General features: G+C 57.6%; 2 protein-coding genes across 2 annotated transcripts; both read right to left on the bottom strand.

Annotated features, from left to right (window-relative positions):
* Positions 1–18,898: 18,898 nt before the first annotated feature.
* PNPLA6 (patatin like domain 6, lysophospholipase) lies at positions 18,899–40,549 on the bottom strand (the record flags this gene model as incomplete). The annotated part of the gene is made up of 33 exons (XM_080715913.1): positions 18,899–18,973; positions 19,157–19,266; positions 19,347–19,443; positions 19,607–19,723; positions 20,398–20,699; positions 23,404–23,520; positions 23,916–23,985; positions 24,059–24,175; positions 24,418–24,574; positions 24,724–24,842; positions 24,965–25,147; positions 25,254–25,422; positions 25,611–25,674; positions 27,387–27,527; positions 28,939–29,014; positions 29,147–29,260; positions 29,479–29,602; positions 29,673–29,804; positions 29,988–30,193; positions 33,469–33,546; positions 33,618–33,785; positions 33,860–33,969; positions 34,284–34,367; positions 34,613–34,778; positions 34,857–34,937; positions 35,152–35,277; positions 35,392–35,472; positions 36,067–36,226; positions 36,304–36,444; positions 39,696–39,793; positions 39,930–40,012; positions 40,098–40,329; positions 40,523–40,549. 33 exons carry the CDS (start codon positions 40,547–40,549, stop codon positions 18,899–18,901), a joined length of 4,125 nt encoding a protein of 1,374 aa, XP_080572039.1.
* A 1,926-nt stretch (positions 40,550–42,475) lies between these two features.
* MCOLN1 (mucolipin TRP cation channel 1) lies at positions 42,476–50,909 on the bottom strand (the record flags this gene model as incomplete). The annotated part of the gene is made up of 14 exons (XM_080715754.1): positions 42,476–42,512; positions 42,604–42,734; positions 43,739–43,954; positions 44,086–44,208; positions 44,390–44,491; positions 44,575–44,724; positions 44,820–44,926; positions 45,047–45,146; positions 45,291–45,387; positions 45,521–45,629; positions 46,724–46,889; positions 46,969–47,136; positions 47,846–48,051; positions 50,879–50,909. The coding sequence occupies 14 exons, from the start codon at positions 50,907–50,909 to the stop codon at positions 42,476–42,478; spliced, it is 1,743 nt and encodes a 580-aa protein (XP_080571880.1).
* Between the last annotated feature and the right edge of the window lie 947 nt (positions 50,910–51,856).

Genomic DNA, 51,856 nt, shown 5'->3' with positions numbered 1-51,856 from the left:
CTGGCACCGGTTCATTCAATCCCGATCGTAAGCCTAGTTTAATCCTCAAAAAGGCTAAACATAATGATCTCTTTCTTTTTTTTTTTTTTGGTGGTACTGGGGGTGGAACCCAGAGGCTTTCTACCTCCGGGCTAACTCCCAGACCTATTTTATATCTTATTTGTAAACAGGGTCTCACTAAGTTGCTGAGAGCCTTACTAAGTACCTGAGGGTGGCTTCGAAACTGTGGGATCCTCCTGTCTCAGCCTCCCAAGTACTGGGATTACAAGCGTGCGCCACCGCACCAGCCTCTTTTCTTTCTTAAAGGGGTTGGGGAAGCTGGCATGGTGGTGCCTGCTTGTAATCCCAGCATTTGGGAGGCTGAGACAGGAGGATCCTGGTTTGCAGACAGCCTCAGTTACTACTAAATGAGGCCCTTTGCAACTCAGTGAGACCCTGTTTCAAAAATAGAGACTAAGCCGGGCGTGGTGGCGCACGCTTGTAATCCCCGCACTTGGGAGGCAGAGACGGGAGGATCGCGCTGGTTCGAAGACAGCCTGGCTGGTTTAAGAGACCCTGTTTCCAAATAAAATATAAAATAGGTCTGGGAGTGTAACCCGGAGGTAGAAGGGCTTCCAGGAACCCCAGTACCACCAAAAAAAAAAAAAAAAAAAAAAAAAATAGAGACTAAAAAATAAGGCTGGGGGTATAGCTCAGAGGTAGAATGCTCCTGGGTTCCATCCCCAGTACCGGAAAAAAAGGGGTTGGGGGTTGGGGTGAAACGGGGGTTTCTTGCGAGAAAACCCCGGCGAGTTCTTGTCTACGGAGAGCGAAGAATGACACCCGCAGACCTCAGGAAGGGAGTAAAAGGTTTATTGGAAGCAGCAGGGAATAGGGCAAGGGTGGCTGAACACCCCCAAAGGGGCTGGAACTCTGGGTCCAGCAGCTGCCTTCAGGACAATACTTGAGAGTAGCCCAAGCCAATTGCCTTCAGGTGCAGGCTGCTTTCTTCCGGAGTCCACGCGATCTGCCAGAAGGGAATAGAGAAAAGTGGCCGAACACCCCATAGGGGCGGTCGGAACTCCAGGGTCCAGTAGCTGCCTTCAGGGTCACTACCCGAGTGTCGCCCGAGCCAAGTGCCCATCAGTTGCAAACTACTTTCTCCCAGAGTCCACGCGATCTGCCAGAAAAGAGGTGCAGGTCACCCCTAGGGGCCTGGTCAGCCTTGATGTCCAGCAGAGGCCTTCAGGTCACTACTCGAGAGTCGCCCGAGCCACGTGCCCTCAGATGCACTCTGCCTTCTCTCAGGGCCAACACGACCTGCGAGAGAGAGAGAGAGAGAGAGAGAGAGAGAGAGAACAGCTCCCCAAAAGGGGAGGGGGATCCCGAGCGGGAGTCCCCCGCTTTTGCCATCTGACTGGCTGATGCCTGACCGCAAGTCCGTTTGTGGTTAGGGTGACTTTGAAATTCCAAGGAGAATTTGCATAGGACATTTGCAAGTTCTTTGAAGGGTCTCCTTTCAGGAATGCCAGACTTGCTCGGTGGGTTTGTTGATTAGGAAACTCAGGATGGCTTTGTGAAGCTCTGGCCTTCTTATCTCTGAGCCTTTGGAATTTCAGGCGTCGCCCCTCAGGAAAACTTTGTTCTACCAAGGCCTTTTCCCTATCTGCCTATTTCCTTTCTATCTCCTCAGGGGGTAGGGTAGGGGTCTCCCTATGGTGACTCCCAGGTCAGCCTAAATCTCTGGGTTTCAGTGATTTCCTGCCTCAGCCTCCTAAATACCTTGGTAAACAAATCTCAACATACTGGGATCCATGGTACAGGCGCAAGCTGGACTGGTGGTGCAGGCCTTGGTAGGCTGAGACAGGAGGATGGCAGGGTTAGGGCCAGCCTCAGCAACTCAGCAAGAACCTGTTTCGTAATAACCAATAAAAAGGGCTAAGGGCCAGGCATGGTGGCGCATGCTCGTCATCCCAGCATTCGGGAGGCTGAGACCGGAGGATCCTGGTTTGTGGCCAGCCTCAGCTACTTAGTGAGGCCCTCTGCAACTCAGTGAGACCCTGCTTCAAAGTAAAGAATAAAAAGTAGGGCTGAGGGTGTAGCTCGGAGGTAGAGCGGCCCCGGGTTCCATCCCCAGTACCGAAACCACAGCTTGGTTTCTCTTGGGATCCCTCTGCCCCCTCCCCCTCCACGGACCCTCCCCCACCGCCTGGCACAAGCCGCCCCTGCCCAGCTCCCCGAGGTGCCCTCCCTGGGCTCCACCGTCACGTGGTGTTCTTGGACCGCTGGATGGAGCCAGGGCTGCGGAGCATGCGCACTGCGGTGGGGCCGCGTCCGCATTTTATACCTAGCTGTGATGCGCCCGCGCCTGGAGGCAGGGTCACCAGGACAGGGCGCTGGGCACACTGCGTGGCTCGTTCATTCTTTGTTCCTTCAGGGTGTGTGTGTGTGTATGTGTGTGTGTGTGTGTGTGTCACTGGGAGTTGAACCCAGAGGCATTCTACCTCCAAGTTATACCCGCAGACCGATTTTATTTTATTTTTTTATTTTTTTGTGATACTAGGGCTAGAACCCGGGGGCATTCTACCTTTGAGCTACACCCCCTGCCCTGTTTTTTATTCCTTGTGTGTGTGTGTGTGTGTGGTACTGGGGGTGGAGCCCAGGGGCTTTCTACCTCCGGGCTATACTCCCAGACCTTTTTTATATTTTATTTGGAAACAGGGTCTCACTAAGTTGCCAAGAGCCTCACTAAGTAGCTGAGGCTGGCTTGGAACCTGCGCGATCCTCCTGTCTCAGCCTCCCAAGCACGGGGATTGCAGCGTGCACCACCACGCCCGGATCAGCAGAAGGTACTTCTGAGCCAGGCCTGGTGGTGTATGCCTGAAATCCTAGCACTTGGGAGGCTGAGACAGAGGATCGCAGGTTCAAGGGCAGCCTCAGCAAATAGTGACACTCTTATCAAACTAGTGAGACTCAGTTTCAAAATAAAAAATAAAGTAGGGCGAGGGTGTAGCTCTGAGGTAGAATGCCCCTGGGCTCAATTCCCAGTATCACAAATAAAACAACAAAAACAAGATATTCCTGATACCTTTTAACTGTACCTTAGTGACTTCCCTCTCCCTAACCCAGAAAGAGCCTCAGTCTAATCAAAAGAAAACAAAACAGACAAAAAACCAGAAATTTCCAGCACAGGAGAATTCTGCAACACGTCAAACCCGGTACCCCAACTATTGAGGTCATCAGAAACAAGCAGGCATGGTCGTCCACACTTGGAATCTCGGTTCTTGGGAGGCTGAGACAGGAGGATCACAGGTTTGAGGCCAGCCTCAGTTACTTAGTGAGGCTCTCCACAACTTAGTGAGACCCTGTTTCAAAATAAAGGGTAAAAAAATAGGGCTGGGAATGTAGCTCGGAGGTAGAATGCCCCTGGGTTCTACCCCTAGTATAGCAAAATAATAATAATTAAAAAATAAAATCGGTCTGGGGGTATAACTTGGAGGTAGAATGCCCCCGGGTTCCATCCTTGTTACCACACACACAAATAAAAAATAAACAATAAAAACACTGAAAGGGGCCGAGGTGGAGCTCCGGTGGAGGCTTGCCCGGCGTGTGGGAGGCCCGGTCGCCTTCCCAGGGTGCAGAAGGAGGAGGCTCCAGCTGTTCAGTCCAGAGGGACCAGGACGTGTTCCGACTGGGCGGCGGTGTGCCTGCCCCGGCGTGCAGGGCCTCGGCACGGCAAACAAAGCTGTTCTTTAAAACTCTGTGACTTAGCCGGGCGTGGCGCTCACACCTGCCATCCCAGGACTTGGGAGGCGGAGACGGAGGATTGCCGGTTGGAGGCCAGCCTCAGCAACTTAGTGAGACCCGGATTCAAAATATAAATGGATAAACAGGGCTGTGGGGTGTAGCTCAGAGGTAGGATGCCCCAGACTTAATCCCTAGTCACACACACACACACACACACACACACACACACACACGCCTATTAATTTAAAAAGCACATTTAAAAGCCATGCCAACGAGGAGCCCAGCAACCCTAAAATGACTAGGTCAGAACACTCCCACGTTTCTAAACCCCTCTTGGGTCCCCGTTCTCCTTTACAGTTCAGCAGTTAGGCCTCCAGCCTGCCCTGTGTTTTCCTTTTTTCTTTCTTTTCTTTGTTTTGGGGGGTAGTGGGGATGGAGCCCAGGGGCATTCCACCTCCGAGCTGCACCCCCAGCCCTGTGTTTTATTCTTTATTTGTTTTTTTTGTTTGTTTGGTTTTTTTTTTTTTTTTTTGCGGGTTTGGGGATGGAACCCAGGGGCATTTGACCTCCGAGCTACACCCACTGCCCTATTTTTTATTCTTTATTCTGAAACCGGGTCTCACTGAGTTGCAGAGGGCCTCACTAAGTAGCTGAGGCTGTCCGCGAACCACGATCCTCCAGTCTCAGCCTCCCAAATGCTGGGATCACAAGCGTGCGCCACCACGCCCGGCTTATTCTTTATTTTGAAACTGGGTCTCACTGAGTTGCAAAGGGCCTCACTAAGTAGCCGAGGCTGTCCGCGAACCGCTGCCCGCCGCGCCGGCTTCGCAGGCCGGCGCTCGGTTCCTCAGCTCTGTTTGTATTTGGGACCAGAACTCACGTGTGTGGGGTCGCCCTGTGCGCGGCGGGAAGCTTAGCAGAGCCTCCTCCGTGCCAGCTAAGACCCTCCAAACATGTTCCCAGAATTGCAAACGTCTCTCCATGGGCTGAATCGCTGCCCCGTTGAAAACTACACATGCAGCTGTGGTGGCCACGCCTGTCATCCCAGCACTGGGGGGCTGGGACGGGAGGATCGCAGGTTCGAAGCCAGCCTCAGCAACTTAGTGAGACCCTCGGCAACCTTGTGAGAGAGCCTGTTTAAAAATAAAATGAGACGCCGGGCGTGGTGGTGCACACTTGTAATCCTCGCGCTTGGGAGGCGGAGACAGGAGGATCGCGCAGGTTCGAAGCCAGCCGTGCTGGCTTAAGAGACCCTGTTTCCAAATAAAAACCGTATAAAAATAGGTCTGGGAGTGTAGCCCGGAGGTAGAAGGGCTTCCAGGAACCCCAGGACCACCAAATAAATAAATAAATAAATAAATAAATAAATAAATAAAAAAAAACAGGGCCAGGAGTGTAGCTCGTAGGTAGAACGCCCCTCGGCTCAATCCCCAGTACTGCAAAGAAAAAATAAAACATAAAAAGTATGAAGCTGGGTGCATGCTTGTAATGCTTGAAACTACAGTATTTGGAAGGCTGAGACAGGAGAATCACAGGTTTGTTTTTTGGGGGTTTTTTTTTGGTGGTACTGGGGGCGGAACCCAGAGGCTTTCTACCTCCGGGCTATACTCCCAGACCTATTTTCTATTTTATTTGGAAACAGGGTCTCACTAAGTTGCTGAGAGCCTCACTAAGCAGCTGAGGCTGGCTTCGAACCCGTGCGATCCTCCTGTCTCAGCCTCCCAAGCGCGGGGATTACAAGCGTGCGCCACCACGCCGGGCAGAATCACAGGTTTGAAGCCAAGCCAGACTCAGCAATTTAGTGAGACCCTATTTCTTTTCTTTTCTTTCTTTCTTTTTTTTTTTTTTTTTTTTTGCAGTACCAGGTATGGAACGCAGGGGCATTCTACCTCTGAGCTACTGAGCTACACACCACCCCTATATTTTATTTTTTATTTTGAAACAGGATCTCACTGAATTGCAAAGGGCCTAAGTAGCTGAGGCTGTCCGCGAACCACGATCCTTCTGTTGCAGACTCCTGAATACTGGAATTATAAGCATGCACCATGATCCCCACCTCAGTGAGACCTTATTTCAAAATAAAAAAATAGAATAGGGCTTGGGGTTGTAGCTTGGAGGTAGACTGCCTCTGGGATTAAACTCAAGTACCAAAAGAAAAATAAAGACTGGGCATGGTGGCACATGCCACTAATCCCAGTATTAGGGAGGCTGAGACAGGAGGATTGTAGGTTTGAGGACAGCCCCAGCAAGTAGTAAGACTCTCCTCAACCTAGCAAGACCCTGTTTCAAAAATTAAACCAAGCGTGGTGGTGCACATTTGTAACCCTGGTACTTGTGAGGCTGAGACAGGAGGATCACAGGTTCACAGCCAGCCTCAGCAACTTAGTGAGACCCTGTTTCAAAATAAAGAATAAAAAATAGGGTAGGGGAGCCGGGTGTGGTGGCGCACGCTTGTCATCTCAGCATTCGGGAGGCTGAGACCAGAGGATCGCAGTTCGAGGACAGCCTCAGCTACTTAGGCCCTCTGCAACTCAGTGAGACCCTGTTTCAAAATAAAGAATAAAAAATAGGGCAGGGAGTGTAGCTTGGTGGTAGAATGCCCCTCGGTTCCATCCCCAGACGTGCAAAAGAAAAAAAATACACAAAATAAACAAAACAGGGCTGGCAGTGTGGCTCGGGGTAGAATGCCCCTGAATTCCATACCCAGTACATAAATAAATAAATTAATATAAATAAATAAAATAGTGGGAGTATAGCTCAAAGGTAGCTCTGGTTCAGTTCCCAGTACCACAAAAAAAGAAAAAAACAAATAAAAGAAAAAGAGCCAGGCGTGGTGGCTTGTCATCCCAGTACCTGGGAGGCTGAGCCAGGAGGATAGCGGTTCGCGGACAGCCTCAACTACTTAGGTCCTCTGCAACTTAGCGAGACTCTATTTCAAAATAAAAATTAGCTGGGCGTGGTGGCGCACGCTTGTCATCCCCGCGCTTGGGAGGCGGAGACAGGAGGATCGCGCAGGTTCGAAGCCAGCCGTGCTGGCTTAAGAGACCCTGTTTCCAAATAAAATATAAAAATGAGTCTGGGAGTGTAGCCTGGAGGTAGAAGGGTTTCCAGGAACCCCTGTACCACCAAAAATAATAATAATAAAAATTGCCGCCATTTATCTTCCTTTTCCTTGGCATCTGTGTGAAGATATTTCCCACGCAAGAAATTGGCTAAGCTTAAAGAAGCAGAGCCCGAGGGGAAGTGTTGTCTCTGGCCAAATACTCCCCCACTCTTAGATATTTTTCTTTGGGTAATGATTCTTTTAACTTTCCACATGAATTGCTCCGGTGATGTAAGATCAGGACTGTGGGAGAAACTGAGTCCATGGAAAATTTTCTAGTAATTTGTCTGAGCCTCTAAACGCCCTCGGCTTTGCTCAAATGGTAATAAAATCTAGTCAGAATTCAGATACTATGGAGGCATTCCTGCTACCGTAATTACGAATGCAGAACTCCTCCCTATCTTTGACCTTCATTCTAATCATTACGATAGAGGGCTAGGAGGGATCTTGACCTTTGCACCTAGTGATAGCGCTGCCTGGAGACAGGGCGACACCACCTGGTTAAAATAGTTATGACAGAATAAAGGACAGATATAATAAAACTTCATGTTGTTTTTGGGCCCTGTCTACTAAAATATATCTTAAGTGTTTAATAGGGTGAAGCACTCAGACAGCAGATGGTATTGCAGACAAAATCCAGCAGACATTCATAGAAATCCTCTAAATCATCATAAATGTACACGGATTTCCCTACGCCAACTACACGTATGAAAGCCGGAATCTCGGACTTTGTCCCCCATTCAGCTCAAAGGAGGTTACTAGATAGAGAAGGACATTAGACTAAGCCCTAGGAATAAAAGTTCCGAAAGGGTTAAAGAGAACTCTTAAAAACTGAATTCTTCAAGTGATTTTGGGTGTGACTTTTGTTCTTCTGGAATTTGCTCACTAAAAGCCTCTGCAGCTGCAAGGCCAAGGCAAGGCCAAAGGGGCTGACTTAAAGCACAAGACCCACCTGCAGGGTCATGGGACTGATTTCAATCACAAGGACCTGTGATGTCACAGGCCTTACTTTTGTCTTGTTCGGGGTTGGTGATTTACATGTGTATCCCACTATTGTATTTTGGGTGTTTGCACTTTTCTACTAGGGAATCATGGGGAAATAGGGAAATATAAAAAATCTTGTGTCTAGAATAAAGTGGTCAGTTACACTAGAGGCATTTGTCCATGTCAGATTCTTTCCCGGAGAGGAATCTCCACTTTTAGCGCCGTGAATAGGAACTTAAAGGAGTTTATTTCATAAAAAGGGAAAAAAATCGCTGCAGATAAGTGGCTGCAGAACTGCAACCCGAAGCCTTTGCACACCTTTCTGAGAAAACTCGATCTCGAACGGACTCGGTGGCCATATTCAGTGCTGGATTTATTATTCCCGACTGAGCCAGTCTGTCGCAAAAAATAAATAAATAAAAATAAAAAAATAGGGGTTTGCAGCCAGCCTCAGCTACTTAGCAAGGCCCTCTGCAACTCAGTGAGACCCTGTTTTAAAATAAAAAATAAAAAATCTGGCTGGGGGTGTAGTTCGGAGGTAGAATGCCCCTGGTTCCATCCCCAGTACTGCGAGAGAGAGAGAGAGAGAGAGAGAGAGAGAGAGAGAGAGAGAGACAGACAGACAGACAGAGAAAGCAACCTTGGAAATGTGACCAGGAGGTGCTTATCCAGGAGCCCAGGGTGGTGCCGAGGAACCGAAGCTCCCAAGGCTCCTCCACCGAGCACAGCCCACCGAGGAGGCCCACCGAGGAGGCCCACCACAGAGGCCCACCATGGAGGCCCACCCCCGGGCGTGGCGGGGACCAGGGAGGAGGTGGGGGTTCGGGCGCCTGTGGACTCTGGGCGGTGCACCTGCCAGCCAGGGAGGCGGGGAGGGGCCTGGGACACAGCACCCCGCCTTTCGCAGTGGCCTCGCTGGGTAGCTGGCCGCTGTGTGCGAGATGGGACGCTGGATGAGGGCGGGCTGGGCGGGGGTGAGAAGCTTCGTCTGGGCAGGCTGAGTTGGTTTCCTCGGGAGGGCCATTGGCGGGCCCCATGTTTGCGACCTTCTACAGGGCTTGTCAAGTGATGACCCGCAGCCTCGGCAATGCCCCTCGCGCCGAGAGGAACCCGGCCCCACTCCCTCTCCCCACTGCAAAACCACGAGACTCGGAAGCAACCAAGATGCCCCTCAGAATGGGAGTGGACAAACAGGTGCTGGTGCATCCAGACAGTGGAACACGATTCACCTAGGAGGAAGTGACCTGCCGGCTGGGCGCAGAGACACACGCCTGGATTCCCATGCTTGGGAGGCTGAGACGGGAGGATCGCGGTTCGCGGCCAGCCTCAGCTACTTGGTGAGGCCCTTTGCAACTCAGTGAGACCCTGTTTCAAAATAAAGACTAAACAATAGGGCTGGTGGTGTAGCTCGGAGGTAGAATGCCCCTGGGTTCCATCCCTAGTACCACCAAAATAAATAAATAAATAAATAAATAAATAAATAAATAAATAAATAAAAATAAGGCTGGGGGTAACTCAGAGGTACAATGCTCCTGGGTTCAATCCCTGCAAAATACCAAAGTCTTCTGATTCTCAAGTCACTTATATAAAAAAAGCCATAGCTGGGTGTAGTGGCACCCACTCATATTCCAGTACTTGGGAGGCTGATTCAGGAGGATCGCAGGTTTGCAGCCAGCATCAGCAACTTAGTGAGACCCCATTTGAAAAGATAAAAAATAGCCAGGCGTAATGGCACACACTTGTAATCCCAGCACTTGGGAGGCTGAGACAGGAGGATCAGGGGATTACAAGCCTGCGCCACCACTCCCGGCTTTTGTGTGTGTGTGTGTGTGTGTGTGTGTGTGTGTGTGTGTGTGGTACTGGGGTTCCTGGAAGCCCTTCTACCTCTGGGCTACACTCCCAGACACCTATTTTGTATTTTTATTTGGAAACAGGGTCTCTTAAGCCAGCACACGCGCCTGGCTTCGAACCTGCGCGATCCTCCTGTCTCTGCCTCCCAAGCGCGGGGATTACAAGCGTGCGCCACCACGGCCGGCAACTCTCGGCCTTTTTATTCTTTACTTTGAAACAGGATCTCACTGAGTTGCAAAGGGCCTCACTAAGTAGCCTAGGCTGGCCTTGAACCGCAATCTTCCTGTTTCAGCCTCCTGAATGCTGGGATTACAAGCCTGCACCACCACGCCCTGCCAAGCCCTATTTTTTTTTATTTTTTGGTGGTACTCTCAGACCTATCTTATTTGGAATCAGGGTCTCTTAAGCCAGCCAGGCTGGCTTCGAACCTGCGAGACCCTCCTGTCTCCACCTCCCAAGTGCAGGGATTACAAGCGTGCGCCACCACGCCCGGCAAGCCCTATTTTTTAAATTATTGAAACAGGGCCTCTGAAGGTTGACGAAAGTCTCACTACTTGCTGAGGCTGTCCTCAAACCTGTGATCCTCCTTTCTCAGCCTCCCAAGGACTGGGATTCCAGGTGTGAGCCACCGTACCTGGCTGCGTACTGCTCTAATGGTGGCCGTGGACCACTGTACATCTGTTCCACCCCAGGGATGTTCAACGCCAAGGCAAGCCTGCAGGTCGGCTGTGGACCTGGTGACAGTGTGTCTGCCGGGCGGGCTGACGTCACAGCCACCTCTTGGCCAGGAGCCTGGGAGTGGGGGCCGGGACGCCGCGGAGTCTGTACTTCAAGCTTAGTTTGCTGTGAGCCTAAAACTGCTCTAAAAATAAAGTCTGTTAGCGGGGCGCACGCTTGTCATCCCAGCATCCAGAGGCTGAGACGGGAGGATCGCGGTCCACGGACAGCCTCAGCTACTTAGTGAGGCCCTCCGCAACTCAGTGAGAACCTGCTTCAAAAAAATAAGGAATACAACAAAATAAATAAATAAAATAAAGAATAAAAAATAGGGCAGGTGGTGTAGTTCAGAGGTAAAATGCCCGTGTTCCATCCTCAATACCGCAAAAAATGTCTGTTATGAACACACACACACACACACACACACATACACACACCATACAAACACTAAATACATACCTCCCACACATGCTCAGACGTTTGTAAATATGCCCAACAGCCGCACACACTTGCTCGCAGGAACGCAATCGCTGAGCGCCCACACACACACACACACACACACACACACACACACACACACGGACGCTGCCCAGCGCCTGCTCAGCACTGCAGAGGTCAAGGGAAGAGGGGAGTGCGTCCTTGAGGGGCAGAAACATTCTGTCCACCCGTCCCTCTCTTCCCTCCCTCCCTCTGGTGGGAGGAGGTCTCCGGGCAGACAAGCCAGGCTGAGACTTCCCAGGGATGCCTCGCCCGTGACCCCAGCACCAGGGAGGCTGAGACAGGAGGATCGTGGGTCTCCGCCAGCCTCAGCTACTTAGCGAGGCCCTCTGCAACTCAGTGGGACCTTGTTTCAAAATAAAGAAAAAAGGCCAGGCGTGGTGGTGCACGCTTGTAATCCTCGTGCTTGGGAGGCAGAGACAGGAGGATCCCGCTGGTTCGAAGTCAGCCTCGCTGGCTTAAGAGACCCTGTTTCCAAATAAAATATAAAAAATAGGTCTGGGAGTGTATTCAGGAGGTAGAAAGCCCCTGGGTTTCATCCCCCAGTACCACCAAAAAAAAAAAAAAAAAAAAAGGTAGGTAGGTAGGAGGCCCCTGGGTTCAATCTCAGTAACACACACACACACACACACACAGCCAAGAGGGTGGTGCATACCTGCAATCCCAGCACTTGGGAGACTGACACAGGATTGCAGATTTGAAGCCAGCCTCATCAATTTAGCAAGACCTCCAGCAACTTAGTGAGACACTGTTTCAAAATAAAAAACAAGAAGGGCTTGGGGTATAGCTCAGAGATAGACCTCCCTATGTTCAGTCTCTAGTAGCACCATAAGAATAATGATAATAATAATGATGATGATGATGGTGGTCGAAGGACAAAATGCCTAGGGCCTCTGCCTTGTGAAACCTACATCCCGGGCTCACACAGACAGACAGACGGGTTTCCATCACAGGAGTGTCTCAGCAGGGAGAGGAGGGAGTGCGGTGGTGGGAGGTGGTCCATACAACAGGTCTGATGCCCAATGGTCTTCTGACACCTGGTTCAATAAAAGTGGCTGGGCGCAACCACTGAGCCATCAGTGTGGACAGACTTGCCCTTCAGAGAGCGGGACCTCCCAGGAGGGGCTTGTGTGGTGGATTATGGGAGACTACGCCTTCTTTGTCTGCTTTCCACTTTTACAAGTGGCCTCGTGGCCAAAGCCGCTCTGAGGACGCGCTTGGGAGGCTGGGTGCCGGGGGGACAGGGGCTGGCTCCGGGTCACCATCAGATTCCCTCCCAAAGGGTCTCAAGAGCCGGGCGTGGGACGCACCTCTGTCACCCCAAAACCTGGGAGGCCGAGACAGGAGGATGCAGGTTGGAGGCCAGCCTCAGCAACTTAGCCAGACTCTGTTCCCAACATCAAATAGGGCTGGGGAGGGAGTGAGGTGCCCCGGGTCCAATCCCTAGGACCACACGCACATACGTGCATCTCAGTAATTTACACCCTCCCGGCCCTACAGTGCAGCTCCAATTTCCAATTCTCGGGCAGACTTGATGTGTTGATATTTTCAGCCTTTGCCAAATTAAGGCGTGGAGACCATGCGCCTGCTGGCCGGCGAGGCTGGGGGCGCGGTGCGTCCCGGTGTCCCCAGCCTGTCCGCGTGACCCGGCTGTTGCCACTGTACAGGAACAGGACAGCGCAGGGCTGGGCGAGCCGGCCAGGCGCCGAGGTTTGCTAAGGTGTGGCTCGGGCGAGCCGCGCACCTTGCTGTCTCTGCTCTTCTCTGGAAAGTGGAGATAATAACGTTATCTACGACCCACCCGCCTACGGTCCAGTGGCCATCAGTAGTGAGGAGACTGGTGCAAAGCAAAGCAAGACAAGAGGGGAACCACGCGGTAATTTACCCTCCGCCTACATTTTTTTGTAGTACTGAGGATTGAACCTAGGGGTGTCCTACCATTGAGACACACCCTTCCCACCCTATTTTTTATTTTGATTTTTTGCAGGTCTGGGGATGGAACCCAGGGGCATTCAATCTCAGTAACACACACACACACACACACACACACACACACACACACACAGCCAACAGGGTGGTACGTACCTGCAATCCCAGCACTTGGGAGACTGACACCTGAAACAGGGCCTCACTAAGTAGCTGAGGCTGCCCGTGAACCGTGATCCTCTGGTCTCAGCCTCCCGAGTGCTGGGATTACAAGCGTGCGCCGCCACGCTCGGCTCCTGTTTTTTATTTTGAAATAGGGTCTAAGTTGCCGAAGACCTGCTAAGTGCTGAGGCTGACCTCCAACCTGTGACCCTCCTGTCCCAGCCAACCAGTTCTGAGATGGCCGGCGTGCACCACCGTGCCTGGCTCCAGCAACGCACTTTTTAAAGGCGTTCTTCCCGCTGAGTGTGATGCTGGGAGTGAACGCAGGGCCTCGAGCTTCGCCCGAAGAGCCAACTCGTGAACCTCTATTTGGAGCCGGGCATGGTGGTGCGGGAAATAATTTGAAGAAACTTCCCAAGTGGACACCCCCGACTCTCCCTTTTTATCTCTTTTCTTTGCTTTCTCTTTCTTTTGTACTGGGGATTGAACCCTGAGGCATTCTGTCTCTGAGCTACACCTCCATCCACCTTTATTATTTATTCTGAAGCAGGGCCTTGCTAATTCGCTGCGCTCTGGCCTCGGACCTGTGATCCTTTTATTTCTACTTCCCAAGTTCTGCGATCGCAGGTGTGCGAAGCGCGTCCCGCCTCAGACTCCGCACTTACTGAGCCGGCCTCAGAATGAGATCTGAGAAGGGCGGGGGTGCCGCTCAGTGGTAGGGCGCCCTGAGTGCGACCCCCAGTACCACGGTAAAGGGGGAGGGGAGGAAGACGAGGACGCGGCCAGCGGACCCCAGGTGCCCTCCTGCCCTCAGCAAGGAAAACCCCACCTGGGGCCTGAACGCTGCTCCGCGGCGCCACCTGGTGCCAGACAGAGGAGAAGCGGCCGAGGAAGGCGTGGGCCAGTGTGTCCTGGAAGAGGGGCCACCTCCCCAGCCAGGGGGTCCTTAGCTAATTGATTAATTAATTGCTGGACACTGGGGGCGTTCTACCTCCCAACTGCACCCCTACTCCGTTTACTTACTTTTTACTTATTTATTTATTTATTTTCTACATTGATGGTGCTGGGGATTGAACCCAAGGACATTCTGTCTCTGAGCTACACCGCCCGACTGATTTTATTATTTGGAGACAGGGTCTCGCTAAGCTGTTGAGAGCCTCACTAATTTGCTGAGGCTGGCTTCAACCCTTCGATTCTCCTGTCTCGGGATTACAGGCATGCAATCCATCATGCCTGCTTTGTTCATTTATTTATTTATTTTTTGATGGCACTGGGGTTCCAGGAAACCCTTCTACCTCCGGGCTACACTCCCAGACCTTTTTTTTTTAATACTTTATTTGGAAACAGGGGCTCTTAGGCTAGTGCACGCAGCTGGCCTCGAACCTGCACGATCCTCCTGTCTCCACCTCCCAAGTGCGGGGATTACAAGCGTGCCCACCACGCCTGGCTCATTTATTTCTGCGGTACTGCGGATGGAATCCAGGGACACTGGACCTCAAGCTACACCCCGGCCCTATTTGTTATTCTTTTAATTTGAAACACAGTCTCACTGAGTTGCAGAGGGCCGCACTAAGTAGCTGAGGCTGGCCGCAAACTGCGGTCCTCCTGTCTCAGCCTCCTGAATGCTGGGGTGACAAGCGTGCGCCCCACACCTGGCTTTTAAAGGCCCTTTATCTGAGTACAGTTGTAGTCTGATGTGCTGAGGGTTAAGACTTCGTTATGTGAGTTGGGGTGCAGTTCAGTCCGTCACAGGCTCCACTCTGACCCCAAGTTTCCAGAGTGCAGCCTGCCCAGGACGGGGAGAGAAAGCACAGGAGGTGGGGGTCGCCCGAGCAGAGCCTGCAGCCCTCAGGGGTGAGCTCTAGCAACCAGGGGCTCCTGCTCAGCCCAAGGAGGACTTGCCTGTGAGATCGGGAGCTGCCTCCAGGGCCGCAGGCAGTGGTGCGCACTGTAATCCCAGTACTTGGGAGGCTGAGGTGGGAGGGTTGCAGGTTTGAGGCCAGCCTCAACAACTTAGATTCTTAACAACTTGGAGAGACCCCATTTCAAAATAAATGAAAAGGGCTTTGGGTGTAGCTCGAAGGTAGAATGCCCCTGGGTTCAAACCCAAGTGCAACAAGAGAGAGAGAAATAAGCCAGATGTGGTAGGCACACTTGTAATCCCAGCATTTGGGAGGCTGAGACCAGAGGATCGTGGTTCCCCAACAGCCTCAGCTACTTAGTGAGGTCCTTTGTAACTCAGTGAGACCTAATTTCAAAATAAAGAATAAAAAATAGGGCTGGGAGTGCAGCTTGGAGTTAGAATGCCCCTGGGTTCCATACCCAGCCCCAGCCCCCCCAAATAATAAATAAGAAAATAGGGCAGGGGGTATAGCTTGGAGGTGGAATGCCCCTGGGTTCCATCCCCAGTAACACACACACACACACACACACACACACACACACACACACACACACACCAAACTAAAATAGGGCTGGAGGTGTAACTCGGAGGTAGAACTTCCTGGGCTCAAGGGCTTGGGGTCAGGATAGATGGAGATTCGGAAGAGAGTGCAGTAGGAACAGAACATCCGAGAGGAGACACGGGAGACGGTTCCGCTGTGACGGCAGCCAGGCACGCCTTGGGCCGGAGTCTCAGCCTGGTGCCCCCCACAGCCAGAGACCTGGAAGGGGCCATGGGGCTCCGGAGTGGCAGAGGGGTCTTTGTGGCACCTTGGACAGCGCTCCTCCTGTCCATGGTGCTACAGAGAAGAAATGCTGGGCGTGACGGAAGAATGGCGCCCCGTTCTGGAAGTGTGAGGCTCCTCAGAGACGCAGAATAGCCAGGCCCCCACGAGGCCGGTCCTGGTGCCTCCCCGGACTGAGAGCAGAAAGCCCACCGCACGCCCCCAGGTGAGTAGCACCAGCTCTGCGGGAGGACCGGCCTCGCCGTACACAGGAAGCAAGCTGCGCCGCGCGGGCCACGGGGAGGGCCTGAGGCGGACGCTCGGTGACCCGGGCCACCGGTGACCCGCTCCCAGGCGCCCTATATAGCCTGGAGTCGCCAGGTCCGCACAGGAGGCAGAGCGGGGTGCCGGGGCTGGGGGCCGGCCGAGGGCCTTCCACTTGTGAGCTAAATCCACCTCTCTCCAACTTTTATTTTGAATCAGAGTCTCACTTAGCTGCAGAGGGGTTCACTAGGGCTGTCCTCAAACCTGTGGTCCTCCTGTCTCAGCCTCCCAAGTACTGGGCTGTGTGCCTGGCTTTTTTTTTTTCTTTCTTTCTTTTTGGTAGAGGATTGAACCCAGGAGCACTCTACCTCCAATCTACACTCCCAGCCCTTATTTTTGGAACTGGGCCTCATTAAGTTGCTGAGGCTGTCCTCAAATCTACAATCCTCTCGTCTTCTTCCTTCCTCCTCCTCCTCCTCCTCCTCCTCCTCCTTCTTCTTCTGTGGTACTGGAGGTGGAACCCAGAGACTTTCTACCTCCGGGCTATACTCCCAGACCTATTTTCTATTTTATTTGGAAAAAGGGTCTTACTAAGTTGCTGAGAACCTCACTAAGTAGCTGAGGCTGGCTTCGAACCTGCGTGATCCTCCTGTCTCAGCCTCCCAAGCGCGGGGATGGCAAGCGTGCGCCACCATGCCCGGCCCACTTTCTCATCTTCTGAAACTGAAGAAATCTTTAGTGATGCACATGGTGACTGGTGCCTATAATCCCAGGACTTGTGAGCCTTTGATAGGTGAGGCCAGCCTTAGCATTTTAGCAAGACCTTGTGTTTTTTTTTTTTTTTTAAAGGGCTCCGAGTATAGCTTGGAGGTAGATTCAACCCCCACTATGAATAAATAAATAAATAAATAAATAAATAAATAAATAAATAAATGTCAAGCATGGTGGTGCACCCTCATAACCCCAGTACTTGGGAAGACTGAGGAGGATCACAGGGTTTAGGTCAGCCTCAGCAGCTAAGACCCTATTTCAGAATAAAAAATATAATACGGTTGGGGGTGTGGCTCAGAGGTAGATCCCCCTGGGTCCAATCCCCAGCACCACACAACAAAGATAAAAACCAGGCAGAGGTGGCACACATCTGTAATCGCAGCGCTTGGGAGGCTGAGACGGGGATTGAGGCCGGCCTCAGCAATCTAGCAAGATCCTATTTCAAAATAAGAAGGGCTAGCCGGGAGTGGTGGCGCATTCTTTTTTTTTTTCTGTGGTACTGGGGTTCCTGGAAGCCCTTCTACCTCCGGCTACACTCCCAGACCTATTTTTTATGTTTTTATTTGGAAACGGGGTCTCTAAGCCAGCACGGCTGGCTTCGAATCTGCGCGATCCTCCTGTCTCCACCTCCCAAGTTTGGGGATTACAAGCGTGCGCCACCACGTCCGGCTGCGCACTCTTGTAATCCCAGCATTTGGGAGACTGCGACTGGAGGATCATGGTTCATGGACGGCCTCAGCTACTTAGTGAGGCTCTCCGCAACTTAGTGAGACCCTGTTTCAAAATAAGGAATAAAATAACAGGGCAGGGGGTGTAGCTCAGAGGCCAAATGCCCCTGCGTCCAATACCCAGACCCGCAAAAAAAAAAAAAAAAAAAAAAAAAAAAGGGCTAGCCGGGCGTGGTGGCACACCCTTTGTTGGGAGGCGGAAACAGGAGGATCTGGGTTCACCACCAGCCTCAGCTATTTAGCGAGGCCCCTTGCAACTCAGTGGTCTCAATAACTAACTAACTAAATAAATAAATTTTTAAAAAGGGCTGGGGGTACACCCAGCGTGGTGGCGCACGCCCAAATAAAAATATAAAAAACAGGTGTTTGGGAGTGTAGCCCAGAGGTAGAAGGGTTTCCAGAAACCCAAGTACCACCACCACCAAAAAAAAAAAAAGGCCCGGGTATAGCTTGGAAGTAGAATGCTCCTGGGTTTTCCACAGGAGGACCAATACCCCTCCACAAACGGCTAAATACACACACACACACACACACACACACACACACACACACATACATATATTTATTTTTTGTGGTACTGAAGATTGAACCCAGGGGCATTCTACCTCCGAATGACACCCCCAGCCCTATTTTTTATTCTTTATTTTTTTGGTACCGGGGATGGAACCCAGGGGCATTCTACCTCTGAGCGACATCCCCAGCCCTACTTTTTATTCTTTACTTTGAAACAGGATCTTGTCTCACTGCGTTGCAAAGGGCCTAAGTAGCTGAGGCTGGCTGCAAACCTGGACCCTCCTGTCTCAGCCTCCCGAGTACTGGGATCACAAGCATGCACGCAGGCCTGCAGCGTCTACTTCACCACAGCCTGAAGGCCCCTCGCCAGGCTCCCCTGCGGGCTGTGCGGCGGGCCCTGCCCAGAGCCACTGGGAGCTGGAGCCCCATAAAGTGCACTCCTGAGTCCTCTCTGTTTCCCAGGCAGCGCCGAGGCCCGGAACCCCCGCCCCCCAGGCAGGCGGGCGTTTCACCAGGAGCCTCACCCATGCTGGCCTGCCAGCAGACGCCCTGGCCAGCTCGGCAGTGGTGCAGTGCTGGTGTGCAGGGCGGCTGGGAGCCTGTCCTCTGTGCCTGTGACTTTCTGGGAAGGCCTATCCTTCGCGGCGGCGCACAGAGGACGCGAGGGCCAGGCAGGAAAGCCGAGCCTGGCCGGGGCGCAGCGTGCGTGCGTGAGGCCGCCCGCCGTGACGTGTCCCGGGCTGTGGGGCGAGCTCTCCTGAGCGCAGAAGGTGGGGCAAGATGCCCCCAGGCCACAGACCACAGGAGGCCACTTCCGAGAGGGCAGTTTATAGGAGGGGCACGGGTCAAGGGTCATCAGTGCAGCGCCCCCCAGGGAAAGGCAGGTCAGTCCAGTGTGCGGCCGGGGCACCAGGAGGGCAGGTATAGCAGCAGAGCCGGGGGCCCACGTCCCCCGCCGTGGCCCGTCCAGGGCAGGCCTTGCGAGGCCCTCAGGTGTCGGCGGCCTGGCCGGGAGGCTCCTGGGCCAGGGAGCGCCGGTGCCTGAGGACCGACTTCTCCTCCTCCTGTGGGGCGGACACGACACGTGAGACCACTGAGCCGATCTCGCCATGCCGCCGGCACCGAAGCCACCTGCTCCCAAGCATGCGGCACGCCAGGCCCATGTGTGGAGCCCGGTGCCTCCACGCCACCCGGCACCACCGCCCCGGCGTCCCCTCCGGCTGCAGGAGCGCGGCACCCGCTCTCACCACCTCTGACGCGGTGCTGGGGCTCGCACCCTCGGGGGACCCCCCCTCGTCCCTCGAGCAGTCAGGCCCCACGTCCTCCTCGTACTCTGTCAGACAGTCCGACTCCTCCCCTGTAATGGAGGGGGCGCCAGTGAGGGACAGGGCAGGGGGACCCCGCCACCGCGGGCCACCGTGGGTCCCGGGACCTCACCATCGGCGCAGCCGTCAGAGACGTAGCTGGTGGGGGGCTCGATGCGGGACACGATCTCCGCCAAGTCGGTGAAGCCGGAGCTCGGGAAGGCGAGAACCTGGGGGCGTCGGCAGGCTGGGGCGGGCGGCCCTGGGCTGCGCTCTGGGTGGGCGCGGGACCCTGGGGCTCGGAGGGGACCCGGGCTGTGCTCTCAGGAGCCAGCGGAGCCTGGCATCTGCAGGGGGGGCAGAGCCAGAGGGGCCATAACCCGGCAGGCTTACGTCCGCGCGGCGGCTCTCGTTGAGGTCCGTAGACCGCCGGTCGGTGAGCATCTTCTCGATGACTTCGCCCCGGGTCCAGCCTCCAAACACGGCCTTCCCGTACTGGTAGCCCACATCCTGCAGGGAGTCAGGGTTGAGGCCCCGCGGCCCCCCTCTGGCCTCCCGTCTGCCTGGCCTTCCCCTGCCCTCCAACGCCTGATGCTCTGGGGAGGCAGCATTTGAGAGATCAGCCCATTTTAGAGCTGGCTAACCTGGCACCCGTGCCCCACATCTCCCCCCGCGTCCCTGCTAGACATTACCAATCAACCCGTCCGTCCGCACTGCTTCCCGCCCAGCCCACGCGCTGTCAGTACCAAACGACACAGACAGTGGTGTGCACGCTGACTTCCGGGTCTGCGAATGTGCAGAACACCTGTGGACAGGTCATCTGCTGGGCCCAGAGCAGACAGCACTAATCCATCATGGCACACTTTCCCGGAGACCCCAGAAAAGGCAGCAGATGCTTTCACTGAGGGAGCCTGGGCAGCAGCCACTGACCAATCCCAGCTGACAGAGCGTATGACACATATTTCAGGATCAGGAGCACTGTTAGAAATCACTGTACAGTCTCCAGCGAGCAGGGCTGGCATCTACGTAGCAGCTAGGTCACGGGGCATGCACAACCACATCCCTGGTCACAGCTGCAGCAGACATCACCAACAGAACCTAGACTCCCCTCCCAGTGCTCCGCGCCACAGGCAGGAGAGCTCTGGCACCCGCCTCGCCGGCTCAGCGCCCCTCCCACTACTCACATAGATCTGGTCAAACTTCCCGAAGTCCATGGTCTTGAAGCGGTCGATGGGTGGCCGCAGGTACTCGCAGTAGGAGCTGGACTTGACGACCTCCAGCTGCCGCACACAGGACACGTAGGCCAGGCGGGACTGGATTTCGGCCATGTCTGGGACCTTCACCTTCTCTGCCCAGGGGTTCAGCCGCTTCCACAGCAGCCACCAGCCAGACAGGCTGTCCCCGTAGGTGCTGAGGTCGGTCTCGTCCTGACTGCCCACGTCGACAGCGATGACTGTCCGGGCCCCCATGCTGCGCGCCACGTCCGCTATGGGCAGAGGGTGAGCAGGTCCAGCCCAGTGCCAACAGCACATGCACGAGGCCGTGCACGCCAAAGACACACAAACAGCTACGCACGCAAGAGACATGCAAATGGCCACACGCACGAGAAGCAGCATGGATCAGCGTGGCACGCCTCGGGTGGGCCCCGTGTGGACGGAGGGCAGGAAGACAGTGTGTGCCAGCCCCCACCTAGGGAACGCCCAGCTGCCGTCAGATGGCTGGCTCTGGCCTGCGCCTGTGCCCGCGTGTGCCCGCTCAGGTGCCCTCTGTGGCCACAGCCGGCCTGTGTTGGTTTGTTCAGCTCCATATAGACCTTCCTAAACGTAAGCACATGCCTCCTCGTGCATCTCAGTGCCTGTACATATCTGCTCACGTGTGTGTGCTGTGGCAATGGCTTTGATACTGGAGACTAGGCCACCCAGGGCATTCTACCTCTCAAGTCCTTTCTCTTTGTTTTTATTTTCACAGCGCCTCATTGAGTTGTTGAGGCTGGTCTCCAAACTGTGATATGCCTGTCTCAGCCTCTCAGGTACTGGACGACAGGTGAGTGCCACCACCCCGGCTCCTGTGCATCTGTACAGGGAATCTACAGCAAGCAGCAAAAGCTGGCCAACTGCAGCGGCCCAAGGAAAATGGCCACAGTCTCTGGGCTCTGCCCAGCGACTCAGCTCTGCACTGTAGCACAAAGTGGCCAGGGAGGAGGTAAGTGACCAGGGCGGCTGTCCCAGTGAAGTTTACTTATTTCTTTTTTTGTGTGGTACTGAGGATGGAACCCAAGGGTATTCAATCTCTGAGCTACATCCCCTGCCTTATTTTTTGTTCTTTATTTTGAAACAAGGTCTCACTAAGTGTGGAGGGCCTCACTAAGTAGCTGAGGCTGTCCCTAAACGCACGCGATCCTCCAGTCTCGGCCTCTTGAATTCTGGGATTACAAGCGTGCGCCACTATGCCTGGCTTTTTCCTTTATTTTTGAAACAGGGTCCCACTAAGTTGCAGAGGGCTTAAGTAGCTGAGACTAGCCGCAAAATCAATCTTCCTATCTCAGCTTCCCAAATACTGGGATTTTAAGTGTGTACTACTACGTCCAACTCTTTGTTTTTTTTTGTTTTTTTTTTTTTTAATTCTGAAATAGGCCTCAGTAAGTTGCTGAAGCTGGCCACGAGCCTGTGCTCCTCCTTTCTGAGCCTCCCAAGTATTGAAGTATTGAGGTTATAGGCAAGCACCCCTATGCCTGGCTCCTAGCCCTTTTTAAGACGTGTGTGTGTGTGTGTGTGTGTGTGTGTGTGTGTTACTGTGTACTGAACCCAGGAGCATTCTACATCTCAGCAACACTCTCAGCCCTATTATTTATTTATTTACTTATTTATTTATTGCGGCAATGGGGATGGAACCCAGGGTCATTCTACCTTTGAGCTACACCCCAGACCTATTTTTTAATTCTTTATTTTGAAACAGGTTGTAAGCTGCAGAGGGCCTCAATGAGTAGCTGAGGCTGTCTACAAACCGCGATCCTCCTGTCTCAGCCTCCCAAGGACTTTATTTTTAATCTTGAAATTGAATCTCACTAAGTTGCTGAGTGCTGGTGTCAAAACGGATCTTCCTGTCTCAGCCTCCCAAATGCTGGGATTGCAGGCGTGTGCCAGCAAACCCGGCTTCCCTTTTTTATTATTTTTTTTTTGTGGTCCTGGGGATGGAACCCAGAGGCCTCTACCTCCGGGCTACACCCCCAACCTATTTTATATTTTATTTTGAAACAGGGTCTCACTAAATTGCTGAGAGCCTCACTACGTAGCTGAGGCTGTCTGCAAACCGCGATCCTCCCGTCTCAGCCTCCTGAATGCTGGGATTACAAGTGTGTACCACCAAGCCTGGCTCCCTTTTTTATTTTTATTTTTATTTTTTTGGTGACACTGGGGTTCCTGGAAGCCCTTCTACCTCTGGGCTACACTCCCAGATCTATTTTATATTTTTATTTGGAAACAAGGTCTCTTAAGCCAGCAAGGCTGGCTCCGAAACAGCGCGATCCTCCTGTCTCCGCCTCCCAAGTGCGGGGATTACAAGCGTGTGCCACCACACCCGACTTCCCTTTTTTACTTTTTAAAAAGGGTATCACTAAGTTGCTGAAGCTGGCCTCAAACCTGCGATTCTCAATTCTGCTTCTCCAGTACTGAGATTACAGGCTTGTAACACCATACCCAGCTAACACGTACATATCTAATGGGGCGTGCAGAACAAGTGTGAATATACTGGTGTGTGTGTACAAATGCTACTTCACTAGTGCACATGTGCATTTGTACATGTCTGTGTACGTGTTTACACTACCTATGCATGAGGTCTAGAGACCACGTGTGCCTGTGTTTGAGGCACGAGTCCCACTCAGTGCACAAGGCCCCTGAAGCGTGTTCATGTATTCTCTCTGTGTGCCCATCCATTTGCATCATACCTAGATGGGAGCACCGGGCTGTGCCCTAGCAGCACATCCACCAGCACGCCCATTCACCTGCTGAGTGTACCTGTGTGTCAGGGTGCCCTCGCCAGAGACGAGTCTGCGCGTGCGCACACCCTCGGCCCGCCTACAAGTCTGCATGCGTGAACCTTAGCCCCGCCTGCCCAGTCTGCGCATGCACACACCCTCGCCCAGCCTGCCCCGTCTGCGCGTGCGCGAGCCGGTGCGCGCCGGCGGCACTTGCCTGGCAGGTTGTTGATGTAGCCGCCGTCCATGAGCAGGTGCCCGTCCTTCGGGTCGCACAGCGGCGGCAGGTAGCCCGAGAGCGTCATGCTGGCACGCACATACCGCCACAGGGAGCCTGCCCGGTGGGACACACAGACACGCACACACGCTCAGACACGCTCGCAGGCCCGGCCGGCCCGTGGGCTCGCTGACCTGGCACGTTGTTAACGTAGCACCCGTCCACCAGCAGGTGCCCGTCCTTGGGGTCGCAGAGTGGGGGCAGGTAGGGGCAGTAGGAGGCGCTGGCCCGGACGTAGCGCCACACGCAGCCTGTGGGGATGCGGAGGGGTGAGGCGCCGACCAGCCGCCCATCCCGGCCCTGGGATGCACGTACCTGGGGCCTCGGGCATTAGTGGGTGGTGGTTAGTGGTGGCGGCGGGCCAGCGTGGACGGTCACTCGTGTTAACAACGTCCCAGGTGCTCAGCTGCCCTCCCGAAGCACCCCCCACTGCCACGGTGGGCGCCACCCACCATCTTTGTGGACCCGCATGGCGGAGGCGGTGATGTCCGTGGTCACGTTGAAGTAAGGCAGCCACAGGTCCTGGGGGATGAGGCCAGTGTGGGGGCTGCTGTGGGGAGGGCAGCGGGCGGGCAGGACGGGCGTGGGGCCATACCTCGATCTGCTTGTCCTGAAAGACGCGGTGGATGCTGCGGTTGAAGGCGGAGCCGGTGAACATGGAGGTGGCGGGGTACGTGAGGTCGAGCACGGGCTCCAGCACCGACGTCATGCTCTAGGCGCAAGCCAAGGGTGAGCCGGGGCGGGGGTCACCTGGAATGCCCCTACGAGGGCACTGCAGTCTCCACCGCTCTACCTGGGTGGGGCAGGGTCCCTAGCCAGGGAGGTACCAGGGGAAGCGATGGGGTCTGAGTCAGGGGTCCCTGGGCCTGGAAGCCCCTCCCAGCCCGGAGGCGGCTGCCGCGGAGTCAGGTCTGGCAGGACACCTGGGGTAAGGCAGGCCTCTTCCCAACACACCTTGGCCCACTCCCGGGCCCGCTGCTTCGTGCGGCTGGCGCTGCGCTCCTCGGCGTACAGCGCCCCAATGAAGGAGCCGATGGATGTGCCGCCCACCAGGTCCACAGGGACTCCCGCCTCTTCTAGTGCCTTCAGCACCCCGATGTGTGAGCAGCCCCTGCAGGGAGGGCAGAGTGTCCCTGGCTGGGGACCCACGAGGCCCCGTCCCCGCAGCTGCCCTGCTCTAGGGTCTCGCCCAGGCACCCAGCTCCAGCCCTGCCCAGGACCACCTGCAGACCATGCCCCACCCCCGCACCCCACCCTCACCTGGCCCCACCCCCGCCCAGCACCAGGGCGATGGTGTTTCCTGTGAGCACCCGCGCCAAGCGGGAGAAGTCGCTGTGCCGGTCCACGCGCCTGGAGAAAACCTTCTCATAGAGCTCGTGCTGAGAAGGCAGGAAGCCAAGGGCCCGTGAGGATGGAGACAGGGCCTAGTGGTCCCCGGCTCCACCCGCCCCGCTGGCCCCGGAAGCCAGGGCAGGCCCCAGGCAGCCAGACGCCCACACACCAGCTTGGCCGGGCTGCGGCGGGAGAAGAGGCGGCGCGGACAGCGCAGGTGCAGGTGCCCCGAGCACCAGCTGCGCATGTTGAGCCACTCCACGGAGCGTGAGGGGCCCGGGCTGTCCTCGCGGTGCAGCAGGACCAGCTGCTTGAGGGCTCGCACGGCTGTGTTCTCCAGCATCTGCTCCAGCTGCGGAAGAGGGCGGAGGAGGTCACGTGTCTCCCGCCCCAGCTGGCCTTGGTGACAGTGTGGCAGGGGACGGGGTCCCAGCAGCGTCCCTGTGCCTGTCTCCCACCTGGCCAAGAGTGGGCTCCTGTTCACCCAGCCCCACGATGAGGATGCAGTCGGCCTGGCGCAGGCAGCGCACGGTCCAAGGCGTCAGGGACGCGTCGGTTTGGTAGAGCACTATGCGGTGTGTGTCCTCCTGCTGGGCCAGCCACCCCGACAGCCGGAACTCCTGGATGCTGGGAAGGGGAGGGACGGGGGAGCTTAGACACTGGCCCCCACCTGAAGCTCGTGCCACGGAGCGGGCATTCGCCACCACGGGTAGTCCATGATTCAAAGCCTGGGCATCAAGCGGGTCTGAAAGAGCCCACGGCTTGGAACTCGTCCCTCGCCCTCCCGGGTCCCCTGCGGACCCCCACTCACACACCTATCCAGTGCAGAGGCCCCCAGGCGGGCGCGGATGATGTCACTGTTGAGGAGGAGCGTGGGGCCTGGGGACAAGTGAGGAAGGAGGATCAGGGACCTCCCAGAATGCCTGCTGTCATCCTGTGGCCTGGGGTTCCTACACCCCAGTCCCTACTCAGGCACTTCAATGGCTATGCCCCAGCCATGCACGGGGGCGCACGCCGGTAACCCCAGTACTTGGGAGGCTGAGACATGAGGATCATAGGTTCAGGCCAGCCTCAGGAACTGGTGAGGCCCTTCGCAACTTAGTGACAGCCCGTTTCAAAATCAAGAATAAAATAGGTCTGGGGCTATAGCTTGGAGATAGAGTGCTCCTGGGTTCAATCCCCAGTACCACAAAATAAACAAACAAAATGAATAAAGAAAATAAAAAAATGTCCCTCAGTTCCATCCCCAGTACTGAAAAAAAAAAAAAAAAAGACTCAAGCCCCACCCATCCACACTGTAGTAGCCCTTTGCAGACCAAGGCCAACTCTCAGCCATACCCCCTCACACTGACCATGGGTCTCAGAGGGCCGCCCCCGGCCCCCATTGACCAATGGCTCTAAGAGTGTGCTGCCCCAGTCCCCTACCATGCCTCTCAGAGGGTACACCCTGCCCCCCAACTGACCGATGGGCCTCAGGATGTGTTGCCCCTGCCCCCCCACTGACAGATGGCTCTCAGGGTGTGCCGCCCCCGAGCCCCCCACTGACCAATGGCCCTCAGGACGTGCGGCCCCCGCCCCCCCACTGACCGATGGCCCTCAGGGCGTGCGGCCCCCGCCCCCCCACTGACCGATGGCCCTCAGGATGTGCCGCCCCCGCCCCCCCACTGACCGATGGCCCTCAGGACGTGCGGCCCCCGACCCTCCCACTGACTGATGGCCCTCAGGATGTGCCGCCCCCGACTCCCCCACTGACCGATGGCCCTCAGGGCGTGCGGCCCCCGACCCTCCCACTGACTGATGGCCCTCAGGACGTGCGGCCCCCGACCCTCCCACTGACCGATGGCCCTCAGGGCGTGCGGCCCCCGACCCTCCCACTGACTGATGGCCCTCAGGATGTGCCGCCCCCGACTCCCCCACTGACCGATGGCCCTCAGGGCGTGCGGCCCCCGCCCCCCCACTGACCGATGGCCCTCAGGGCGTGCGGCCCCCGCCCCCCCACTGACCGATGGCCCTCAGGGCGTGCGGCCCCCGCCCCCCCACTGACCGATGGCCCTCAGGACGTGCCGCCGCCGCCCCCCCACTGACCGATGGCCCTCAGGACGTGCCGCCCCCGCCCCCCCACTGACAGATGGCCCTCAGGACGTGCCGCCCCCGCCCCCCCACTGACCGATGGCCCTCAGGACGTGCGGCCCCCGACCTCCCCACTGACCGATGGCCCTCAGGGCGTGCCGCCCCTGCCCTCCCACTGACCGATGGCCCTCAGGACGTGCCGCCCCCGACCCTCCCACTGACTGATGGCCCTCAGGACGTGCGGCCCCCGACCCTCCCACTGACCGATGGCCCTCAGGACGTGCCGCCCCCGACCCTCCCACTGACTGATGGCCCTCAGGGCGTGCGGCCCCCGACCCTCCCACTGACCAATGGCCCTCAGGACGTGCCGCCCCCCCCCCCGACCCTCCCACTGACTGATGGCCCTCAGGGCGTGCGGCCCCCGACCCTCCCACTGACCAATGGCCCTCAGGACGTGCCGCCCCCGACCCTCCCACTGACTGATGGCCCTCAGGGCGTGCGGCCCCCGCCCCCCCACTGACCGATGGCCCTCAGGGCGTGCTGCAGCTCCAGTGTGAAGGCCATCATGGGCACCTCGGCGCACACAGGCAGGATGGCCACTGTGGCCAGGTTGCTGGCTGGGTTGGTGAGCTCTGAATGTGGGGGGACGCCCAGCCCCGAGCCTGTGGAGACCCCAAGGGATGAAGTTTGCTGTGCAGCCTGTCTGGAGAGGTGGTCCTCCTCTGTAATTGCCTGGGCCCCTGCCGGCTCCTCCGGCCTCCACCCACCATACTGAAGACCATGGCTCGGGGCCTGGCAGCCAGACCACCCACCTTCCCTTTCTCAGTCAAGCTTGGCACCCAACCTCCATGTGATCCTGACGTCCCCAGTGGGACCCATTATAAGACTCTACCACCATCAGACCCACTGGGCCTGCAGAAACCTACTGCCACCTGCCCTGGCCTGGGCTCCTGCATCCCAACAGAAGACGGGGCAGTAATAAGTATGCCTGGACCCACCAACTGCTTCAGCTGCCCACTGCACCATGCCGCCGGCCCTCAGGCCTGTCTGCTGGCCTTTCGTTTTTGGTACTGGAGACTGAACCCAGGGGCATTCTAACTCTGAGCCTCACTCTAGCCCTCTTTTTTATTTTGAGACAGGATCTCACTAAGTTGCTGAGGCTAGCCTTGAACCTGCGATCCTCCTGTCTCAACCTCCCAAATACTGGGGTTTCAGGCATAACTAGTGTGCCAGCCATCAGCCCCCTTTCCTGCCTGGACCTCAGCACCTCCTCCGGGGCGACTCTCCCGTGCCCTGTGGCTGTGGTGGCCTAACCAGCCCAACTGCCTTTCCAAGGGCCTGTCTCCTCACAAGTCGCCCGCCACGTCTCCCTTTCAGTCAGCTTCTTCCGGCAGTGCTGGCCCTGAGCTGGCTGGCTCTACGTCATGCCTTCACGTGCGAAGCCTGGGCTCCCTGTCCTCAGTGGCATCCCTGCCTCCCTCCACCAGGTGGCATCACGACCCTGCTGTTTTCTTGGTGCTGTCGGCTCCTAACAGTACTGTTTTCTCTGCAGTTCTGAAGTTCTGACATCTCTGCCGCCATCACCCTTGCCCCCAGGGATCCAAGTGTCAGGCTCCTGGGACCTCAGGCTGCTGATGCTCCAGCCCACCTCTCATGGGCCTCCACACCCCAGAAACACAGCGGGGTGGGGTGGGCACAGCGCCTGCGCCATGCCTGAGCTCTTGAAGCCACTTCTCTTGGTGGGCGCTCACCGCTGCCCCTGGGCTCCATCTACCATGTGTTCTGATCTCAGGTCCCTTCCCAGAACGTTCAGGATGTGGACTCTAGTCCAGGAGCCCACCTCCCACTTAGGAGTTCCCCCCACAGGAGGACACTTTAGAGTCCGTTAGCAAATGTCCCTAGGGCCCAGGCACCTGACTCCCTCCCCCAGCATGCACCACAGCTTGGATCCCACTTCCAGCTCCAACCCCACTCCCAGGATGATTACGAAGCTGAACTCCGTTCCCAGGACGCCCTTGGCCTGGCTTCCCTTCTCAGCACCTCCCCCAGCATGCCCGGCTGGGTGCCTGTCACCTGGGAAGGGTCCTTGCAGCTGCTGCAAATTCCCTAGAATTTTCTGGCTCAGCAGGTGGATGAGGCGGGTCACGACCTGGGGGCGTGGAGGTGGCCCAGTGAGGACAAGGAGGTTGTGCAGGGCCCTCACTCACCAGGGCGTTTGGGCTCTGGTTACTTGGACAGCCCCGGGGAGGCCCCGCCCCGGAGAGGCACACCCGCGGCACACCTGTGGGTACCGGCGCTTGATGTGGCCCAAGGTGCCCTCGGGGAGCTTGGCCAGCTCCGTGTCGCGCACTGCGTGCACCGTGGTGGCTCTTGGTTGCCGAGTCAAAGCCTCCACCTGTGGGGCATGTGCGTGAGCAGGGAACCCGGGCAGGGGCGGAGAAGCCGACCCCGGCACAGAGGGCCCCCAGAGGACGGAGGCCCGAGCCCAGCCTCGCGGGCTACCCACTAGGGCTCGGGAAAGAGGGAGCGGCGACCCCGACACGCAGAGGGAGGGAAGGGCCCCGGGAGGCCCTGGGGCGCACCCCAGCTGGCTCCGTGGGCCCTCCTGCTCACCACCCCGATGAGGTCCCCGCGGCCGTACTCCCCGACCAGCTCCTTCTTGCCGCTGCCGCGCTGGATGACGCTGCGCAGCCGCCCATTGAGGACGATGTAGGTGCAGTCAGAGCGGTCGCCCTGCCTGGGGTGAGGGCGGGTCAGGCGAGCTGGCCTGCGGGCCAGGGCGGGGCACAGGCGGGAGCAGGGCACACCTGTACAGCGCGCGGCCCGCCTCCACCGCCGTCCAGTCGATGGCGAAGTCCATCTGGCGCACGAAGGGCGACATCCTGGCGGCCACTGTGTGCGCCGCGCTCAGCACCACACTGGGCTGCGCGCGCATGATCCTGCAGGGAGGTGGAGGGGTGTGTGGGCTGGGACACACCTCGGTGGGGATGGAGGGAGGGGGCGCAGGGCGGCTGAGACTGCCTTAGCAGGGCACTGGGCGGCCACAGGGCTGCTTCTGCCCCTAGGGCTGGCGGGGGAAGCCACATGCCAAGCCCACCCGGCCCAGCCCAGCCCCGGCCTACTCGTAGAAGTCAGACTTGGAGATCCGCAGGAAGGTGCAGTCGCGCTGGGCTCGCAGGGTGAAGATGAGGGGCTCCCCGGTGAGCACCGCCAGCTGCCCCACCAGCTCCCCGGGCTGCGCCACGAACAGGCACACCTCCTCCGCCTTGTCGATCATCCGCTGGTACACGTGCAGGCAGCCCCAGAGCACGAAGTGCAGGCTCACGTCCTGGGGGGGGGGGACAGAGGTGAGCAGCGAGGCCAGCAGCCCCACACCGGGCGGTGCTGGGGAGAGAAGAGGCTCAGAGGCTCCACCCCAGGCTCAAGGCAGCACAAGGTAATTTAAGGTTAGTGAGGCCCTTCCCTTTCAAAATAACAATTAAGACGGCATGGGAAAGCAGGACGCAGTTTGCAGACAGCCTCAGTTACTTAGGGAGACCCTGTTTTAAAATAAAAAATAGGCCGAGCGTGGTGGCGCACGCTTGTAATCCCCACGCTTGGGAGGCTGAGACAGGAGCATCACACAGGTTCGAAGCCAGCCTCAGCTACTTAGTGAGGCTCTCAGCAACTTAGTGAGACCCTGTTTCCAAATAAAATAGAAAATGGGTCTGGGAGTATAGCCCAGAGGTAGAAGGCCTCTGGGTTCCACCTCCAGTACCACCAAAAAAAAATAAAAAACAGGGAAGGGAGTGCCCCTTCCCCAACAAATGCTGCCTGGGAAGCTGCGTGGTGGCCCACGCTTGTGATCCTGGCATTTGGGAGGCTGAGAGGAGGACTGCGGTTCACGGGCAGCCTCCACTTGAACCCGTTTTAAAGTAAATACTAAAAAACTAGGGCTGGGGGTACAGCTCAGAGGTGGAAGGCCCCTGGGTTCCTGTACAACAACCATTTAAAGCAATCCCCAGAAGCTAAAAAGGAGCTGCCATACGACCCAGCAGTTAACTCCTGGTACAGAACCAAGCAGAATGAGGACACTTGGGAGGCTGGGACAGGAGGCGTGCACAGGTTTGAAGCCAGCCTCAGCTACATAGTGCGGCTCTCAGCATCTTAGTGACCCTGTTTCAAAAATAAAATATAAAATAGGTCTGGGGGTGTAGCCTGGAATTAGAAAAGCCCCTGGGTTCCACAAAAAAAAACCAAAAAACAAAAAAAACAAAAAAAAAAAACAAAAAACAACAAAAAAGCCCTGAGGACACTGCCCTGCGATGCCAGCATCCTGCCCCTCCCCAACACATGCAGACATATTCTGAAACCTTCTAAGATTTTTTTTTTTTTTTTTTTTTTTAGTGGTACTGGGGTTCCTGGAAGCCCTTCTGCCTCCGGGCTACACTCCCAGACCTATTTTTACATTTTTATTTGGAAACAGGGTCTTCTAAGCTAGCACGTGTGGCTGGCTTCGAACCTGCGCAATCCTCCTGTCTCTGCCTCCCAAGCGCGGGGATTACAAGTGTGCTCCACCACGCCTGGCATGGAACCTTCTAAGATTCTAAGAACTTTTTTTTTTTTTTTTTGGTGGTACTGGGGGTGGAACTCAGGGGCCTTGCTACCTCTGGGTTATACTCCCAGACCTATTTTATATCTTATTTGGAAACAGGGTCTCACTAAGTTGCTGAAAGCCTCACTCAGTAGCTGAGGCTGGCTTTGAACCCGTGCGATCCTCCTGTCTCAGCCTCCCAAGAGCTGGGATTACAAGCATGGGCCACCATGCCTGGCTACTCTATTTATTTTTAATAAATATTTATTTATTCTTTATTTTGAGACAGAGTATCACTAAGTTGCTGAGAGCCTCACTAAGGAGCTGAGGCTGGCTTCGAATCTGTGTGATCCTCTTGTCTCAGCCTCCCAAGCGCGGGGATTACAAGGTGCGCTACCACGCCCGGCTCATTCTTATTTTGAAACCAGATCTCACTGAGTTGCACAGGGCCTCGCTAAGTAGCTGAGGCTGTCTGCAAACTGCGATCCTCAGGTCTCAGCCTCCCGAATTCTGGGATTACAAGCGTGTGCCACCATGCATGGCTCCTTATTTTTTATTCTGAAACAGGGTCTCACTAGGTTGCTGAGAGTCTAACTAAGTTGCTAAGGCTGTCCTCAAACCTGCCATCCTCCTGTATTAGCCTTCTAAGAACTGAGATTACAGGTATGTGCCACTGCATCCAGGTGTCCTGAGGTTGTTTTTTTTTTTTTTTGGGGTGTGTGTGTGTGTGTGTGTGTGTGTGTGTGTGTGTGTGTGTTTGAAAGAGACTGGGAATTGAACCCAAAGGTATTCTACCTCTGAACTACACCCCCAGCCCTATTTTAATTTTATCTTTTTGTACTACTGGCGGTGGAACCCAGAGGCTTTCTACCTCTAGGCTATACTCCCAGACCTATTGTATATTTTATTTGGAAATAGGGTCTAAGTTGCTGAGAGCCTCACTATGTAGCTCTCAGCCTCCCACGCCAGCTTTTTTTTTATTTTTATTTTTATTATTTTTTATTTTTTTGGACTGGGGATCAAACCCAGGGCAGCGCACTTGCCAGGCAAGCGCTTTGCCACTGAGCTACATCCCAGCCCTTATTTTTTATTTTAAAACAGTTTCTTTCAACACATTGCTGAGGCTGGTCTTGAATCTGTCTGTGACCCTCCTATCTCAGCCACCCAAGTGCTAGGCTCGTGGGCGTGCACCCCACACCTGGCTATCCTGAGCTCTGACCGCTGACTGTCCACGAGGTGTGGTGTGGGATTGTCCACAGGTGTTAATGTGTCAGACAGTGCTCAGAAAGTTCCAGATTTTGAAGCACTTTTAGGGATGTTCAGCCTTTACAAATGTCCCATGAAGCCTGGCGTGGTGGTGGACACTTGTAATCCCCACACTTGGGAGGCTGAGACAGGAGGATCGCACAGGTTTGAAGCCAGCCTCAGCTACTTAGTGAGGCTCTCAGCAACTTAGTGGGACCCTGTTTCCAAATAAAAAGTATTAAAAGAAAAAATAGGTCTGGGAGTATAGCCCAGAGGTAGAAAGGCCCTGGGTTCCACCCCCAGGACCACAAAATAAGAAATAAAATCAGGTTGAGGGTATAACTTGGAGGTAGAATGCCTTTGGATTCCATCCCCAGTACCAAAAAAACAAGAAAACAGACGCTCTGTGAAATACCCTTGGGGGATAGTTGTGCACAGCCTGGTCCCTGAGCATGGGGAAGGGTGTGCTGCTGCCGGACTCCTGGCTGCTGCAGAAGGCACGGAGCTGCCCTGCCCAGGCCCTGGCTGCACCAGACCCTGGGCTGGAAACCCATGAAATGCCAGGGTATGCTGTAGAATGGAAAACTCGGGGCTTTCGGCCACAGAGAGGGCCAGGGCGAGAAGATTCGTAGGAGCTGGGGCCCAGGGAGGAAAGGTTCAGGGGTTGGTGGTGAAAGGCTCCCGGGTACAGAGAACACGGTGGGGTCAGGAGGTGGGTCACAGGACCCCAGGGTTACAGCCTAGAAATCACACGGCGGGCTCCCCCTGCGCGGGGTCAGGCTCACCTGGTCCCCCTGGCGGGCAATGATGGTCCCGGCCTTGGCATGGTGCAGCAGGACGCGGCCGTTGAGGAGGGAGGGGTCCTGGGGAGAGAGGAGGGTGAGCCCGGCTCCGCCCACCCCACCCGGCAGCCCCTACCCCGGCCCGCCCCCACCTCAATGCGCATCAGCTTGGTCAGCTCCCGCTTGGCCGCCTCGAAGATGCTGCTGGTCTGGCGGCCCTGGTAGGGCCCGAAGAGGCAGCCGCCGGCGGCGGACTCGTCCTCGCAGTAGCTGTACTCGCAGGCGCCGGCCGGCTGCTCGCGGGGCTCCTGCGTGGGGGTCTGCAGGAGGTCAAAGGTCAGCGCTGCAGTGCTGCCCCTGGGCAGGTCCGCGGAGCGGCTGCGGTGGGACCTACCCGGGCAGGGGCTGCCGGTGGGGCCCCCGAGGGCTCTTCCTGAAGGGACACGGAGATCCGGCCGCGCTCGTAGGCCATGTCAAAGTCGGAGCGGGGACCGCCCTGCAGGCCTGAGAGGGGTGGGGAACAGGAGAGCCGGGCTGGGCGCAGCAGTGCGCCGTTCACTCCCACCGCCAAAATAAAAGCAATCGCCAGGACCAACCCTATCCATGCCACGTGCCACAGCTGTGGCCGACGGGCCTCGTGATGGCGGCTCGCTCCCTCTGCATTAAGCCATCTCAGTGCTACCCACAGAGACACGCCCAAGGAAGCACCCTCAGTGTGCCCAAGTCGGACACCACAAAACCCGACAAGGGGCAGCAGAGCCTGAATTCAAGCCTGGAAGCTCGATGGCCCCACCTCACAGGGCGCCTGGGCTCCAAACCTGAGATGTCCACGGGCATGGAGATGCAGCGACTCAGCAGAGGCGGGGGGCCGGCGTCCGAGGACGCAGGCTTCATGGGGTCCCCTGGGGGAAACGTGCGCTCAGGCTCCCGCCCAGGGCAGGGCCTGTCAGAATCCCTGGGGCTGGGGGCCAGGAAGAGCAATTCTGACGCCCTCGGGGCTGAGGCCAGGGGCACCGCTCCCCCAGGCAGGGCTGGACCTGGGTTCCCGCGAGGGACCCGTGGGGGCATGGACGGATCAGACCCATCTACAGAACTGTGGAAGGCGTGGGGCTGAGGCAGGGCTTGGGGCCGGCGGTGATCTCAGTACCTGCAGGTCCCGGGAGCGGGGCCCCAGCGGAGTCGGGCGGCCGGCCCGGGGCCTCCCTGGGCTCCTCGGTAGCCGCCGAGGCACTGACCACCCGCTTGGAGCCCCGCACAGGGCTGGTGCGGGCTGGGAGGCCAGGGCTGGGGAACAGGCGGAGGGGCTGGATCTCCTGGGAGGGGAGCGCAGAGCAGCTAGCAGGTGTCCCGAGAACCAGGTCCCGCCCCGCCCCCGCCCGCCCCCTACTCACATGGCTGAAGAGCTCATTGGTCAGCCCCAGGTAGTTGTGAAGCGCCAGAAAGGTGACTCGCTGCAGCCGCACCATGATGATCTGCGGGGAGGGCGTGGCTATGGGCGGAGGGACTTGGCGGGAGCAGCCAGCAGCCAGAGGGAGGGAAGTGGGCAGGGGCGGGGCCATAGCAGGGCCCGAGGGCAGCAATGGGAGGAGGAGTCCGGCCGGCTGCTCCCGGCGATAAGGAAGTGACTTGAGCTCAGGCCGAGATGGGTGGGGGTGCGGACCAGGGAGGGGGCGGAAGCCGGCTGACCTGCACCACCCGCACTAAGCTCTCCGGGTACTTGGTGAAGACAGCGGAGAAGGCCTCCACGGGTAGCCGCAGTACGGTGGAGTCCCGGGCCGCCCGGGCGGACACCCGCTGGGGATGCTGGTGACCCTGGATCAGGGGCGGAACCGGGAGAGCCAGGTCGAGGACGTGGGCCACTCACCAGGCCCCGGCCGCTGCCGGCGCCCCCCCCCCCCCCCCCGCTGCCCGCGGCTGGTCACTCACCGTGATGACGTCCAGGATGCTCAGGAGGCTGTTGACGCTGTCCCCAGGGACCACTTCCTTCACAACACACTCCTTCCCGTCCTGAGACACGGACCACTGACCAGTGCGGGCCTCACCCTGTCCGGTCCACCCACCCACCTCCTGACGGCGGCTCTCCCTTTTCTTTTCCCTTGGTACGGGGACTGACCCCAAGGCCACTCTGCCTCTGGGTCACAGCCAGGCTTATTTATTTTTGTGATACTAGAGATGGAGCCCAAGGGCCTTCTACCTCAGGACACATCCAGCCCCCTCCCTTTTTATAATTTTTGTTCCAGAACAGGGTCTCACTAGATTGATGAGAACCTTGCTAAATTATTGTGTCCTTGAACCTGCGACCCTCCAGTCTCAGCCTCCCCAGTGCTGGGCTCACAGGTGTGTGCCACCGCGCCTGGCTTCTCCTTTATGAACAGGGGCTCCAGTTGCTGAGGTCTTGCCTCCACCCGCAGTCCTCCAGGCTCAGGCTCCCCCGTCCTGGGATGATGGGCTCGCACCGCTGCGCCCAGCCGCCCTCTGCGTTCCCTCACTCTTCACCTGAATGGTCTCTGATGCCCAACTCCTGACAACGCACCCCAAGGACCTGCCCGCCGACCAGCCACAGTGCCTGAGCCAGGCCACCCGTGCCCGGCTCCCACTCACAGGCCCCGGCAGGCAGAGCTCCAGCAGCCCGTCCTGCACCACGTAGATGCTGGCATCCGGCTGGCCCGGCCGGAAGACGTAGTCTCCCTGGCCGAGCCGCTGGAAGACCATGTGCCGGCACAGCTCCAGGAAGAGCGGCTTCTCGAAGTGGCCCAGCACCCTGCGGGATGGGCGGCGGCAGAGGTCAGGGTGGCCCTCGCCCCCAGGCCCCTCCGCAGCCCGCGCCCCAGCACTGACCGGACGTTCTTGAGCATGTACAGCACCTCAGAGGGCAGGTGGGAGTTGGCCAGGTCGCCCTCCGTCAGGTCGGCCTCCAGCACTGCCGGCGGGGGCTCCTTCCGCTGCAGCGTCGGGGTCTCCTTCTGGATGCGCAGGATCCTGGTGGGCAGTGGGTGGTGAGTGGGCGCCCAGGTGGGCCCTCATGCTCACACAGCCTTCCCTGCCTTGGGGTTCACACTGAGCAAGCGCTGGCCCAATGGTCAGATCAGCCTGGCCGCCTACTGTGTGAGTAAAGCCGTACTGCACACGGCCACGCATGTTCATTATCTGCTGTAGCTTTCCTGTTCAACGACAGGGCTGTGTAAGTAGCCAGAAACTGTACGTGGTCAGCAAAGCCCAACATGCTGCTGGGCGTGGTGGCGCTCACTTATAACCCCAGGACTCGGGAGGCTGAGACAGGAGGATCCCAGGTTTGCGGCCAGCCTCAGCTACTTAGGCCCCTGGCAACTCAGTGAGACGCTGTTTCAAAATAAAGAATAAAAAATAGTACTGGGGATGTAGCTTGGAAGTAGAAAGAAAGAAAAATCCCCTGAGATCAGCCCAGAGCCAGGCACAGCAGGGAAGGAATTTAAGATAACTACTTCTAGCTGGGCATGGTGGTGCACGCTTGTAATCCCCGCGCTTGGGAGGCTGAGACAGGAGGATCACACAGGTTCAAAGCCAGCCTCAGCTACTTAGTGAGGCTCTCAGCAACTTAGTGAGACCCTGTTTCCAAATAAAGTATAAAATAGGTCTGGGAGTGTTGCCCGGAGGTAGAAAATCCCCTGGGTTCCATTCCCAGTACCACACACACAAAAGAAAGAGAACTACTTCTCAGGTCTCAGTGAGTCCTGAGACTGCCCTTCTGTGGCCACAGAGGTCCCTGAAGTAGCCTCCTTATATATGAAAAGTATAGAGCACCTCTTCCACAAGTCAGTGACCACTGAGATAGCCCTCCACTGCACACGATCCCTAACACAGGCCCTTGAGTTAACTTTGTGATGCAAAGAAGTCCAGGTACAATTCTAGGCTAGCCCTTCTTCAGATCACAGAGAATTCTCAGAACCTCAGACACTCTGGGGTAGCTGTTCTAGTCTATGCAGACACAGAGACACCCCCAAGATCTAGGAAACCTGCTATCTAAACTCAACTGATAGTGGAAAACTGAGAGGCAGCCCTTCTACTCAGTCACAGAAACACTGCTGACGCCGCGGCTGGATGGCGTCCTGGCACGACCTCGTGGTGTGAGGAAACCCTTGAGAGGGACCTTCTGGTAGACTCCACGATGGAAGGGCACCCCACAACCAGCTCCCAAATTCCAAGGGTTCCCGGAAGAGCCTTCTCAGAGAGCCTGAGGGAGCGCTTCACTGCCCACAGACCCTGAGATAGCCTATGTTTCTAGGCCCCTGGGGAAGAGACCCTAGGACAGCGTGGGGCGCCACCTTGGGGGACGGCCTTTGAGTACAGACTGCTGAGATGCCTTTTATTTTATTTTTTTTGCGGGTCTGGGGATGGAACCCAGGGGCATTCGACCTCCGAGCTGCACCCCCTGCCCTATTTTTTATTCTTTATTTTGAAACCGGGTCTCACTGAGTTGCAGAGGGCCTCACTAAGTAGCTGAGGCTGCCCACGAACCGCAATCCTCCGGTCTCAGCCTCCCGAATGCTGGGATTACAAGCATGTGCCACCACGCCTGGCTCTGGCTTTTTTTTGATATTAGAGATTGAACCCAGAAGCATTCTACCTCTGAGCTACCCCTTCAACCTTATTTATTTTGAAACAGGGTCTTGCTAAGCTGCCAAAGCTGGCCTTGAACCTGGGACCCATCCTCCTGTCTCAGCCTCCCGCGTACTGGGATTACAGGCATGTACTACCCCCTGGAGAACAGAAGCTGGAGATAGCTCTTCCAGTGGGTCAAAAAAACACCCGAAGTAATCCCAAAGAGGTACCTGGACTAGGCCCTCTTGTTCCCTCTTATCCTAATATGGAAACAAGGTAGGATAACAGAAATAAAGGCAAGGTAGAAAGGAGACAAGGCGGGGAGAAAGCCGGGCGTGGTGGCACATGCCTGTAATCCCGGCATTTGGGAGGCTGAGTCAGGAGGATCATGGTTCACAGCCAGCCTCAGCTACTTAGGCCATCTGCAACTTGGCGAGACCCTGTTTCAAAAATAAATAATAAAAATAGAGCTGGGGGTGTAGCTCAGAGGTAGAATGCCCCTGGGTTCCATCTACACTACCACACACAAAAGAAACCCCAAACCAAACCAAACAAAATAAACAGGGAAGAAAAGGAAGACTGTAGCTTTAAAAACTCCACAACGGACCTCCCTTTCAATGTGAAGGTCTGTTTTTTTTTTTTTTTTGGTTGTTTTTTTGTTTTGTAGGACCAGGAATAGAACCGAGGGGCTTTCTACCTCTGGGCTACACTCCCAGACCTCTTATATATTTTATTTGGGTCTCACTAAGTTGCTGAGAGCCTCACTAAGTAGCTGAGGCTGGCTTTGAACCTGTGGTCCTCCTATCTTAGCCTCCCAAATACTGGGATTAGAAGCACGCACCACCACGGCCAGCTCTGAAATACTTTTTCATCATGTAAGCCAAGGATCCCCCAGTCCTGAGTTAAGGAATTGACCCTTCTCCCATGACATGGAGACTCTGGGTTAGATCCCTAAATATATGGCAAACAGCCTTCGGTGATTGTGGTAGGGAAAGACCACTCAAATGGGCTTCGAGGGGCAGACACCCGTGATGGTGTGTCTGTTACAGGAGAACTTTGAGAGCCCTGAGTCATTCTAAGACAGTCCATGGGGATTAAAGAACCCTAAGATAAACACCCCGATGCAGGCTTATCACTCAAAAGGCCCCTGAAGGCCGGGCGTGGAGGCGCACGCTTGCAATCCCAGCATTTGGGAGACAACTGCAGTTCACGGCCAGCCTCAGCACTAGTGAGGCTCCCTGGATCAAAAAGAAAGAATAAAAGCCAGGTGTGGTGGTGCACGCCTGTAATCCTAGTACTTGGGAGGCTGAGACAGGAGGATTGCAAGTTCTCGACCACCCTCAGCTACTTAGCGAGGTCCTCTGCGACTTAGCGGGACCCTGTATCAAAATAAAGAATTCAAAATAGGGCTGGGGGTGTAGCTCAGAGGTAAAATGTAAAATGCCCCGGGGCTGTTTCATCACCAGTATCGCAAAAAAAATTTAAAAAACGAATAAAATTTAAAAATGAGGGTTGTGGGTGTCTCTCAGAGGTAGAATGCCCGTGGGTTCCCTCTCCAGTACCGCAAAAAATAAAAAATAAATAAAAGAAAAAGAAAGAAAAAGAGAAAATGCCCCTGAGATGGCCCCAGCGGGCACAGCGGGCAGCCTTACTTCTTGGCAATATTCAGCATCTTGAGTTTCTTCTTCATGCGCGGCCGGGAAGTGGTGGAGACAGAGGCGTCCACCAGGGACGAAGTGGACTGTGACACCTGAGGGGGTTACAGGACGCGGGGTGAGTCGCAGGGGCCCGACCTCACGGGGAAGGGCGTCCACTAAGGGCGAAGTGTAAACAGGGAAGGGGCGGGCCTCCTGTGGTCAGCGCGGCCGGCGGGGGTCCGGGCTCACCTTCCGCATAATCTTCCGGCCATAGAAGAGCACTTTGTCCCTCTTCCGGAAGCGGTACCGGGGCCCGTCGGGGGCCGGGGCTTCTGCGGGCCGGAGGGGAGCGCGCGCTGAGCGGGCGCCGCCCGGCTCCCCCACCCGAGCCCTCCCCGGGGCCCTCCGCGTCCTCACTCGGCACTCGCAGCCTCCGCACCACCAGGAGGATGAGCACGGCCGTCACCACCACCGCCACCGCGGCCCCGATCATCACGCCCAGCACCTGCGGGACGAACGGCACCGGCTGCGCCCCGCAGACCCGTCCCGCCGAGCCCTCCCCGGAGGCCGGGACGCCCCGGGCCTCATCCCGCGGCATCACCTCCGCCCCCGAGGAGGTGGTGTTCAGCCCGTGACTCGGTGTCCCCATCCGCAGAATGGGCCAGTGCGACTCCCGCCCCCGAAGCGCGATTCTTCCCCGCCGCACGGCGGCCCGCGGTGCACGACGGGAAGCGTAGTTCCGCCCGAACGGACGAAATCGCGTTCTCGCAGGGCCTAGTACCGCGAGACTGCGCGCTGAGCACGCCGGGAGTTGTAGTCCCCGAACAATCCCCGACCCTTACCATTCCGGTTTGCAGTGGGGCCTCCATCGGCTGCCGCAGGCTGGGCACGTCGGGGAGCCCCGAGTCCTAGGGAATCAAGGAGCAGCAGGAACCCGTGCAAGACGTCTACCTGGGCCGGCCCGCCCCGCCCAAGCTCCGCCCCGGGCCTGCCCGCCCCGTCCCAAGCTCCGCCCCCGAGCCTGCCCGCCCCGCCCAAGCTCCGCCCCGGGCCTGCCCCGCCCCGCCCAAGCTCCGCCCCCGGCCCCGCCCCCGGCCGAGTCCCGCCCCCTGGGTACCTTTGTCGAGGCAGCCTTCTCCATTCGCTTGAGGTCGGCTGGGAACGGCGTGAGGGTCGCTTCGGGACAGAGGGATGGGGAAAATGACCTCCCGGCCCGGGACCAGGAGTGAGGCGGGGACCCTGCTTCTTTCCGGGTACCGTTCACCCACTCACAGCGCCGACCAGACGCCCCGCCCACCCGACCCCACCCCGGGGGCAAAGGGTAGCTGCGGCCCCAGCACCCAGTCCGCAGCCCTCGGCGGGTCCCCGCAGGGCATGGCCCCTCCCGGGCTCTGCCCACCGCAGGTCTAACCCGTGTAGACACGCCGACCCCTAGGCTGCAGCCCCTTTACCCCCAGCGAAGACCAGAGGGCCCACCCCCGGAAACCAGGGCCCGCAAAGCCACGGGGCTGGGGGGACAGCCGGGCAGCTGGCTCCCGCCCCAAGCCGGACCCCTGGAGGACGCAGAGCTGGGGCTGGTGGGAGTGCAGCCGGGGTCCCAGGGAAGGGGTCTTGGGACGCCCCGCGTGGGGTGGGCTCCCCAGGTGTCGCTGGCCGACGCCGGGGACCAGTGAAGTTATCGGGCTCCGGCGGCGCGCAGCGTCTCTGGGGCTGGGGCGCAGCCGGCGCCATCGCGGGAGGCGTAACCAGGGACGCTGGGCGGTGGGGCGGGAGCTCTGGAAAGTTACCGGCTTCCGAGCAGAGCGGGAGCACTGGCGGGTTCTGGGGAGGGAGTCGCGGCTCCCTGGAAGCCTCCGGGGGATGCTGGCACGTCACGAAGGCTTTCCTGGGACGCTGAAGATATTTCTGGCGCCGCCAGACATGAACGGGAATGTGGACGAATCGCTGGGCCCGAGACGTCACAGGGAGAATTCTTGGGCGCCTAATCCCCTCCACCCCAGGGCGCCCGGAATGCGGGAACGAACGGAAACGCCCGCGAGGAACTGGGGGCGGGGGCTGGGAGCATCAGAAAGTCGGGAGCTACCGGGAACCGGACAGCAGGCCTTAGGAGCGGCCAGGTCTCGCGGGCCATCCTCGAATGGACGCCCCCGCGGGGCCGGTGGAAACCGGACTCACCCAGGGGCCGCAGCCGGAGTCCACGCTGCGCCAACACCGCTAGCTCTCCTCCCGGCACTACAGGCGCGGCCCCTTTAAGTGACGCGCCGCAGGGTCCGCCCAGGCCCCGCCCCCGCCGTGCGAGGAAGGCCTTGCGGAGCCGCCATGCTAATTGTGGCAGAGCCTTAAAGGGGCCGAGCCTTTAACACAGAGCCGCCCCTCCCGCTGGAGAGAAAGGAGACCGCACGTTTATTTTCCCGTTTATTTAACACCCACCCTATTTCCCCTCCTCTTCCCAGTGTCCGACCTGACGGGCCCAGGCCCCTACAGGGCGCGGCTGGGAGCCGATCCTTAAAAGCAAATTCTTTTTTTTTTTTTTTTGGTGGAACTGGGGGTGGAACCCAGGAGCTTTCTACCTCCGGGCTATACTCCCAGACCTTTTTTATATTTTATTTGGAAACAGGGTCTCACTAAGTTGCTGAGAGCCTCACTAAGCAGCTGAGGCTGGCTTCGAACCCATGCGATCCTCCTGTCTCAGCCTCCCAAGCGCGGGGATTACAAGCCTGCGCCACCACGCCAGGCTAAAGCAAATTCTAAAAATAAATAAATAAGCGGGGGTACTCCGCGGGATAAGGTCGTCCTCAATTCACCAGCAGCGAATGGTCCTCCGCGGAATCCCTGGAAAAGGGAGCAGCGAGGAGGGGCGTCAGCTCCTTGGGCTCCCTGGACTTCCAGCCCCAGCCTGCTGGACCCTCCCTGGGCTTCGAACCTTCCGCAGCAACACAGCAGGCTGCAGGCTGAGCCGCTCCCGCGGCGGAACTTGCCGGAGGTGGGGCTGTCCTGGCACTGGGCGATGTAGGCCTGGAGCTCGCTCTTCTCCGTGCCTGCACCGTCGGGGTGCTGGGGAGAGAGGAGGGCACCGGGCATGAGGCGGCCCTCGCCCGCGGCGCTGCACTCTGCCTGCTGTTCCTCCTCTTGGCAGGCCCTGCACAATCCTGTGCTCGGGCGAGGGCAAGGCTGTGTCCCTGGGCTCTGTACCTGTGACCTCTGGGTGCACACACAGCCCCCCCAGAGCTGCCACCTCCCTGGCCACAGGTCTTCGCTTCTGTCCTTCCTTTCTCCAGGAGGCTCCCCTCTGATCCCATCTCTTCGATCTGGAACTTTCCGAGGTGATGGGAACGTTCAATTACCTAAGCTAGTATGGCAGCCCCCACACACTGGCCTCTGGGTCTGTGGACGGTGAGACTATGGAATTGAGTTTTGGTTATTATTTTTGTGTGTGTGTGTGGGTGGGTCTGGGGATGGAACCCAGGGGCATTGACCTCCGAGCCACACCCTCTGCCCTACTTTTTATTCTTTATTTTGAAACAGTGTCTCACTAAGTTGTGGAGGGCCTTACTACTAAGTAGCTGAGGCTGTCTTTGAACCAGATCCTCTGGTCTCAACCTCCTGAAAGTGCCAGCCTGGCTATTATTTTTAATTTTGAAGTGGGGTCTCACTAAGAGGCCAAGGCTGGCCCTGAACCTTCGATCTTCCCCTCTCAGCTTCCCCAGTACTAAGAGCACAGTTGTGCCGCCATGCCTGGATAATGCCCGCTTTTTCGTGATGCTCAGAGTCCAGCAAGGAGCTGACGCCTGGGGTCACATTGGCTGAAAGAATCCTGTCCCCCTCATGTCCCACTCTTTCTCTTCTGACCCCTACAGCTTGCTGGAAAACCATTGCTCCTGGCCACCCCACAGACTTAGGGGTGCAGACCACGCCCCCCAGATCCAGAGGGCCTTAGCTGAACCTGCCCACCTCGGTGTTAACCTGGGCCACAGTCCTGTAACTCCCACCCGAGTCCCTGGACTCCAGCGCCCTCCTGGCCACCCCGTCCCCGCCTGTGCCTGGCCTGCGGCGCCGACCTTGATGGTGTCGTAGGCACCCGTGATGAGCGCGATGAAGAGGCTGAGCACCATGTAGATGAAGAGGCTGATGAAGGAATACAGGTAGAGCTGGGAGAAGAGCCACACCAGGCTGCTGCGGCCCTGCTGCGCCTGCATGGCCGCGAACGTCACGAACATGTCGTCCCCGTTGACGAGCGAGAACAGGCACTCGGACACCATGGACAGCGAGCGGAACTGCGGGCGGGCGGGCGGATGGGTCACACTGAGGCCAGGGCAGCGCCCAGAGCCAGGACTGGGCAACGCCGGGCTCGAGAAGGGCCACCAGGCCTGGAGCGAGGGGAGCGGGAGCCCGGGCCTGGGCCTACCTTCACGTGGTAGGGCCCCAGCACGATCCAGCCGCAGAAGCAGTAGCCCAGGTAGATGACGGCCACGCAGCAACAGAAGCGCATGACGCTGGGCAGCGCCACCCGCAGCGTGGCAATGAGGATCTGGCCGGCAGAGGGCGGTGTCAGGGAGCGGCCGCGACCGCGGGCTGGCGGGTGCCTACGAGGGGCGGGCGTCCCAGCTCCCGGGGTGCGTGTCCTGCCCAGCTGTGGGCGCAGCTGGCCATCGGCAGGGCTCGCGGGGGCCCCGGGTAGTCACTTGGGCGCCCAGGGGTGGGAGGCTCACGTTGTACTTGTGGAAGAAGGTCAGGTAGCGGATGACGCCGACCCAGACGAGCAGCGTGGACGTTCCCAGAAGGATGCTGCAGACGTCGTAGCTCGCCAGGTTCTGCGGGTGGGAAGGGTCAGCCAGGCGGACCCCAGGCTTCCCGGGGCCCGGCCGGGACCTGGGGACGGCGCGGCACGACGCACCTTGGCCTCAATGCCGATCTTCATGATGGTGCCCGAGACAGTGAGCACGTCACTGGTGACGAGCAGGATGTACCAGCCATTGACAAACTCCAGCCGCTCCCACAGACTGATGAGCCGCCCCCGCTGCCGCCACACGAACCTGGCGAACTCCTGCGGACGGAGGCGGCGTGAGGGCCGGGCCAGGCACGGGCCCTAGACCCCAGGGCCTGGCGAGGCGGCGCTGCGGGGGGTCCCTGGGGCCTCACGTTCTGCAGCAGGAAGCCGCGGAGCAGCGAGCGGGCGCACAGCAGGAAGGACAGAGAGCAGGTGACGATGACCACCATGTCGAACAGGAGCCGGAAGCTGTTGTCACCTGCGGGAGGGGCAGGTTGGACCCGCGGCGGCAGTGGTCGCGTGCAGGGGCTGTAGCGAGGGGCCAGCCGGGGCTGGGCAGGGGCTCAGGGAAGGCCTGGCAGCGCCGGGCTAGGCTCACCGTGTCTGGAGACACTGGGGTGCTTACACTCCTGTATGTGGGCCTGGGTCTCCAGGCGGATGGGGATGCGTCCGCTGTGTGCCTTGTTGTCAAACAGGATCTGCGGGGGCCGGCGGGGCGGGGGAGCGGAGTAAGCCCAGCAGCCCCAAGCCCCTCACACCTGCACGCCCGCTGGTCCCTCCGTTCCAGCCTCCCGCCTCCTAGGGGGCAGGTGCGGCCCGAGCCCCAGGCCGAGGGTCCTCACCAGGACGCTGAAGGTGTAGCAGTCGGGGATCTCGTTGTTAATGAGGCTCTGCAGGTTAATTGTCTTCAGCTGGAAGTGGATGGTGACGTTGATCAGCCTAGAGGGAGGCTCAGGTGAAGGGGGCTCGGCCGCGAGGGCAGCCCTGTCCCCGCCCCTGGGGGACTGGCTTCCTGCCGCCCCCGCCCTAGCCCCCGGGCCCTCCAATGGCCCCTCGAGTGAGCAGGCAGTACTTGTGGAATTTGAGCGTGAGGTTCCTGTAACTGGAGCTGCTGTCCGAAAGGGCGAGATCGTCACTGGGGGGCACGGGGGGTCTCTCAGGGGGGTCCACCTGGATGCAGTCTGAGGACAGGCAGTCAGGGAAGGGCCTCAGGGGTCAGGGGAGGCCGGGCTGGTGTTCCCCAGGCCCCCAGAGCCCTTCTTCCTCTTCATGTCCGCGCAGTGCTGGAATGTCTGCCATCTCCCTGCCAGAGTGGGACCTGGTATGTCTTACTCTCTGCGGAGACCCGAGGGCCTGGCACTGCACGGTCCTCCAGCCCGAAAGTTGAGTGAATCCCTTTTTGGTACTGGGGATTGAACCCCGGGGCCTTCTACCTCTGAGCTACACTCTCAGCCCTACTTTATTTCTTATTTGGAAGCAGAGTCTAAGTTGCTGAGGCTGGCCTTGAACCTGCGACCCTCCTGTCTCAGCTTGCCAAGTACTGGGACAACAAGTATGCACCGTGACACCAGGACTAGTGGATAAACACTAAGAGTGCCTGGCACCTTCTCCGTGTCTCATGCTCTACTGAGCACAATGCACGTGTCCAAAGCGTCATCAGCAGGGCAGCCCCATCTCACGCGTGTTGTAGCGGGCAGCAATGCCAGTGGCTGCTGCTGAGGACTCAACCCAGGGCCTCGCGTGTGCGAGCGGCGCTCTCCCTAACCCTCAGCACCAGGCCAAAATTTCACTTGTTGATTTGTTTATTTTTGTGGTGCTAGGAATTGAATCCAGGGGCAATCTTCCTCTGGTTATAACTGTAGCCCTTTTTATTTTGAAACAGGATCTAAGTTCCTGAGGGCCTTGCTAAGTTGTTGAGGCTGGCCTCAAACCTGCAATCCTTCTGTGTCTGCCTCCCAAGTACTGGGATCACAGGTATGTGCCACCACACCTAGCTGGGCCAGGTATATATATACGTGTGTGTGTGTAATACTGAGGATTGAACCCAGGGGCATTCTAACTCTGAACTATACCCCTAGCCCTATTTTATTTTAATTTTAAAAAAGGGTCTCACTAGGTTGATGGGAGTCTCACTACTTGCTAAGGTTGGCCTTGAACCTGCGATCCTCCTGTCTCACCTCCCAAGTACTGGGATTATAGGATTCCATGTGTGCCACCATGCCTGGCTGGGCCAGGATTTTAATCCCAGAGGCCAGGTCCTGCCTTGGTCACTCACCGGTCACCACCGTTGGGTCGATGTCAAAGGTGTCATTGGCTGGGTCCACGTGGCCGCGGTGGTAGTACCGCTGACAGAGAGCCAGCGCCGAGCCGTTGGCCCAAGGGCCGCCCCCGCCCCGCACGTAGGCGTACCGGCCCAGGGACACCTCGGGCAGCGTCAGGTACTGGGGGAAGAAGGGGAGGTCTGTCTCTCAGCCCTGTGGCTTCCCGCTCCCCACGCCCACGGGGCCTGCCCACCAGAACCTGGTCCACAGCGTGGAAGATGGCCTGGTAGAGCTGCTCCTGCGTGTAGGCCGCAAAGGTGTCGTCCGCCCCGTCCGCGTAGCCCAGCAGGAAGAGGTGTCGGAAGGCGATGGTGTTTTCCTCCCGGAACGTCACGACCAACTGGTTGCTGAGTCCGAACAGGATGAGCTGGCAGGAGGGACAGGGAAGGTTGGCCCTGCTGGCTGGGAAGGGCCTCCCTCGGGGCACAGGCGGAGGAAAGGAAGGAGAGGCCCAGAGACGCCGGCACTTTCCACTTGCTTAGCCTGACGACGGCCACCTTCCTGGCCCCGGCTGCTGACACGAGCTCTGGCTGCCTGTCCCACGATGCCCACAGTGTTGGCACAGCGGCCCATGTGCATCACAGCAGTGGCGGACGTGCATGCTGTGTTTACTGGATGGTGTTAAACCCAAACTCCGCTACTGCTGAGGGGAAATTACAGAGATGGAGCCTGTACCACAGGCCGGGTCCAAGCGAGGACAGAGGGTAGGGGCAGAGTGGGATCCCTGAGGTCCCCGGAGCCCAGCACAGGGCCCGGCTCGGCCGCAGGGTCGGGACTCCTTCAGAGTCTACAGGCATCACACTGCTTGGGTCCAATCCCAGCGCTCGGTTGCTGTGTGATTCTGGACAAGTCCCTTAACCTCTCTGGGCCTCGGCAGCCTCACGTATACAGAGTACAATGGGCAACAGCGCCCGGCCTTTGCGAGCCTCAAAGGAGCTCCCGCACGCGCGCGTCCTGGACGGCTCCCTGACCAGCTGCTGCCAGAGCCAGCGTCATCACACCCCCGCTCCAAGACCCTCCTTCAAGGAGAAGGCGCGTGGCAGCCATGGTTGGGCTGGCCGCGCGGCTGGTCTCACCTGCACAGTGACCACCAGGATCTTCACCACCTGGAGCATGAGCTTGCAGGGCTTGCGGCCCTTGGCCCGGAACTTGTCACAGGGGCTCATGAAAAAGTACTTGAGGCGACGGCGGAGGTCCTCCTCTTCTGGGGGGGTTGGAGGGGCCGGCGAAGCCCCCGCCTGCGTCCCATACCCAGGGTTAGGGGTCAGGAGCCGCTCAGTCTCTGTGGGAACGGGAGAGGGCAGTGAGGACCAGGCCTCTGCTTGTGACAGGTGCCGCCATGGTCTGGCAGCTCCCGCTGCCTCCATCTCTAGCAAGCCCTGGCCTGTCCCCAAGTGCCAGCTCCAGTCAAGGAGCCACCTCCACTGGTCTAAGCATCTGCAACATTTATGGCTAAATGCTGCAGTCCTCAGATTCTGAGTTGGGGTTTGGGTATCAAAAGGGCAGATTCTATAATCCCAGTACTTGGGAGGCTGAGATGGGAGGATTGAAGGTCAGAGGCCAGTGTCAGCAACTTAGACCTTGTTTCAGGATTAAAAAAATAAAATAAAGCGGGGTATAGCTCTGATGCAGAATGCCCCTGGGCTCAATCCCCATATCACTCATACACACACACACACACACACACAGTTGGCCACCAAGCTGGGCGTGGTGGCGCACGCTTGTAATCCCAGCATTCGGGAGGCTGAGACCGGAGGATCGTGGTTCGTGGACAGCCCCAGCTACTTAGGCCCTCCACAACTTAGTGAGACCCTGTTTCAAAATAAATAAATAAAATAAGTAAATAGGGCAGGGGGTATAGCTCGGAGGTCAAATGCCCTTGGGTTCCATCCCCACACCTGCAAAAAAAAAAAAAGAAAAAAGAAAAAAGAAAAAGAAAAGAACAGCTCAGAGGTAGAATGCCCCTCTGGGTATTTGGCCTGAGTGACCTCAGAGAGGTCAAAGGACACTCGGCCCCTGAGTGACCTCACTCATCTGTAAAATGGAGCAATGATGACGTCTCACAGGGAAGCCAAGGACGTGGGGCTTATAAAGTGCCTGCCCGGGGGCTGGCGCCTCATGAACACTGCTTCTGCTGAGGACCTGTGGGGAGCGAAGAGCCGGCCTGGCCTGGCTTCTCACAGGGCGCAGGGCCTGCGGCTCAGTTCCAGCCTCCACACAGCAGAGCCCACATCTACTCATCTTCTCTGGACAAACACCCAAAGGATGACCTTCGAACTCCTCACATCCTGGACCGTCCTGCTGCCACTCTCACAGGCCACAGGCCCGGGGAAGGGCTGCTGGGCAGGAGCAGGAATAACAACGGACACGTTAAGACGAGGTCAGTGCACCTGGCAATCACACTGTCCTAGGGTGAAATCCCAGACCCAGGACATTTTCCTAAACGTCTCGGGTCTAAGGCAGAAACTAAGTCTGTCCCCTAGACTGCGATCCTGAAGCTGCTCTGGAAATTCTGCAAGACGATGTAAACAAAGACCCCAATCGGTAGAACTGGAGCACAGCTCAGGGCAGAGTGCTTCCCCAGCATTCAGAATGCCCTGGGTTCCGTCCCCAGCACTGCGCCCACACACAGAAGGGGAAAAAGACCTCCATAATTCTTCAGCAAATAAGCTATGCTGATTGCTGCATATTTCTTTAAAATTTAGAGGAAGACCCAAAAAGTTCCTCCGTATGCTGGGGTCACAGCCGGTCACTGTGGCCTAGAGCTGCCCGGGCACCACCCAACCCTCCTCGCTTCTCTGTCTAGGGCTTGGTCCCCAGCCTGGCAAGGCTGACAGAAGAGACTCCCCCTCCCCACGGTGCTGGGGATGGAAGCCAGGGCCTTGTACATACTAGACAAGCACCCCACTGAACCACGCCCTCGGCACACAAGTTGTCAGGACAAGTGTGGGTGCTGGCAGAGCCGCTTGGTCGCTTGGTCATGGGGAGGTCTGAGCTTCTGGCTCCTCCCTTTGGAGCTGGGATGCTCTCGTTGTTTACAAGACAGTGTGTAGGGAAGCCAGAGCAAAAGTCCTGACTCCCAGGCTAGAATCAACCCAAGACCCTACCAAACAGAGTCCCTATCAAGCATCTCTAGCCAGCTCAAGCAGGGTGTGGTGGTGCACCCCTGTAATCAATTCCAGTACCTGGGAGGCCGAGACAGGAGGATCACAGGTTCGAGGCTGCCCTTAGCAATTTAGGGAGACTCTCTTTCTGTGTGTGTGGCGTGGGTACTTGGGATTGAACTCAGTGGCATTCCACCTCCGAGCTACATCCCTAGCCCTGTTTTTTTTTTTTTTAAGTTTTGCCTTGAAACAGGGTTTCATTAGGTTGATGAGAGCTTCACTTCTTACTGGGGCTGTCTTCGAACCTGTGATCCTCCTGTCTCAGCCTCCCAAGTACTAGATTACCATGTCAGGCTGCTAGATCCTGTTTCAAAATATAGAAAAAAAGGACTCGGGGTATAGCTCGGAGGTAGAATGCCTTTGTGTTGTGTTTAAAAAAAAAAAAAGACAAATGCCGGGCGTGGTGGCGCACGCTTGTAATCCCCACGCTTGGGAAGCTGAGACAGGAGGATCGCACAGGTTCGAAGCCAGCCTCAGCTACTTAGTGTGACCCTGTTTCCAAATAAAAGTATAAAACAGGTCTGGGAGTATAGCCCGGGGGTAGAAAAGCCCCTGGGTTCCACCCCCAGTACCACCAAAAAAAAAAAAAAAAAAAGAACGGCCCCTCTTGCTCCTCCGGGGAAGCTGGGTCTGGCGTGCGAGTTGGAGCAGCTGGTGCCCCCCGTCTGAGTTCCAGCAAGTTGAGTAATGAGAATTCGGGCCCCGAATGGACACCCTGGGAACCCCAGCACTCCAGGTCGGAGCGGCTGCCTGCGCTTGGAAGTCCGGGCAGAGCTTGGGCAAGGGAAACCGGGGGAGTCCGCCGCTCCAGATAGGACGGGCTGGCGTCCACCCGCCGCCCGGCTCTCGGAGCCCTCTGCCCAATGTCGCGCCCATGGAGCAGCAGAGAAAGGAAACTGGAAGCTCCGCCGCCCGGTCGGGGAGGTCGGCCGCCCGCAGCCTCACCTGAGCCACGCCGGCCCGCCGCGGCGGCCATGCCGGGCCCGGGAGCGCTGGATGCGGGCGGCGCGGCGGGGCAGCCTGGGTCCGAGCGCCCGCCGCCGTCACCGCGGCCTCGCTCGCTCCCGGCGCCGCTTCAAAACCTCGCGCATCAGCTGACCTGCGCGCGATCACGTGACGGGGCCCGCGCGCCCACGTGACCTCCCAGGCCCCGCCCGCTGCGCCACGACGGCCCCGCCCGGAGCCGCGCGCACGCGCACCCTGCTCGGCGCCTCGGGGGCCGAACGCGGTCGCGCGGTCCTAGCGCCGACGGGCGCTGCTGGAGAGGTACTGGATGGGCGGGCTTAGCTTAGCAGCCACTGGCTCCGCCCGGCTCCCCGTCCTGCTCCGCTCCTGGTGCCAGCCTCGTGACTTCCAGGCCCAGAGCTTGAACTCTTACCCTCTGCGGTGTCCGGTGATGACCCTGCGTCCTATGTCAGGCCTCCTTGCTCACCAGAATCCCTGTGCCCATCCACACCGTCAGCAAAGCCTACTTCCTAAACCAAATAGGCTCACTGATGGCCCACCCCATTGCTATGGCCCACAGCCAGAGCCCGCAGCATTCCTGGTCTGGACTGCTGCGGCTCCTGTATCCCTGCCCCAGCCCTTCCTCCTGATACCGCTCCACCTCGCCCTCCACCCATGCAAAGAATAACCCACCTGCGTGTGGTGGCACCTGCCCGCACTCCCAGTACCTAGGGGGCTGAGAAGGGAGGATCGCAAAACTAAGGTCAGCCTCAGCAATTTAGCGAGGCCCTCGACACCTTAGTGAGACCCTGTTTTGAAAAAATAAATAGGGTCAGGGTGTACCTCGGATATAAGATGACCCTGGGTCCAGTCTCCTGCCCCCCCCCACACACACAGTGTCCTTTGCCAGACCTGCTGGTGCCTTCCCGTTGCTCTGGGAAGGCACACTCCCCACCTCCTCTGCTCACCAGGACCCAA

The sequence above is a fragment of the Muscardinus avellanarius genome (assembly GCF_963383645.1).
Source record: "Muscardinus avellanarius genome assembly, chromosome: 18".
NCBI lineage: Eukaryota > Metazoa > Chordata > Mammalia > Rodentia > Gliridae > Muscardinus > Muscardinus avellanarius.
The sequence above is the reverse complement of the archived record's forward strand: the minus strand, read 5'-3'. Positions and strand labels throughout refer to the sequence as shown.